A 60,948-nucleotide genomic window follows, 5' to 3' on the forward strand; every position below is an offset into this window, starting at 1 on the left:
TGAAGTACGAGAGAGTATGTATACAGGCATTGTCTTCGATCAAGTGACCAATCACAGCACAGCTGCGATCCCCACGCAAACACACACAATAATATATTAGTGCCATGTATCTTCAAAGTGCGGCCAACCATACCCTTTCATTCGTGTAGTCTTCAAAATAAGACTCTGTAATTTTTTTTATTCGTAGTGTAAAAAACAAAGTTATTGCCAGTCAGAAGGAGACAAAATATAAAAGAACTAAAGATGATATATTGAAATATAGATAAAGAGGGGTCGGACAGATTCAATACTTACAAGTTTGGGGTATAAAATCCCACAAAATAATATGGGCGTTCTTGGCAAAGTGCACAGAAGTAAGAAAAAAAAAGTTTAAATTTTTTTGTGAATCAAAGAAGAGGGAATGCAGATCAGTTACAAACAAAAAAATCAATACAAATTTTCAAAAATAAAATAGGCCTATTTGTTCTGTATTACTGGTCTGACCAAAGTAGCCACCTGTTAACATTCTACGTGAGTACATTCTTTTGTTCATGCCACCAAGTCATGAACAATAGATGCCCAGACTCTCTTTCATGAGGAATCTCTAATCCGCGCTCCCTCCTGACCTATTATCTAAAAGAAGAGTAATTTAGCACAGGATGTTCATAGAAATCGGGGCTCACGCGTGTCTTTTGATTTGACTTTTGAATACTTTCAAAGGTTCCGGTATTGATTTCTTATGGGTGACCCAGGTAAAGAGAAAACAATTTGCCCCCCTACAGAAAAATCCTGCATCCGCCCAGGGCCTCCCCAGCTCGTAGCACTATCCATGGTAAAAGAAATAATTTGTTCAGATAACATAGTGTACAATAATATGCGTGGTATAAAGAATTGTAATATTCAACCCGTTATCATCATTATCATTTCCATTTCTACTCTCTAAAGTCGATTTAAAATCCCCTTGATAGTGACGTCAATGATGCAGCAACTAACAGGTCGGTCTAATCGGTTTTGTTAATGTATCCCTTTCTTTCTTTTCCTAAAAACATCTGATATCACTTTATAAACTCCGTTTACTTTTTCTCTGACCAATGGTTTGATTTAGCAAAGGAAAAACATCCACCTTGAAAAAAAAATAATCTTGAGACGAATAAAGCGGTATTATCGGCCGTTTTAATTATTACATTTATTTTTCTGCTTCTTCCTATTTAATTCGAGGAAAATATTGAACGATTCATCTTTTTTTGAGAAGTTTGAATATGATATTGATAAGCATAACAATCATTTTTTTAATGATTTGGGCAATAAAAACACAAACGAATATGAACCGTTATTTACCTGATCTTAAGTTTATGAAGAGAGAGTTTGGCTGCAGAAGGAATGCAATTGATATGATTACAACAATTATTTTTGAATAATAATGATGATGATGATGATGATAATTCTGATGGCAATAACATTAATAATAATAAAAAGAAGGTGAAAGAGAAGAATAATGATAAAAATAACAATAAAAATAATGATAATAATGATTATGATAATAGTAATACTAATAATGATAATAATGATAACAATAATAAATGAATAAATAAATAATGAGTGTGATTATTGCAGTGCACAGACGAGAGTTGGAAATGACAGCCTTCTTTACTCATATATTTATAACGAGAACATTTTTGTGAGAATGCTAAAAACAAAGTATAAGACCATTCCCCCGCCCCCTCCCCCACCCCCCCCAAAAAAAAACTCCCAAACCGTGCACATTTGCAGGCAGAAAAAGCCTTGACATAAGAATACTACCATACGGGCCTGCAAAAGACCCGATCGATAGCTCATGAATATTCATGTAACAATAGCGAATGGGCGAGTAGTGTTGGGTGAGGAACATCGTACCGCTCTGTCATTGGTCAATTCCGAGCTGAATGCCTTCGCACATTCGCCTTTGCTCTGCCCATAGAAGTATGTGTATTGCTACACACAACCGTTATATCACACGTGTCTATAGGGGAAATCTTGATTCAGATCGCGGCAATATCCGAAATCAACTCTTCAAAATAATGATGCAAAAATACAATTTTACTCAAAAAATGTCTATGTAAACCACTATTTTTTATATGATAAAATGAATTGTGAATTAATTGCCAGTATAACAACATTAAAAACACAGAATATGGTGTTGATTTTCTGGCTGTAAAATTGGTTAAACAAAAAAAAATATTTGGGCACGTATACGTGCCAATGGCACTAGAGGGCTAGGGCACGCATAGCTGCCAATGGCTCTTAAAGAGTTAATAGGCTAAGCCTTGTACCATGGAGAGAACCCTAGTGAAAACCTAATTGCTCTGTACTTTAAATATTTGTTTTTGCTAAGATAACTGACATCAAATTACAGCCCCAGTTTGATTGTATCCAGCGAGGGGATGCAACACTTTGCGTTGTCCTTGTGAATTGTGTTCCTATATTTTCTCGACATGTGGCACTGAAATTATAGTCTTTTATTCTTTCAGGTTATACTACCAGACTTTCAAAAAGGAGTATAGTGAACCCAAGGGAGAAATTGCCCTTAAGGAGTTGGAGAGGAGAATCAAGGATGGTTTGCTTGGGGATGATGTAAAATTGTCCCTTGTTGGGCCAGGAGGATCACAAGCGGCCATTGCCATAGTTACACCACTGATGAGACGCGTCCATAAACTAATAAAACATTCTGGCGAAGTCGTGTTTATTGACACTGCATGTACTGGGAACATGGACCGCCAAGGATGTAGAGTTTATTCGCTCTTGACGCACAGTTGTTGTGGAGGACTACCACTTGGAGTGCTAGTTACAACTAGTGATAGCACAGAAACAATGACAGAGGCACTGAATTTGTACAATTCAGTATTGGATGACAGTGCGTATTTTGGGCGTGGGAAATCTGGGCCTGAGCTCTTTATGACAGATGACAGTACGTCGGAACGGCAATCACTTCATGCCGTCTACCCTGATGCCACTCTTCTCCTTTGTGTCTTTCACATGCTTCAAGCATTTTGGCCTTTCTTGTGTGAAGCTAAGAATGCAGTTAGGAAGGAAGACAGGCCACATCTGTTTTTTTTGTTGAGGGACATGGTGTACTGTGACACTGTTGAAGCATTGGAGGCAAAGCATGAGGAAATCATGAAAGACAAAACCTTGGAGACATATGCAAATGTACGTAGGTATTTGGAGAACATCTATGTCAGAAAGATGTCATGGGCTGTGTGTTACCAAGCTGACCTGAATGCCTGTAACAATAACACAAATAACTTCGCAGAATCTGCCATGCGCGTAATGAAGGATCAGATCCTTGAGAGGACCAAGGCCTATAATGTGATCCAGCTAGTGGACTTCATTGTCACAAGGCTTGAGACATATTATGAAAGACGGCTTATCGATATATGCAACAACAGATTGGACAGGGTGCTCCAGTCTCGATTTCTGCCAAGTATTGCTACTGGATCAGAGATTGATCCCAACAAAATCGTGAGGCTTGAGGACAGTCAGAATGTGTTCTTGGTTCCTAGTGAGACAGATGATACAACAACATACATGGTAGATACTGCTCTTGGTGTGTGTGATTGCAGGAAAGGAATGGCAGGTAAGGCTTTCAATTTCGTCACCTCTGTAAACCCAGAAATGTTTGTGCGCCCTAGATTTGACAGGAAATGTCTTAACCCTAATCCCATTGGGGAGGGGGCATTATGGCCCCCCTGTCATTTTTTTTTTGCGTACATCTAGACCAATCAGAATTTTGCACTGAGGGGGGGGGGGGCATAATAGCCCCAATGGAATCTAGTCCGATGGGATTAGGGTTCATTACAAATGTATTTGAGTTAACAGTACTTTAATGAGAGCTTTAAGATATATTAATTAAGCTGTAATTAACCCAATCTGGACTGGGGGCATCTTGGGCATCAAAGGGCCTTAATCCGTCAACACTTTCATAATTTAACTTGGGATTGCAAGGAATTTATGTGCGCTGCTCCATGACATTTTTTTTGAAGCCTTACTCATCATTTGAGACCACATTTGCAACAACCAGGCGTACAACAAGAAAAATCACTTGAATCTGTGATCTTTTGTATTAATTGTTATTTTTCAGTTAATTCATATTATATGCTATTTTGTTTACTGTTTTAGCATTGTTAATGTTTGGTTTTTGTTTGATTATGCTTAAAAAAGTGTTTGCATTATTATTTTTAGCAAAATTCGAATGTGTCATTTTGTTGCTAGTATAAAGTGCAGTCGACTCTCGTTATAAAAAAAATCCTTGTGACCAAAGAAATTACTTTATATCGAAATGTGTTATACATGTATCAGGGTTGCCAAAAAATAAGATACAAACAAAATTTGAACTTAAGGACTCGAAGAATTACTTTGTTTATCTGGATCTGGATGTATACGATGCACGGCCCTCCTGGGCATAAACGCATTGGGTGACTTGACCTGACTTTTGCCGGGGCCGGCAGGTGCAATACACCAGGTGAACACCCTACTCTTTGACGAATAGTGTATTGGTTTTAACGTGCATCACAGGTTGTGACTCTCCTACACATGGAACATGCGTCCTTTCCGATGGACGGAGTGTTTTCCATCTGCATTCACACCTGCACTGAATACAGTGGTGAGGCATGCTAAACACACAACACTATAGCATCAGATTTTTTTTGTTAGACCCGTGTCGGCATGAGTGGGACTCGAACTTCTCACGTTGAGATCTACAATCTTTTTATCCGAAATATGCGCTCTAACCCACTGAACTACGCTGCCTCCCATTTATAATGGGAGTTTGTTATATCAGTGTTCTTTATAACGAGAGTCCACTGTAATTGGTAAAATACATGCGAGCTTAATTAAGGAATGGGTTGGGGCAGTATTTTGCAGCAGGGAACCAGAGCCCAGGTGGAAACTTATATGAATTAGAGTCATCCTCTCAATCACATGTACTGATGGGCCTCCATAGCTCTGTATGAGTATCATCTGATATGACACATGGCTACTTTGACAAGTTAAAATTAATGTTCTTTCTCTTTGTCTCTACAGGTGGCCCATGTAAACATCAATATCTGGTTATCAAGAAGTTCAACATCCAGTGCTGCTGGAACTTTATTTCTGTTAACGATTTATCAATGAGGACACTGTTGTACGAGGTGGCTACAGGCTGTGCAAATGCCCCAGAAGAACGAGCGGACACCAACTTGATAATGGAGTCCATGAACAACTCAGCAGATGAAAATGATGGTGCTGACGATGATGACGACAGCATGGAGTCAATGAACGATTGGGAAAACAGAAATGATGGAGCTGACTGCACAGATGTGGAGATGTCAGACAGTGGACAAGATGTTGTGACGAATCCACGGCTAGCAAGTTTACACTTGCAACGCTCTCTTCGAAGCCAAAGGCAGTTCGGTTGCACATCAAAATCAAGTGCTGAGGAGAATGGAAGTGACCCAATACTCAATGAGCTAAACAAGGCAGTTCTTGCTTTACAACAACGCTACAAAGGAGACAAAGAATCCTTTCGAAGACCTGTACAAAAATTCACCAAGAAACTTCTGGGTTTAAATTCTGGAACCAATACTCGATTAGCTTCTGCGCTTGACTGCTTTGGCCGTTACTCTGGGGTGGGAGGTGCTCTGGGCAAGAAAAAAAAGAAAAGAACCAAAAAAAGTCTCTGAAGATTCTAGGAGCATCTAGGAGAAAGATGGTTGGCGGTGGCAGAAACTGCATTGGTGCTGGCAGACCATCAAAGGATTGATTGAAAACCAGGAAAGAAACTGCCTATCAGCTCTCACCGTATGCCTAGACCCAAAGCACAACATAACATTCCAGACCTTCATTTTTGAGGAGCGCGATCGCGCCGGTGTTCCTACCGCGCTCCTAAAAAAAAATGAGAACAAAAAATCGTGCTAAAAAAAAAAAAATTGCTAAAATTTCACATTTTACATCTATAAATTCCTGAAATTGCCATCTATTTTCCATAATTCCTTGAAATTATTTTGATTTAGTTGAAAGCTATCAGAAAAATGAAGAATATTCACCTCTTGCCGACTCTGTTTTGACTTTAAACTTGGTAAATATTGTAGTCCCATATGTAGATTTTCATGGCAACACCATGGAAGTCTACATGTGGGACTACAATATTTACCGAGTTCAAATCAGAGTCGGGAAAGAGGTGAATATTCTTTATTTTTCTGATAGTTTTCAACTAAATCAAAATAATTTCAAGGAATTATGGAGAATAGATGGCCATTTCATGGATTTAAAGATGTAAAATGTGAAATTTTTGCAATTTTTTTTTTTTTTTGAGCAGGAGCGCGATATTTTGTAAACGTTTTGACCCAGGCCTACTTTCACCACAGATTAATTAATAGCTACACAGCTATTGCATATACGATGTTAAGAAAAATCTACAATTTATCATACATGTATTGTATTGAATTGATTTGAGCTCCTCAAGGAGAGCGATTCTGAGGAGCTCAATTGAGCTCCTCAAAAAAATAAGGAGAGCGATTTATTGAGCTCCACGAAATTATAAACGTGAAGGACCGACATTCCTGAATGTGTTAAAAACAACAAATTTCTTGGTATAACAACACTGTTGTATTATTTATAGCAATAAATCGAGGGCAGTATTGCATAAATTTATTTTACAGACGTCAAAGAAAATTACAATGTTTCAACTTACCCCGCGTTCCAACTAACCCCGATCTCCCCTATAGTTCAGTAGTGGTTTTGATTTTCAAATTATATTCAAACATTCTATATACAATGTATGTTATGAACTATCTTTCATTTTAGCAGTTTAAGAAACCATCACAAAACTATAGACTGCTGTTGTGCAAAAAATACATATTAAAGTGAGTTGAACTAGTTATGAAATTTGTTAAATTATGTTAGATTAAAGGGATGGTCCAGGCTGGAGATATTTATATCTCAATAAATAGAGTAAAATTCACAGAGCAAATTACTGAAAAATTTGATCATAATCGGATAACAAATAAGAAAGTTATTGAATTTTAAAGATTTGCATTATTCCGGTGAAATAGTTCTAGGCATGTCTTTATGAATATTCATTAGGCTGATGATGTCATATCCCCACTTGTCCTTTTGTATTTTATTACATGAAATTAGGTTTATTCAAAAATGTTCTTCCAAGTAGTAAAAAAAATGGATTAACAACTGATTGAGTGCATTAATTATTTATTGCCACAACTTATTTCATCATAATGGAGACACATCATTTACACATGTATGAAAAAAATGAAAGAATTGTGATTTCATGTAATAACATACATGTAAGAAAAGGGAAAGTGGGGATGTGACATCATCAGCCCACCTAATGAATATTCATGATGATGTGCATATAACTGTTTTCACCAAATATTGATAAACTTTAAAATGCAATAACTTCGTTATTTGTTATCAGATTTTGATGAAATTTTCAGCATTTTGCTCTTTGAATTTTACTCTATTTATTCAGATATAAACATTTCCAGCGCGGACTATCCCTTTAATTCATCCTTTATACCCCCCAAATGTGGAGAAAAAAAATTCAGTTAAATAAGCATTTAACTATTCACATGGCAGGCAATGTATAATGACATAAAACTATATTATTACTACACAAAAATCATCCAATCAGAAAACAGCACTGCACTTACCATTACTGAACTTTCAATACATACTATTCTGATTTCAAAATTATCTTTATTTTTATTTTTTTTCTTCAATTTTTTGTATTCATTCAACCATAATAAGTATATACAAATTATACTGTGTACATAATTATGCAATAAATAATACAAAATATGGTTAGGACCATAAAAAAGCAATCTGCTTGTGGAGAATGGCCCAAAAAGACAATAGCATTGACAAAATTTGCAATTAGAAACAGAAAACTAACAAAACACAAATAAACTTTATCCGCAGACATAAACGCAAACATACTCGTGCACACAAACCCTTGCTATTTTATAGATTGCCATTGTCATATGTCACACTTGTTCACTAATATTTATGGGTGGACTGTAGACGCCACAAAATAGTAACTAATTATAATTATTTAAGTTGAGAATTTGGGACCAGAGTTTGATTTTTTTCAGGGGTTCTGACTAAATATCCTGTGATGTTATCACTTGAATTTAACTGAAATTTGGGAAGAAACCTCTTTTTTTTAAAGAGATATATTCCAACTTCATGGACAAATCAAGAGGTTTGTTGATACCCAGCTGGGAAATTACTTTAGGGATATATGCGTGTGTTTCTGTTTACCAGTCTATGTGATGAAATATTAGGCCTATATGTGGTCTTGCGATAAGTATATAGTCATATTCATGTCTAGGTTTGGATAAGTAACTGCTGTGGAAACTGCTTTACTAGTGTACTTTTGAGGTTCCTCATTATTGATTCAATCGTCCTCATGATAGGATAACTTGTATTACAATGAAAGTCTTTGTTTGTCAAATGTAGCTTACATTAACTTGTATTACAATGAAAGTCTTTGTTTGTCAAATGTAGCTTACATTAACTTGTATTACAATGAAAGTCTTTGTTTGTCAAATGTAGCTTACATTAACTTGTATTACAATGAAAGTCTTTGTTTGTCAAATGTAGCTTACATTAACTTGTATTACAATGAAAGTCTTTGTTTGTCATTAAATGCAAGGATGCACACTGTTGGTCAGCTGATTACTGACTTGTTTACAATGATAAATTGCATACATTGTACAATCATATGCTCATTTTTCTTTTTCGTGATGATGATGAGGGTGATATGATGATAATGCTGATGAAATTGATGTCTATGATTGTTCTAGTGGTGAGGAATCGTGATTATTATGATCGTGACGATGTTCAATTATGTTAATGTTCTGTGTTTATTAATGTTGATGGTCGCATTGATGATCGTGATGATGGTGCTAATTATGATGGTAATGAAGCTGGTGCTGATTATGATGTGGATTATAAAGATGATTATGATTTTAATGATCTTTGTGACGATTTGATTTGGCATCTTGTCTGATGAATTATCAGTCATCTTCATAATCACAATCTATTACTACCATATAACAATCCTCCAAATCAACTTATGTCATTGTCATGCACATCATCACTGCTACCGCCACAAACGTCAATGTCTTATGAATTGCCAATACCAACAGTGCCAATGGCGTACTGATTATTTTGTAATAACCTAACAAGCTTTAGAGAACTTAGTAAAAATCACTCCTGAATTAGACAAATCTTCAAATTAACAATAACTATTTTTTGTGTCAATAGTGTCCCAATACAATTTTAATTACCCTTTACTAAAAGTAGTTTGATAGCGTTAGCGACAAGATGAGCTCAAGTTGATTGTATGCATCTTTGCCTGTACTCATGCATACTTTTAGTAATTTCCCTTTTCCTTCCCGCAATAAAAAACTGAGTAAACTAATCGACCAAGTCCAGGCGCATGAGTACTCCTATTTTGAAGACGCAAGTCATGTATTCATTATCACGTAGACAGAAAGATTCAGGGGGAAAAAATATCGTCTCTGATTGGCTGTATGCAAATGAATTCGTATTTGGGGTTTGGAACTGCTGTGGGAAAAATAATTTCGCAGGTGGGGAGAGGCCCCTTTCGGTCGTCATGCCTGCCCCTTATCAAATTACCCTGGCGCTGCCTATGCATGTATGTATGCGACATATGCACAATATAGAAACATAATTGACACTTGACTGAATCATGATCATCACGACTATAACAAAGCATAGGAGTTGGGAATAATAAGATCTGGCTTTTAAGTAGGAATATCTCTTAGTTCTTGATACTCGGTATTTTTAGTGTCTCTTTTAAGTTATAGGACCCTGATCAAAATTATCATTAACTAGTAAACACCTTTATTATGTGACCATTTTCCTGTAATATCAAACTTCACACGGCTTATAATAGCGATTAAAAGACAAAACATAATTACATTTTATTTTTAAATGAAATGCAGTCATAAAATTAATTTTTCAGAGCGTATCGAAATTTCATTTAACTGAAATAAAGGTTCCCACGAATAACTGTTTTAGAAACATAACAGAGAATGAGAGAAATCAGTTTATTTGATTTTACCTGACAAAATGTTCCCAATTGTTCTTTATTTTGAAGTTTTTGTATAAATCTTCTTACACGTCTCAATCCTTCTCGTCTCTCTATTTCAATAGATCTGACACAGAATACCCTCAAACAGTCTCGCTAGTGAGAACTTGATAAAAAACAGAAATCGTGCAATAATTTAATATATATATCTGTGATGTATTTTACTTGTTTCTTCTCATATAGTAAATGGCAATATACAATGTAGCTCCATGATACAATACCTTGTAAAACATTTCAAAAGAGAAACGGAAAGTCATGAAAAATGAATGTATAATAAATGTCAGAGAAATGTGAAAAATCAATAAAAATATAAATGGATAGAGTGAGCCCAAATTAATAAAAAAGTTAAGCAGGTATTAAAAAGCTAAGATTTGAGAACATTTTAATTAAATACCACACTTTGGGTCAAAGTGGCAACATTGCCTTCTTCGATTATAAAAGCATATTTTTGGCTTTTGGCTGAATACACAACAACATATCATTTCATTTAAATGAAACAATATATTTTCTTCATATGTAATTCAAGCATGATCAAAGCGTAATATATTTTATACCATGAACCACCACACACAACGTGCGTCTTCAACTTAACAAAATGATGAGTCATTCTGCAATTTCTACGGACAACTTTTGCAGCTCCTGTTTGCATTGTCAATTGCATCAGAAATTTCATTAATTTCACAGTACCGAAGAGTTGTATTCAAATTGACGTAGTCTCAAATGCACAATTCTGATTGGGTGAAAATAAAATTGCATTCTGAAGTTGTGATCAAACACATATTCGACAAGTCCAGATTTATTCAACAGTTGCTATAGTAGAATTGCTTCTCAGCCAGTAAGAATCAAGGAAAGTTGTCAGATATGACAACTTGTCAGATGAAAATGTTGATGAAACGCTCCCACGATTGATCTTTACACTTGATAGCTTAGCTGCATCAAAATGGGTACATCATGTACACAAGAGAGCAACATATCTCTTAAAATGCAAATACATACTGGCAATAGTAAAATGAATAAATTAAAAAATGACGATAATTACAATAAAAGAAAAAGAAAGAACAAATTCAGATTTTTTTTCTCACAAATCCCTGGAATGAAATTGATTTTCACACAGTATTATGGCATAAAATTCATGGAAAAGGATACTAATGGCAAAAAAATATTCAACTTTGACCGATACAAAAAATAAAAGTAATGAGGAAAAAGGAATTCAATAAAGACTTACAATCTATCATTTTGGTACATTTTACGTAGACTTACAATTCAAATTAATTACAAAAAAATTGATTGCATTTTTGTGTAACAGGGCCTGCTCTCATAATCTTCCAAGACTAGTAAAAGTGCAGTTTTTAACTTTAACTTGTGCGTGTAACATGAAGGCAAATTCTTTGAGTCATGCATCCCTCATAGGAATCCAAGTCACATCTTCTGGTTAAGTACAGACAAGCATGTACATGTATGCTTATTATTCAAGTAGCAGTAGCAATGAATCATTATGCATTGTTGCTATTGCATGTGTATGTTAACATCTGAAAGTTACATTCCATCATTTATGATAACTATTGAACAAAATACATCAAAATTGGTCAGTGAAACTTGTGCAACCAAAGGAAACGAACTGACAATAAAGGCTTTTAGTAGTTGTAAATGCACATGAGCAGTAAAAGGTCATTTGAGATAAACAAAGGTGGTCTTCAGATGTGACCTGCCACCCCTAAACCAACATAGCGGCTTTCCCGCACTCCTTTATCATGGCGACCTCTGTGATGAACATTTTGAAAATTGTCTTTCACATTTTTAATTAGTGAACAATGTACAGCTGTGTGCTAAGTATTATGAGCACTGGGTTAAAACTGAGGGAGTAGTTCATTTCACAAGATTTTGCCCCTTATTTACCACCATATTGTGCAGTTACTATGGCATTGAAATAATTCTAAAAATTGTAAAAATGTTTCTTGCATGCTTTCACTTCAAAACCAATGTTTGTGCAAAGTCTCAAGAGCATTGGGCGAAAACTGAGGTAGCAGTTTGATCCATGAAACTTGCAACTGACGCCAGATGGACTGTCCACCAACACCATTTACTGTTTCTTATCATACCCCATTTGTTTGACAGTTAGGGGTATAATAGACTGCATGAAATCATTCAATTAACATAAAATTCCATTTGAACCCACTGACTCCTGCATTATCAAATTTGCCTAGGCTAGGAAAAATGAACAGGTTGTTGTAATGACCAAGGCAGACTTCTGTGTTGAAATAATTAAAAAAATAATACATAAGGTATTTTCCATAGAGCTATTTATCAAAGTTATGCATAGCTTTAAAAAATAAATCATGAAAAGCTGTAATTTGAGCACAAAGTTGTATTTATTATTTGGTGATGTCTTAATGAAGGAGGACAGTTTGTTTTATGATGTCAGTGAGATTGTAGCAAATAACACATTTTGCTCTAAAAATGTATTATGCATATTCAACATCACATTTGATGTGAAGCTTGCCCTACTTTAACAGACTTCAAAACCTGTGCCCTAAATCGCGGAAGTGGTTTAGCGGTACACCATGTGTAAAGTCCTGGAGGGATTGAGACAAAAGTGGATAGAAATGGAGGTGAAATGGAAAGGCGAGAAAGTGGAGGTTGGGAAGTAGAGTATTCTTTTCAAATGAGTGTAATCCCTATAAGGACTGTAGACCAGAAGGAGTGGAAAGCTGAGAAGTAGGCAGGGTGAGAGGCTTGAGTAGATGAGAGAAGGCTGGCTTGAGTCGGTGAATGGAGTAGTAATGGTAGCAGGAGAGAAGAATCACCGTTTCAGGCAGGTTGAATGTCTGTCTTCTTCTTTACACATGGTGTACCGTAAACCACTTCTGGGATTGTTCATACCACCATGCAAACCTTCGAACATCATATTTTGCCCTAAAGTTGTTTATAACTTTTCAGCTTCATATAAAAAACTTCCACCTTGAAATTACATCTACTCTGAAGTTCAGATAGCACAGTACTTGATTTGTTTTCCCACCGTGGTTTTCACCATGGGCGTCGGAACAGAGTATTATATTTTGTGTTGAGGGGACGCAACAATAGATGCTCCCAAATGAACAAGGATAATCACCTGCACCGACGCCCACGGTATTCACAACTCTACCCTCATTCTCTAAACCAATCCGAAATAGAAGCTATTCCATAAGACACAACTTTACCTTGTCTGCCCCCACACAATAAAACAAAACAAAATAGTAAGTGCTTTCTTTATGTACAAAGTACATGTTGAATTACATATTAAAGGGTAACTGAAGTACACTTTCTAATGGCTCTACATTAGTAATACAATCAATCTTAAAAATCCTGATTTGAAGCATGCATGGCTAAATATATGAATATAAATAGGTACACTGGTAAGATTACCCAGTGAGCTGTGATATCATATTGCAACCTCCAAAGATTATTCATTCTGCTCATCTTTGCTGAGAGTTTGTAAGCATATTGTTTCAATTCTATCAAAGATAAGATCCTACTCTGTCTCGGGGTATTAGTCTCAGCTCAGAACCATGCTTGAGGAAGACGTTCCCTGCACTTTGGGCTGGGTTGATTCCAATGCCATCTGAAATAAAGAAACAAATAAATGAACATAACAAATGTTAAGAGGTATATAAATAAACTTCAAAATTTAAAAATATATGAACAGAATAAAATGTGAAACAAATTCAAGAACAATTAAATCAAATATAAAAGTATGAATCTTCATAGAATGCATACAAGCCTTCAAAGATTCTTGCAGGGCCTATGTACAGCAAAAGGAATAATAATGATAATATATAGCATTTAGAGTGCGCCTTCTATCTAGTTTCCTATTCAGAGGCGCAGAGGCAATTACACAGAAGGGGGGGGGGGGTATTTGAAATATGATGAGAATAGCTTTGTCTTGGGGTTGACTTTGAATGACTCTATAGACTTGGCATTGTGTATTGTTGAGGAGAGTGCATTCCACAAAATTGGTGCACTATTAGCAAAAGCTTTTTCACAAAATGAGCATTTGACTCTACCAGTTTAAACAACCTGGTTCCTGAATATCTTATATAAATACTTGTTGAAATGGAAGGTGAGACTCAATGCTTTATTAGACCCATTTTGTTGATTGAAATTTGTATTTAAATCTAAATTATTGAAAAATGAAAACTAATTTGCAACACTTCCATACATGTAGAAGATATGTCATTAGGAAATATTAAATCACATTAAACTACCAGTAATTTAAACAGTTTTTATCTAGCTTATTACAATAATAAAGGGAAAGAGTCAATGACAATTTCAGTGCCTTTAAAAGAAATGTCTTATAGATGAAATCTAACTAACCATTTGTGATGATTGCACTTGTAGCAGGAGGAACTTTGAACTATAAAGGGGAACAAAAGAAGTGAGAAAAGAGTGAAAGAATATGAAACAGAGAAGGTGAAAAACAGAGACAACATTGGAATTTACTCCATTTGTTTTCCATTCTCCTGGCAAACATGTGTATTTGATGACGTTTAGCTCCTGATGCAGCGCGACAAAGCTTTAAAATGGGGTCGTATGTTGAGGAGAAAGCTATCTGTCCAAAGTCTCTATTGTTTTTGGTTCGCATTCTGCATGAATGTGGATAATTTTCTTGGTCTCTCTTGTTGGAGATGGTGTAGCAGCATCAGCAATTACACCATCTACTACAAATGTTCTGGTTCAATTTCAAGTTCATTTATTAAAACCAACATAAAACAGATCAATTACAAAACACAATGTATCATAAGATGGTTAGGGCCATGATGTGAATGTCTCATGAAGCTTGCAACCTCACAAGTGAAAGCTTACCAGATACAGGTAAAATGTCATGATTGTGGAAAAAAGTTTTCTCATGCCAACATACAAATCAGATGAGCCTATTCAGGGATCTTCATAGTGATCATTTTCAGCTCAGATGTCAAGATTTCAAGGAATTAAAGGGGAAGTTCCCCATGACAAAAATTTCATTGTAGATATAGCAGAAAAATAACAAATAATATCAGTGAAGGTTTGAGGAATATCCATCAAAGAAAAAAAAGTTATTACTATTCATTTTTGTCTCACCTGCATAGCACTAGCAGAGCGAGACTATGGGCGCCGCTTTTCCGACGGCGGCAGCGTCGTCAACATTGAAATCTTAACCAAGGTTAAGTTTTTGAAATGTCATCATAACTTAGTAAGTATATGGAGCTAGTTCTTGAAACTTGGACATAAGGGTAATCAAGTATTACTGAACACCCTGTCTGATTTTCAAGTCACATGACCAAGGTCATAGGTCATTTAGGGTCAATGAACTTAGACCATGTTTGGGGAATCAATATCAAAATCTTAACCAAGGTTAAGTTTTTGAAATGTTGTCATAACTTCGAAAGTATATGGACAGGGTTCATTAAACTAAGACATAAGGGTAATAGTGTATCACTGAAGATCTTGCCTGAGTTTCAGGTCACATGATTGGTCATGGATTTGGCCATGTTGTGGTTATTTGGGAATTGTCATCATAACTTTAAAAGTTTATGGATCTAGTTCATGAAACTTGGACAAAAGAGCAACCATGTATCCCTGAATATCATGTGTGAGTTTCAGGTCACATGAAGGTCGAAAGTCACTTAGGGTCAACAAACTTTGGCCATGTTGTGGTTATTTGGGAATTGTCATCATAACTTTAAAAGTTTATGGATCTAGTTCATGAAACTTGGACAAAGGAGCAACCATGTATCCCTGAATATCATGTGCGAGTTTCAGGTCACATGATAAAGGTCAAAGGTCACTTAGGGTCAACAAAATTTGGCCATATTGGGGGTATTTGAGAAATTGTCATCATAACTTTGAAATTTTATGGATCTAGTTCATGGAACTTGGACATAAAAGCAATCAAGTATCCTTGACCATCCTGTGCTAGTTTTAGGTCACATGACCAAGGTCAAGGGTAATTTATGGTCCACAAACTTTGGTAATGTTGGGGGTATTTGTGGAATTGCCATCATAACTTTAACCCTATCTAGGCCGGGGTATTTTGGGAGTTCATATGGCCGGGGGGGGGGGGGGGGGGGCCTCCCAGGCCCCCCCTTGAGATCTCGGCCGTCGACCGCGCGATCGCGCCGAAAATTGGCACGAGGGTTGCCTGGGACATAATCTACAAAAGTGTATAGTAATTTATTTCATGCGAAGCGCTATAAAGTGATTATGCTAATTTATGCGTAATTAGTATGCGAAATCATACTTTTTCCTCTAACTCACTTAATAAAGCTCCAAATGTTCTAATATTTGGTGTAGAAACTCTTTGTGGTGTTCTTAGCAAGTGCACATGAAAAAAATTGCGATATCAAATCATTTTCTTATGTAGTAATATTGTATTTTGCAATTTCTTATGTATTTCTTTGTTTTTTGACCTTTTGTTTTTCATTGTTTTTTTCAATGGAATTTGATGGGCACTCGTCTGGGATCATAAAAAGCATAAAATAAATACATTTAGACCAGCAAAACTAAAAATAATCATACATTTATGAATTTTGGTTGAATACACAATTTGCATTGACTTTGTACACAAAACCACGTTATTGAGCAATTTTTGGTCTGACATGCACTTACATAATGTTGCATAATTTCGGAACCACGTACCCAGGTGACGCAAAATTGGTCTCAAAAGTTGCGCAAGACTTGAAAGTAAAAAGTCAGCGAGCGGCGCGGTCAAAAAAATTTGCGCGGCGAAAATATCACGCAATTCGTTGAGGGGGGGGGCCTCCGAGGCCCCCCCCCCCCGGCCTAGATAGGGTTAAGTCTATGGAGCTAGTTCATGAAACTTGGACATAAGAGCAGCAATGTATTCCTTAATACCCTGTGTGCATTTCAGGAACATGGCCAAGATCAAAGGTCATTTAAAGGTCAATGAACTCTGGCTGTGTTGGGAGTATCTGTTGAATTGGCATCATTATTTATGAAGTTTATGGATCTAGCTCATGAAACATCGACATAAGGGTAATCAAGTGTGAATGATTGTTTTGCACATGTCTTAGGTCACATGATCATGGTCAAAGGGTCATTTTGGGTCAATGGACATAACATTTTATTATCATATTGGTGTTTTCTTCTATAATTATTCATTAGCTGTTTCAAAGGAAGCACTGTTGCTATATCGAATTGTGTAATGCAGGCGAGACTGCCAGAGGCGTTCCACTTGTTTTTATTGGTGATGTCATATTTGAGCAGCATCCCCTTATAGCATACATGTACATGTAGTAAAAAAAAAACCAATGAAATGCCATTTTCTCAAAGTACTGAAAAGAGTTTTTCATACATTTAGTATATTAAAAAACAAATCACTTCACATCCACAAATGAAAGAAAAAAAAATCATCATGAACCATTGAAAAGTTGATGCATTTTATATTACAAACATATGGGGCATATGATATGCCATCACAGATCAATAAGTCTAACTTTCTTAATCTTTGATGGATTATCCTTAATTATTCACCAATATTTTTCATCTGGTATTTTCAAAACAAACATTTTGTCAGGGAGAACTTCCCATTAACTTATAGTTTATGTTAATGCATCAGATCTCTGATGTGGTGAAAATTAGCCTCAATTTAAAAGACTTCCTCATGAAATCATTGATTGTTGCAAGTGCTGTTACATAGTTCTGACCAAAAAAAATCCTGGATATGAAAGAACAATAACAATGTCTTTATAAAAAATAAATTAAAGCCCTTGGGGAATCCAATCCAAATAAAAGTTGTTTTTATAGGAAGAAGAAAAATCAGACAAGTACATGGGTGAACCGGTGAAAGTTTTGACAAAATTGGACAAACTATTTTATAATTTAGGAAGTTATGACTTTTTAAAAGTTGTAAAAATTTGTGATTGCTGTACCATTGGAGACTTCAAATTGGTCCTCCCATATACTCCAGTACATACAATTGTTAAATTGTCATTCTTTTTTCAAAAGTTTTATTTCAAACTATATATTTCTTTCAAAAGTTTCATGAGGATATAAAGCATTGTGCTACATTGGTTATATTTGGATTACTGCCCTATGGGAATAGGTACTTGAGAAAAAACCACATGGCCTATGTGATTTGAAATTTACAGTTTTAGGGTCTTTAGAGATCTCAATTATGAAACAGTCATAACTTTCTTATTGCTTGTCCGATTTCTTTCAAACTTTCACCATTCTGTTTTTCCTATTTTTCTCCTCTCTCAGACAACATTTTATGACCAAGGTTGGATTCCCTTTTAAAGTAGATTTATAAATTCATCTATACTGAAAGTGACTAAGACAATCAAATCACATACCTCTTCAGCAGCAAACTTGAGTACAGCTGTAAATGGTGTTGCTTCTGGTACACTTAGTCTGCAGGAAAATAAAACAATTTCAAACTTTTAAATGTAATGGCCAGACTACAAATAAAAATTGACTTGAAATGGAAAATGAAACTGAAAATGTAAAAATATCATGGTGGTGTTTTATAAAGCTATTGATGACATTATTAATGACTGAGGATCTTGGGAACATTTCATGAAACAAATTAATGATTTTCACTGCCTTCTTTTCACAAGCTACTGAAAATACTTGCATCTGATTGGCTCACACCAAAATTTTCAGTGAAAGTGACTGACCAGATGCATCATCAGGGGGGGCGCATTGTGGTCTAGTGGTTACGACTCCCGTCTGTCAATCAGAGGGACATGGGTTTGAGTCCCAACCATGGTGTTTTCCTCTAGCAAGAAATTTACCCACACTGTGCTGCATTCGACCCAGGTGAGGTGAATGGCTACCCAGTAGGATTTATTCCTTGAATGCTTTAGCACCTGTATGGTGGCTCAGCTACAGCCGGGGTAATAATATGATACCAAGTATCAAGCGCCGTAGAGTATATGCAATTGTAGTACGGTAGCTGCGCTATATGGACCATATTATCATTATTATTATTCATGATACATTCCCATTTTCTTGTGCAAAAATTCTAACTTTATCTTTTGTTTTTGATTGATTGATGCATTGACATTGTTCATGAAATTATGTGACAAAGCAGGTAACTCTAACTTATAACAATTTCTTGACGACGAACGATCAAAGAACCTGGCCAGGCCTGACTGTGTGTTTGTCATAAAAATTTTGTATTTTCCAGCATATATTTCAAAAAGTTGTTAACCTGATTATATTAAAAAGTAGTCTTTCTTAATTCCTGTGCCCTTTCTTGCCCATTATAATAATTATTTACGTGAAATCAAACAGGGTGAGGTAGCTCACCCTACTATGCCTATGGGGAAAAGGGTGAGTGAGCTACCTCACCCAGTTTGATTTCACGTAGGGGGCCTAAATAATTATTCTCATGGGTGAGAAAGGGCGCAAGAAAATGTAACAGCACGATATCGAGGTCTTGAAATCCAAAATGGCAGATAGGCAAAAATCGTTGACTGCTGAAAACGATGTCCAATAATTAAACCCCCAAATTATCGATAAATTTCATTTGACCGTAAAATAATGCTAATAGGCCTAGGCCTAGGTACTAATAGTATGGTCAGTTCCCCCATGTCTGCGCGGTCTCCCAAGTCTGCGCACCCGCGTATCTGCGCGATTCTAGTAAAAGAAGATACGCAACGAGCATGAACTTTACACATGCAATACATAGACAGGTATTCATAAAAAAATCCGACTCAAAATGGTGAAAAAATAATGAATTCAGGGCATTTCATGTGACGGCCTCAAAATACAGCCTTTCTCATAAAAATCTCCGAATCGTGTGCAAAGTGAATGAGTGCGCAGACATGGGGTACCATTTTTTTTTTCAATCTGAAAATGATTGCCCAAGGTTTTTTCAAGAAAATCATATATTTTCTTTCATTTTTTAATGAGAAATTTGGTATACTTACTCTCAATAATATAAGGAACATTATTATCCAAAAGATTTTGTGAAATAAGAAGAAATTCATGTTAAATCTTAACTCAAATTGTTAGGTGCGCAGACTTAGGGCCCACCATCATAATAATGTGAAAGGTGAGGATTTATTCCACGAATCAGTGGAATATTTTCCCAAACTCTTAGAATATTTCTGGTATTTTCTGAACCATCCAATATAATATAATATTTATGCTGTTTGACCTGCACAATCGCATGCACTCATTCTATGAACAAGGTTTTGATTTAACCTTGTTCTCTGGAGTCTGGAGCCTGCACGAACTTCGCTCGAGGTAGCCTACATCACTATGACTATATGGGACAATGGTTACAAAAGATAACTGAACATACGGTATACTACTCACACTTTGAAGGGAAGTTTTGGATCCGAAGTGAGCGTTATCTTGAAAGTCACTTTCGACCTACAGAAAGAGATAACACGAAATTACGGAATAATCATTTCAATTATGTAAATTGATAAAGTGATGAACACAAATACGAAATAAACAAGAACTTACGCCATTCTAAAAGTCTCTGCAAAGTCTGCGCTGTGAAAGCTCTAGATCTGTATTATTTCTCAACGAACGTAGAGGGCAGTAATACACGGCATGCGTTTGACCACTCTGACGGCATGCAGTGTACTATGGAAGCTTAAAAGTGCCACCGAGATGTTGAGATAATTATCTTGGGAAGTCGACATCATGATAGCAAAAGATCAGATGGTGAGATCCCGGATCTCATCATGTCAACATCTTTTAGAAGAGATGATGAGATGACAAGATCCCGGATCTCATCGTGTCAACATCTTTTAGAAGAGATGATGAGATGACAAGATCCCGGATCTCATCATGTCAACGTCTTTTAGAAGAGATGATGAGATGACAAGATCCCGGATCTCATCATGTCAACATCTTTTAGAAGAGACGATAAGATGACAAGATCCCGGATATCGTCATGTCGACATCTTTCAGAAGAGATGATCAGTTGACAAGATCCCGGATCTCATCATGTCAACATCCTTTTGAAGAGATGATCAGATGTCAAGATCCCGGATCTCATCATGTCGACATTTTTTAGAAGAGATGATCAGATGACAAGATCTCGGATCTCATCATGTCGACATCTTGTAGAAGAGATGATCAGTTGACAAGATCCTACACCATTCATTGCGAACATAACGCGGCGCTAAATTATGGAACGCCAGGCTGGACACAATTCGTCACCAACAGTACATGGTACATCCGCCAATTGATGTGTCCAGATAGCGGAACATAGTGTGATTCACTGGCGTAAATCCGTGTTGATGGGTGGGGGGGATGACTGAAATATTTTGGCATTTTTTTGCAATCATGTTTTTAGATATGCAAGGAATTGTCATTGATATGTCCACAGTGGCGTACCGTGGGTCACGGCATTGGGGAGGGGGGCACCAGTAAAATTTTTGAATCACTAAGTGAGTGCGCGAAGCGCGCTAAGTTGCCAGTTATACTGACCTAATAGAGACATTTTAAGGACAATGTCATTAAACGGATATGTATCTCACTGATCAAATAATGCGAGCGCGAAGCGCGAGCTGAAATTTTTTATATTCACACCTAAAAAGGGACAATATAATCAAATTTGTGTAATCATGATAGGTACCTGTCTCGCTAAACAATGCGCGCGCGAAGCGCGAGCTGAAAACTTAGATAATTCAGACCTGAAGTGGGGCATTCTAAGGTTTCTTTGTAGGAATTAACTAGGACCATACGTATTTCATTAACCAAATGATGCGAGCGCGAAGCGCGAGCTGAAAATTTTTGATATTCATCTCAGAAGGGACATTTTAAGGACTGATTTTAGGAATTCATGAAGAGCAGACATATCTCACCAATCCACAAGTGCGAATGTAATCACGTACAGGAAATGTTTCATATATAAGAAGACCTTAACATGGGGCAATCACTTTTGAGTCATGAAGAAGAAGCATATGTCACTACATAAAACAATGATAACTCAAGTGCTAGGAATATATTTGGTTTATATTGACTTGAAAACGGGATGTTTTAGTACAACAGGATTATATATCTCGTTAAACAGACAATGCGAGCACCAGGAATAATAAAAAAAGACGTAGGCCCTGGGCAAATTATGTTTTATAAAGTTGTAATGTAACATAACATAATTATAATATAATATAACATTATAATGAATATTTTCTTCTTTCCCACTACGTTTCTCTTCATTTCTCCCTTTTTTCTCCTTTCCCCCTTTCCCCGTTTTTTTGTCAGCCGATGGGGGGGGGGGGGGGGATGTGCCCCCATGCCCCCCGTAGTTACGCCACTGTATGTCCATATGGCAAATACCCCTCCAATATTATTATCTTTTTTACCCCATGATGGTTTAATGGTTTTATTAGAGATTACATTCAAAATTTTTTGACATTCCATCGTAATCCCTTCCCAAAGACCCCAACATTGATGAATTGGAAGAAACAGGGATTTCTCTTAAATGTTATAATAAGGACAAAGGTATTTCGTTTGGAAATGGTGAAATGGCTCTTTATTTGCCTTTTATGATTCAATAATATTGTTTTATTTGTTAAGCGGTATTTTAGGAAGAATTTTCACCAGTAAAACAATTATCTCTTGTGATTTTTTTTTCATTTCTTTCGTAAAAAGTGGGGGGGGGGGATGTTTGTACAGGCCACCCCCCCCCCTCCTCGAAAAGTGAGGGGATATTTCCCCCCCCCCATCCCCCCGGGATTTACGCCAGTGGTGTGATTATATTATGGGGGCTACTAAAACATGTAAAAGATATATAAAACATAGTAGCCTAAAAGAGTGACCGTTTCAGACCCAAAACTGCCCCCAAAATTGCTGATAAACCCGACATTATCTGTTTTCAGGACAACCGTGAATTTCAGAGGAAGAGTGAAGAGTCACGGCCGAAAATTGCTGATTTTTTTTTTGCTTGCCAGAGAATTCTGACATGCAATAGACATTGTCATGCTTTCAGCACCCCAGGAAAAAAATTGGTCCCACATCCCTGCTGTGCACGTGTCATCTAACAGACCAATCAAAATTCACCAAATTGATTTTGTTTTCACAGTGTTTTGTGTTGAATTTGATATATTTGCATTGCTTTGAATAACTGGGATTATACCTTTTCATTTTTTTTGGTAAAAAAATACAAGGCTTTAAAAATCGGGAGAGGGACACTATATTGCTTAGATTTGCAACAATAACAATTTACACTGATCTTTGGTTAAAATTATACAAGTCAATCACATTAAACTCCTTTTTAGAGTCTGATTGAAATGACTTCCAGAGAATGCTGGAAAATGACAGAATAAAAAAATATTCAAAGTGATTAGGCTACTCGAAAACATCAACAAATCCCAGATGTTGGTTGCGTTTCCTGTTTCTTCTTCATCTTCTTAATTCTTCTTCTCCTCTTCCTTCATCTTGTTGTTGTTGTTCTTCTTCCTCTCTTTCATTTTTTTGGGGGGGTCTTCTAGATAAATGCGTGACGTTGGTCATTTGAATACAAGGAAAATTGGCCCATTAGTTTCAGTTGTTATGCGAGGGGCGTAGCGATCGACCGAGCGAAATAAAATCACATCAACATGTATAACACCTTGGACCAGTGATTTAGTTCCATGATAAGGGGGACAAGACTGGCAATGAGGAGGTCTGTGTTGTTACCCTCTCCAGGCGTTCAACTTCTTCATACGCGAGAAAGCGTAGCGAACGAGCAATTGCTTGACTAAATAACACTCAAGATAAACTATCCGTCAAGGGCCGGTATGAAATTGAATATTGAAAAAAAAAATCCCGATTAGGGTCCCGGTTTTAGGGTATCAAAACTACTGATCCTGTAGGGTGATTTAAAGTGATTTTTCCCATTTAGGGTAACAAAACTACCGCTCCTGATATCCCGTTTAGGGTGCTTTTCAAAAATGATTTTCGCCCATGCTGTATATAGTACACAGCTCCTCGTCATAATATTAAAGGTTACCAAAAATTTTCTGTAGAATCTGATTTTTTGTGCTATTTCCCCTATTTTGAGGGTGCTGAACATGAATCTGCTTGTTGCCAAATTTATAAATGCCATCTTCGACTGTTGCCATGGCAACGGATTAATTTCTCAAAAATAGCATGTATTCCCCTGTAAACGGTAGATAAACATGGCAAAATTACCCATTTGGTTAATTTCAAGTTTCTTATTCAATAAGAATAGAATTTACAAACATTTAAGGCCATTGAAATAGTTCAGATTTCCTGTTACCATGGTAACGGCCTCTTTTTACCCCCCAAAAAAGATAAAAATTAGTAAAGATGTAAAATATGATGAATTCTTTTGAATTTTCCCTAATGTGAGGGTGCTGAAAGTAGGTGCTTGTTGCTAAATATATTAATACCATCTTGCACCATTGCCATGGCAACCAAATAACACATAATTAGATAAACAAAAATAAAAAGATGGTTGGAAAAGATAATCGTTGAAAATCACTAAATTAGATATACATCTGTGAGTTTGACCCACTATTCAATTTTAAATGCAAAATAAGTATTCAGTATGACTTCAATGGTATGCTAAGATTGCTGTTGCCATGGTAACCAATGTTTCAACAATGAATACCAATGTTACATTGCCTGTTGCCATGGTAACTGTTTTTTATCAAAATAGAATAGATTTGAGAAAAATTGTAAAATAAACCTTTTTCACCGTATTTGAGTGTTGAACATGTATTATATACATGTATCTTCTTTGGATATTACCATGGCAACCAAATAACATCTAATTTGCTAAACAAATAGCAGAGTGTGAAAAGGTAATGTTGGAAAATGCAAGAAAAAGAACTTAACTTCCATGCATATGGTTTTAACATCTCATTTTACTTTGAACACAAATTAAGTTTTCTGCATGGGTTCATTGGAATGATAATAATTCATGATTCCATGGCAATCCCTGAATTAATTAGCGATAAATACCAATGCTAAATTGTATTTATAATCAAGAAAGGAATGTACTAGTATATTTCATGTCAGAAAGTAATATGCCACACAGGAAACATATTGTCTCCAAACAATACTCTCTCTCTCTCTGGAACATATATAGTGGTTGCTATGGTTACACCTCATTTTTTAATCATTTGAAATTGTTACTTTATGAAAAATTGAAAATAAATGCAAGGCATTTCATTTTTAAAACGGTGCAACATATTTTGAGAATCATTGAAAACACCAAAGGTGGACAAAATTGTACGCAAACTTCAATTTTTTTCGTTTCGAGATTTACAATTTCAAATAAATTTCCTTGTTGAACAGTTGTTCCTATAGCAACACAATTATGTTGATGTAGTATACAATCAGTAATAAACGTTTGTAGACAGTTAAAATAAACTTCAATAAATACTAATTTTGTCTTGTCAAAATTTTATTTAAGTGTTTTCCTTCCCAGATCAATTTGGTAGGCCAATCTGGGGCCTGTTTCATAAAAAGATAGGTCTACAACTATTCCAACTTTGTACCACTAACATGGTTAGCAGCCAATCACAATCAAGGTTATCATGATAGGTAAAATATTGGCAAAGTTAAAATAGTTATAACCCTTTATGAACAGGTCCCTGGTGGTGAGTGAGAGTATGATATTATGTATATTGCAAATATATTAATTTTGGGCAGTCCACAAGCTTTATGACAAAGATTATTGCAACATAAACCAGGGGGGTGGGTACTTGCAACCTTCTTTCTCAATCCATCCTTGAAATCCCTTTTCAATGACATGAAGCTTTTTATCCGTCAACATGGTCTGTCAGCTGGAAAACCTGGAAAACATAATTCAGGAATCATTATTAAAATTGCATGCCACTTTTACAGTCACCTATATAATACTGTTTAAAAATTGTCACAATACAAAATTAGTTTAAATTCATTAGTATTACTATTATTTACAGTTTACTTTGAACATAAGTAGCTTATTTCAGTACATAACTCAAATAAAATCCTTGGTTGTTTCCATAACTATGAACCCAGAAACACGTTGGCTTTCACTGAAATTGAAAAATTATCGCATAGTTTTGCAAGTCATTATTATATCTATTTTTTTATCTAATTCTGGTAATATGCATAAAGTGCTACTACTTTACTTACATGCATTTCAGCTCATCTGCAAACAAACATGACACTGTGATTGAAGATCCGTTATACTCGCTTCAACTTCCTCACTTGAGCCGCTGCACGACATGACCTTCTCATTTGATGCTATGCTCTCTATTAATATAAATTTTAATGAAACAGAAATATATATACCAATGATTTTATTATCAATCATTGATTATGAAACATGGTTTGCTTTGAATAGTAAACAGGAAATTTCAAAACACGTCAACTAAATTCAGTAAAAAATTCATTCTAAAATGAGAAACTTGTAAGAGTTTCTTTGTTATATTAGTTCATGAGATCTTTGTTTTACTTGAACTGTATGTGTGACAGTGCAACAAATGTATCTTAATATGTTTATAAAGTTATAATCTATGTATACATATATACTTACAACTTTAATGATCTGACTAGAAACACCACCATTCAAGTGTCGAGACTAGACTATTCATCAAACTCCTTGCATCTTTGGTAACACCGTTTCATTTTGTTTTTTGCCTCTTTTCCTCCTTTTGTTTTTAATGTTTCAATTTTTTCCACTATCTTCATCATGGTGTCACAGTTCTGTACACTGTAGAGTATTCCATGGTCTGAAGAAGATCGCCATTTCTCTCCTTCTTTTCCTCTTCCATTGTCTTAATCATGGTTTCATAGTTCTGTATTTCTGCATTAAATTCCATGTTCTGAAGAAGATCTCTATTTCTCCTTCTTTCCCTCTTGCATTGTCTTCATCATGGTTTCATAGTTCTGTATTCTGCATTAAATTCCATGTTCTGAAGAAGATCTCTATTTCTCCTTCTTTCCCTCTTGCATTGTCTTCATCATGGTTTCATAGTTCTGTATTCTGCATTAAATTCCATGTTCTGAAGAAGATCACCCTTTACCTTCTTCTTTTCCTCTTCCATTTTCTTCATCATGGTTTCATAGTTCTGCATTAAATTCCATGTTCTGAAGAAGATCACAATTTCTCTCCTTCTTTTCCTCTTCCATTGTCTTCATCATGGTTTCATAGTTCTGCATTAAAATTCCATGTTCGGAAGAAGATCACAATTTCTCTCCTTCTTTTCCTCTTCCATTGTCTTCATCATGGTTTCATAGTTCTGTATTAAATTCCATGTTCTGAAGAAGTTCGCCATTTCTCCTTCTTTTCCTCTTCTATTGTCTTCATCATGGTTTCATAGTTCTGCATTAAATTCCATGTTCTGAAGAAGTTCGCCATTTCTCTCCTTCTTTTCCTCTTCTATTGTCTTCATCATGGTTTCATAGTTCTGCATTAAATTCCATGTTCTGAAGAAGATCACCATTTCTCTCATTCTTTCCCTCTTCCATTGTCTTCATCATGGTTTCATAGTTCTGTATTCTGCATTAAATTCCATGTTCTGAAGAAGATCACCAATTCTCTCCTTCTTTTCCTCTTCCATTGTCTTCATCATGGTTTCATAGTTCTGTATTCTGCATTAAATTCCATGTTCTGAAGAAGATCTCTATTTCTCCTTCTTTTCCTCTTCCATTGTCTTCATCATGGTTTCATAGTTCTGTATTCTGCATTAAATTCCATGTTCTGAAGAAGATCTCTATTTCTCCTTCTTTCCCTCTTCCATTGTCTTCATCATGGTTTCATAGTTCTGTATTCTGCATTATATTCCATGTTCTGAAGAAGATCACCCTTTCTCTCCTACTTTTCCTCTTCCATTGCCTTCATCATGGTTTCATAGTTCTGTATTCTGCATCAAATTCCATGTTCTGAAGAAGATCTCTATTTCTCCTTCTTTTCCTCTTCCATTGTCTTCTTCATGGTTTCATAGTTCTGCATTAAATTCCATGTTCTGAAGAAGATCGCCATTTCTCTCCTATTTTTCCTCTTCCATTGTCTTCATCATGGTTTCATAGTTCTGTATTCTGCATCAAATTCCATGTTCTGAAGAAGATCTCTATTTCTCCTTCTTTTCCTCTTCCATTGTCTTCTTCATGGTTTCATAGTTCTGCATTAAATTCCATGTTCTGAAGAAGATCGCCATTTCTCTCCTATTTTTCCTCTTCCATTGTCTTCATCATGGTTTCATAGTTCTGTATTCTGCATTAAATTCCATGTTCTGAAGAAGATCTCTATTTCTCCTTCTTTTCCTCTTCCATTGTCTTCATCATGGTTTCATAGTTCTGTATTCTGCATTAAATTCCATGTTCTGAAGAAGATCTCTATTTCTCCTTCTTTCCCTCTTCCATTGTCTTCATCATGGTTTCATAGTTCTGTATTCTGCATTATATTCCATGTTCTGAAGAAGATCACCCTTTCTCTCCTACTTTTCCTCTTCCATTGTCTTCATCATGGTTTCATAGTTCTGTATTCTGCATCAAATTCCATGTTCTGAAGAAGATCTCTATTTCTCCTTCTTTTCCTCTTCCATTGTCTTCTTCATGGTTTCATAGTTCTGCATTAAATTCCATGTTCTGAAGAAGATCGCCATTTCTCTCCTATTTTTCCTCTTCCATTGTCTTCATCATTGTTTCATAGTTCTGTATTCTGCATCAAATTCCATGTTCTGAAGAAGATCTCTATTTCTCCTTCTTTTCCTCTTCCATTATCTTCATCATGGTTTCATAGTTCTGTTTTCTGTATTAAATTCTATGTGCTGAAGAGGATTTCAATTTCTTTCATCATTTTTTCTCTTCTCTTTCCAAGTATCCACCACTACCCTCATCATTATGGCATATTTCTGTACACTGTATGAATTAATTCATTGTTTTGAAGAAGATCTCAATTTTTCTTCCTCTTTTCCTATTCTCTTTACTGTGCAAAAATCAACTCCGTATCCTACATGTACTCATCTGTTTCACTGCTGCTATCACTGCTGGTGTCACTGCTGGTGTCACTGCTGGTATCTTCTTCCTCTTCTTCACTTATATGTTCTGTGTTCATACATGTTTCACTTTCTCCTTCACATCTGCACAGTTCTGTACATACAAGTCCATGTTTTCTACAAGAGCAACGCTTTGTGCAGACTGTGAATTCTCCAGCTTTACTAGATCTGCATTGACACTTTAGTAACTGTGACACTGAATCTGGAGCTGGTGGTAAATCAGATAACACTGGAACAAATTTTCCATTACACTTCGTCCATCCGAACAGAAGAGGGTCTGGAACAGTCGGATTAACCTGTAGATCCTGCTGCCATATGATGGCTTGACAACGTGCTCGTTTAAGATGCTCTTGCCAGGCACCTGGTGTCGGAGGAAGGTTTTCTACACCTTTCTTTTCTGTCATGTGTTTAAACATGTGCCACCTTAGCTTTTCTGGGGTAAGAATTGTCACAGTCTTTGGACAAAAGAGTTGACAAAGGAAGTCTTGACAGCTTCTTAAAGTATCTTTAGATGGTTCAGTCAGGCTACCAAGTTTAGATATAGCTTCAATAACTTCATCTGATGACTTCATGAATGACTTGAAGCAGAAACGTTTGCTTTTTCCAAACAAGTGCCCTGTAGTATCACAACCTGTCATGGCATGCCAGTTGATTAATGCCTTTGCTTTCTTTTCACCAATCCATTCATAGATAGCTTTCAGATGAATCATCTTGCGATTTCTTCCAGTTCCTGTGATGATTTCCACATCTTCACCAAGTTGTGGAACTCTTCTCAATGCAAGCAACAGTACATCTGTATCATGAGAGTAGATGCTGACAGCAAAGCCCAATGTTGCAACTTCAGCTGAATGTAAGATGAGAAGAGTGTCGGCTTCCTCTTGTGTACTTACTGGCGTTGTAACTGGAAACTCATTATTGCACCTTACATCTTTGCGATTAACAACAACCAGATTTTCTGTCGAACTTTGTGCAATAAGGACATCTGTCAGGTAAAGTGTGAGTGAATCCTTCGTTTCATTACTGGACAGGAATTCTTTTTTGTCCCTGATAGAGGTATTGTCATCAACTATGTATGACCGAACTGACTTCACACATCCTCTCCGTCTTTGCCTTGTGTTTTCCTTAAGTGACGACTTCAATGTGTAGTTGTCGAACACAACTCTGGCTTGGTCATAATGCTTTGCCTTTGCATCAATATGTTTGACATACATTCGAGCCACATCCTTGCAGGTTTGGAAGCTTCCTACTGCCATCACTTCTTGAACAACAACCATACCATCAATTAGGAGACACCTTGGCTTCTTCAAAGATTGGTTCTGATCCACTGATGATAGGACGTTGTCATCTATTGCAATACCAGACTCCTCACACAATATGTGCAGTACTTGACTTTTGTCACTAGCTGGATGAAGTGATCCATCGGCTTTCATCAACCGTTTGTTTGTACCTGCAAATTCATATTTGCCAATAACATCCTGGAGATCAATATCTTCTCTCCCAGATCTGGCAATGATCAGAAGTCTTGCAAATAGAGACACAGAGGCTTTCAACAAAACAGCTTCTGTTCCTGTTTTCATCTTGACGGTTTTGGCAGTTTTGTTCCACGTCTGAATTTTTGATTTTGTCATTTTGCTCCACAGGTTATGTTCTCCCTTCAGCCGATCCTCTACAAATTTCTCATATTTTTCCTTTCCAACCTCTTCAACTGACAGTATACTGTTTGCAACCTGCTGAGGAATTATTTCCTTTGTTACAAGTTTGAACATCACGTTCTTGTTCTCTTCCTTGCATTCTTCAAACAGGTTGAGTGGCCCCAAGACTTTCTTAAGTTTGGATATGGCTACTTCCTCCCTGGTGACTTTACTCTTGCTAAGGTTGTGGTGCCTGGATTTACTTCCTCCTTCTCCATTACTAGACAGAAAATGTTCCATTTCTTGTGAAATGCGAGCCAGTTGAGGAGCTGTTAGACAAAATTTCAGCAGAAGTGTAGGATTTGAAGCGATCCCTGATATACCTCCTTGGCCTTTCGTTGCCTTGTTTAGATATTCCTGTGCTTGATCTATACCCAGTCTAGTGAATGGAGTGTTGTTGTGGGTGTTTACTGTGAAACCACCTTTGCAAAACTCGTCCCACACGATTGGATCTGACACTTGCATTTCCTGCATTCTTGCAAGGAATTCTGGAATATTCTGAGCATAATCCAAACGATTATAAGCAAAGAAATATACACACATTTGCTCAAGGGATGCTAGAAAGAGAATCCAATTCCCTTCACGTACAGCTTGTTGAAATTGCAGCATGTTCAATACTTGATTCTTGTACTGCTTCAGCCACCTTTGCATGTCACTATTGTGGGTCTTGTCAAAGTCCATAAGCTGCTTCTCCAGATTCAAGGATTCAATGGTGATCAGAAAATCTTGTTGTGCTTCTTGGATACTCAATCCTTTTCTACAAGCATCAGCAAACGATTCAGCACTGGTTTGTAGGGCATTTTTCACTTCTGGGTTACCATCGAGGAAGGCATGTAAATGAAGGTCGAAAAGTGCTTGCAGGGTGATTATGTGTGCACTCATAGCTCTATTGTAGTGACTTCCATTGATTATCTGATTGATAGTGACCGTGCCATACAGATCTGCTTCTCTCCATGCCTCTTCAATACCACTTCCCTCTACAGTTCTCCCAAGGCATCGTAAGGCACATATCACAATGTGAAATGGTCCTGGAAACAAGTGCCACTTGTCTTTGAATTGTGGGTGCAGATACTGCAATTTCAGTGCCCTTTTATATAGATCCATATCCATATTTACAACTACCTTCTTACTAGAACTATCAACCAGGGAGTTCAGCTTCTCTAGATGACCAAGAGCAGTCACAAGGGTCTTCCATTCATTAGCAGGAGCATTTATAAGTGGCATACCGAATATGTTGTCTACATTTACATCTGCTGATCGATCGTTAACGGTCTCTTGTAGCAAGGAGTTGTAGGCTGACCAGTTAGGAACTAATTGTATGGCACCTGCCATACTGGACTCTATAAGGTCTATATCATCTTTGCTCTCATCAAGAACGACAAAGCTAGCTGAGCGACTGAAGTGTCGTGCAATCAACCACAGGTTTGTTGTGTTACTCCTTAAACAGTCCTCATACTTCCATGGTTTGAAGGACCTGTACTTTGGGCTTGTCTTAGGTGTTGGATTCCCTTCTATCGGACAATGAAAGAGGTCTATAACAGTTGGAGGAACACTATCTTTCCAGCTTGTTTTACTAATTTCACTTCTATCCTTTGGCTTAAAGACAGGTTCAGCTTGCTGGGAAGGGGGCATTGAGCGCTGATAAATGGCCATTGCGGTTCCATGGAAAGTACCCTTTCCATCAGGGGTATCCACCTTCATGTCTATATTGTCTATTGATGCACGAACGAGCTGTCCCTTTGCAAGTCCTGGGGGAACGTATACACCATTATCTTTCATGTTGTCCATGGCTGCATTTACGAAGTCATTCTTTATGTCAGCTACTCTTTTCGGGGGAACTCCAACGCCACAATTGTTCAACACAGTGACTGCTTTTTGACTTCGGAATTGGTGGTACATGTATAAGGACAAACCGACAGCAACAGGTGACTCAAATCTATCAATAAACCTTTGATGACTTGATTTCGGTGCACATTTCACCTGATGATCTGATCGACAAGCCTGGGTTATAGTCTGTGCTATGACAAGACTTTTCGTTTTAACCTCCTGTAATCTTGCACAACCCTCAACATCTCTTCCTCCTTGAAGAATCCACAGAATTGTTGTTACAAGCTCATCAGGAACACTTTTCTCCATAGAATCTTTAAGTGAATTCTTAAATTTCCAGGGATCTTCTTTCCTCTTCTTGAGGATAGAACGACGGAGAGTCATCGCTGCTTGGAACAGGTTTCTCATTTCCTTCTTTGTATTGCATTCATGCTGATCTTTCAGAGCCTCACATCCAACTTTCTTTGAATGCAAGACAGCAGGGCAATTTTTTTTTCCAGGTGATATGCTGTAGCTGGTGATATTATCAAGTAATTTTCCTTCCAGTTTGAACCTAGTTATCTCGACATCAGGTACCCCATACATTTCCATCAAACTGTTGTAAGATGTCACAAGATCATGCAGAGGTATTATTTCTCCTCCATCTATTCTTTCCTGCAACCTGCCAAAGAACTCTGTTTCTGCGCAGATATATTGCACAGACTGTTCAGAAACATTGGTGCTCCTCAATTTCTCTTGTGGCCACTGCACATATTTTCGCCAATTTGAAGTGTGACAGCTTTTGTGATATTTTATGTCCCGAGCATGGAAATCGCCTTCTGCAATGATATCACCCAAGTAAAGTTTCCAAATTTCATTATTACTCTGGTTCACTACTTTCATCATGGAATTTCCCATGTCTAAGCTTGTACAACCATGCAGATCTTGTTCATCATACTTGTCACTCTGGCAGTAAAAACAGAGTTCCCTTCTGAATGGTTTAGAATTTGATCTTCTAAGTGGGCTTTCAGATGAGACTGATGATTCATGACCTCTTGTAAGAGATGAATGTTGCCGTTTTGTTGAAGGGCGACCTGCTTTACCTCTAATAGTAAGGACCTTTGATGAATCTTCCTGAAGTAATGCTTCATGCTTAAGTCTATCTCGAGCAGTGTGTTGTTTATGAGTGACCTCACTATAGCATGATCTGTGCCAGACAGCTCCATTTTCTTCGAGTTCAGCAGCTGTTAGCCCTTCTAGAACTGTTTTTAATTTTAGGTATTCAGGGTTTCCATACGAAGCTCTGATGTTGACATGATCCAAAAAGTTTTGGTAGGTTTCAATGCTTGATCTGCGTAGCTGTTCAAAATTTAGCTTGCGTTTTGTACATGTATGGTGGCTTCCTGAATCTGTTATAATTTTTTTTCCTGGCATTTAATGCAGAAGTCAAAGTCTATATTTGTTGCACGACCTGATATTTCTCCATCTGTCCCAGACATGTTTTCCTGTATGGGTAATGATAATTTTACCAAAGCATTTTAATTTTTTTTTTCTACTATTATATGAGATGACTACATGACAGATTTTTCTGCCTGTTTATGATTTTAAGATTTGGGGTTTCATCCATACATGACAGTTTTTCCAAAGAGCCTGTACCCTAAAAAGGCTATCCATTATTAAATACCTATTTATCTCCTATCGAATCAGATGGCAGAACACGTTGAATAAAGGTCATTTCAACCCCAGAAAAAATGTTGATTTGAATTAATAGATATAAATCAAATAAATATAATGGTGAACATTTCATCAAAACCGGATGTGAAATACGAAAGTTATGTCGTTTAAAAGTTCATTTCATTTTTTTACAAAACAGATACATGCACAAACCGTTGACATGCAAATAGTGCTGAAGCTGAACCGCTGAACATGGCAGTTCAAACCAAACACAAAGGCTTCGGTCGCTGGTTCGGTATAAGATTCCAGGTGCATTTATAAAGTACCATTTATCACAAACTGATTTTGATTGTGTGTGTATTTGAGTTTTCTCAGACGTGTATCAATCAGATATGATTATTTACGTCTGGGACCGACCTTTAACGTCACCATCCGAAAGACGTGAGCAGGGCTCGAACCTCTGCATCAGTTTGTAAATTCCCCACATAGCTTGGATTACAGGCGCAGGCCACAACGCCCAGTTGCTGATTGTGATTGGTGATTGGTGGGGATTTTTACCTGATTGCTTGTAACCAAGCAACCAGAGGACCGACGGCTTAAGGTCCTCTCCGAAGGACCTGGTAATGAGGATTAATGCCTTACCAAACGGCACTAGCGCACCAAGTGGGAATCGAACCCGAGTTACCGGAATATGAATCCCCCGCTCTACCGACTGAGCTATCGCGCCTGTAACTCCATCTAGATCGTAGCACCATGTAATTTAATCATATAAAATAATAAATGTTTTATTGGTTAGTGATTAAGAACGATAAGAATTCCCCAAAAATATTTCAAAAGTCAAATACCACAGCTTCGGCCTCGTCTTTGATTCAATTCTTATCGATTTTAACATTTTTATGAAGATGATTTTTTTTTCTTTATAAAATTTGAGGACTTTTAAAACTAATCTTGGTATAAAAGTGTCGGTGGATACGTATATATATGACAGTAATCGATCGCAGTTGTAATAGGTCATAATTGTTTTTTATTTGATTTTTAAAAAAAGAGGAGACATGAATTTTTTTCTCATAACTGGCAAAGTAAAATGGCAAAAAAAAATCACCTCCTGAAATTAATGTCCAAATAAAAAAATGAGGGTAGAAATAGCAATTAACAGAAAAGATTAAAAAATTCAAGTAAAGCAAGTCAAGATTTTATTGTAATGGTCTTGTCTTAACAAGGGGGATTTAATGCTCAGTTTGATTTTATAAAGTTTTGCAACTAATGAAATAATCCCTTTACAACATATCCACTTATGGTTGATGGTGTTTTTCATTCCGTACGGCATTGGTTTGGTTTTATACTTTTAGCACTACACCAATCCCCAAATTCAAAGAACTCCTTGAAAGGATCCAAATAAATTAAGTACACATCCAACTTCATGCAATGTTACAAAAAAAAATGTATGGGATAGCCACGCCAGGCGTTTGTTCATCAACCATCCAGATTCAGAAACACTATGCCTACTAAGTTGCATCTCTTATTAAATAGATCTAGATCCCTCTAGTTGATTTATAAATCTAAAAGTTGCTTGTAATCTTAGTAGGCATACGGCTACTAGTACTAGACACTATTAGATCTAACGTTGTCGCTAGTTCTACGCTTACATTAACTTTTTTTTTGAGGGTCAAGTTTGTGCCGCGATGTCAGGATTCTGTGTCATGATAGATCTAGACCTTCATCCATTATCCATATAATCGAGGTAAGTGCATAATTTATTTTCCCCCTTTTTTTTGGGTGCTATTGCGACCCCATTCTAGGCCTAGGCCTACTCCATTTTGGAGAGTACCCTCTGCCTATTAATTACACGGACGAGTCCTGGGCTCCGACCCGCTTTGTGGGTCGGAACTCCTTGGGTTAGTCTAGAATACTAAATCTATCATCTAGATCCAGTGACTAGTAAATTTAGCCTTCTTATAATTTTACAAATTTAGGCTAGATCTAGTAGTAGAATACTAGATCTAGCCTAAATTTCATAAATTATCTAGATCTAGGACTAGGCCTAGGTCTAGTACTACTACTAGACCTAGACTAGATCTAGGACCTAGGGCTAGGCCCTACTAGATTCTATATTACTTAGACCAGTACTAACAAAAGGCCTACTTAAAGTTTATGTACAATTTGACAGGGCCAGGGGGAGTGTGTTATTTGCTATGGAAAACACCTGACCAAAGCTCCAACTTCAAGGACAAGGCCCACTAAAAGTAAAAAGCTACATAGAATACAATGCATGGGACTGTAATATAAATCTACAACAATCTTGATGAACCAGTACATTTAAATTTTGCTTTAATGGACAAGATGTAGAATGAAAATCAATTCTTTGGTAATTTTTGGGTGAGAAGATAAATGTAAATTTGTTTTAAACTCACCTTAAGATGAATTTTGTCCAGAAAACAGAAACAAAATTGACGCCATCATAGGCTATCTCAGGAAGATGTTAAAGTTTTCAACAATTTTCAATTCTGTCCACGAGAGGGCGCTTTCCAAATTTTGCTAAGTTTAAGCTCATGTGGTAGTTTTAAATAGATAAAAAATAGAAAAATGTATTTTTTCAGACTGAAACCAACTGAACTGATTAAATACTTTCACAAGAATGCACAAAATATTTAAAAGCTCAAAAAAGTACATTTTTAAAATAAAAATATATCATTTCCTATCTGACAATAATAACTTAAGGATGGGTTCTGTCACTTTGGCGGCCATTTTGAGTGAGAATTCGTATATTAAATTGGGTGGAAAAAATCAGCATAATACTACATATCATGAAAAATACAAAAAACATACTTTTGGCCCATATTATTGTCATAAATAGTGTTTTTTTTAGCATTTATCTCCAGTCAACAGATTTCTATGGCGGCCATTTTGAAATTCAAAATGGCGGCCAAAGACGGCATTTATAAATTTGGCAACAAGCAGATTCGTGTTCAGCACCCTAAAAATAGGGGGATGAGCACAAAAAATCAGATTCTACAGAAAATTTTTGGAATTCTTACTACTTGCCGCCTATGTCCGCGGGCACTTTACTAGTAGGTCAGAGTCACAGTGGCGTAACTACGGGGGGGGGGGGGCATGGGGGGCACGTGCCCCCCCAATCGGCTGGCAAAAAAAAAAAAAAAAAAAAACGGGGAAAAGGAGAAAAAGAGGGAGAAAGGAAGAGAAACGTAGTGGGAAAGGAGAAGTTATTGTTCATTATAATGTTATATTATAATCATGTTATGTTATATTACATAAGAAACATTTTTTGATAACTTTATGAACATAATTTGCTCAAGGCCTATGTCTTCATTGTTCCTGGTGCTTGAATTGTCTGTTTAACGAGATAATCCTGTTATACTAAAACCTCACGTTTTCAAGTCAATATAAACCAAATATATTTCCTCGCACTTCGAGTTATTATTGTTTTATGTACTGACATATGCTTCTTTTTCATGACTTCTTAAAGTGATTGCCCCATTTTAAGGTCTTAATGTAAAACATTTCCTGTCCATGCTTATATTCGCATTAGTGGATTGGATTGGTATCTGCTCTTCATGAATTCTTAAAATCGGTCCTTAAAAATGTCCCTTTTTCTGATCTGAATATAAAAAAATTTCAGCTCGCGCTTCGCGCTCGCATGATTATGTTGATAAAATATGGTCTTAGTGAATTCCTACAAACAAGCCTAAAAATGCCCCTCTTCAAGTCTGAATTTCATAAATTTTCAGCTCGCGCTTCGCGCTCGCAATATTTGATTAGTGAGATGCGTATGTTATTAAATCATGATGACATTTGCTTCATGTGTTTAGATGTATACAAAATCAGCTAGCGCTTGGCACTCGCATTATATGATTATTGTGAGATATGTATACTCTTAATGGAGTCCTAAAATATAGCCCTTAAAATAACCCTGTTTGGGGTCAATATATAAAAAAATTCAGCTCGCGCTTTGCGCTCGCATTGTTTGTTTAGCTAGACAGGTACGTATCATGATTACAAAAAAATTTGCTTATAATGTCCTTTTTTAGGTCTGAATATAAACAATTTTCAGCTCGCGCTTCGCGCTCGCATCAGTAAGTGACTCAAAAAAATTTCGGGTGCCCCCCCAATGCCGTGACCCACGGTACGCCACTGACTCAGAGAGCATGATAGCGACCGAGCCGTGAGAGAAACTACTGAAGAATGGCAAAAATTCACAGCACTTTTGGCCAAAATAGGAAAAAAAAATCAGGGTTTAATTGATCTTCTATTTTACATTATAGGCCTAGTTTGATTTTCGGGGACGGGGGAGGGGAATGCTACTTTGAAAAAAAATTGTTTCTCACTCCTTATTGCTGACACTCGGTTATATCCAACAGGGTGTGTCCACAGTAGTTTACTGTATTGTACGTACAGGGAAATTATTGGCCGACTATAGTCGCACATCAATATATAGAGCATTAATGTATTTTAAGCTTAGATATTATTTTGCGAGGGAACGTGTAACAACCGAGCGAGAAAATTTTCGAATTTGAATTGTAAAAGTTTTCAAGAGCACTCACGACCTATAAAGGATTTGTGGTCCTGTTTTTATGGGGGGGGGGGGCATTATTCCTCATAGCCCACCCGTAAAACCGCGCTTGCTTCCTCATCTTGTTCTTTTTATTGTTCTTTTCTTCTTCTCCTTCTTCTTTTACTCTTTCAACAAAATCACACTATGTTCCGCTATCTGGACACATCAATTGGCGGATGTACCATGTACTGATGGTGACGAATTGTGTCCAGCCTGGCGTTCCATAATTTAGCGCCGCTTTATCAACTGATCATCTCTTCTACAAGATGTCGACATAATGAGATCCGAGATCTTGTCATCTGATCATCTCTTCTAAAAGATGTCGACATGATGAGATCCGGGATCTTGACATCTGATCATCTCTTCAAAAGGATGTTGACATGATGAGATCCAGGATCTTGTCAACTGATCATCTCTTCTGAAAGATGTCGACATGACGAGATCCGGGATCTTGTCATCTTATCGTCTCTTCTAAAAGATGTTGACATGATGAGATCCGGGATCTTGTCATCTCATCATCTCTTCTAAAAGACGTTGACACGATGAGATCCGGGATCTTGTCATCTCATCATCTCTTCTAAAAGATGTTGACATGATGAGATCCGGGATGCGACGGCCGCGCCTTGTCATCTCATCATCTCTTCTAAAAGATGTTGACATGATGAGATCCGGGATCTCGTCATCTGATCTTTTGCTATCATGATGTCGACTTCCCAAGATAATTATCTCAACATCTCGGTGGCACTTTTAAGCTTCCATAGTATGTGTACTATATTAATCAGAGATATAATATACTTAAGATCTATTAATGCAGATAAGGGATGCTTGGTAGTATGGTACACTGAGAATTTTAAAGTACCTAAAAAACTGTTGAAACGTTATCCCCTCTTTGTAGAAGGTTCTTCTATTATATATAATTTTCATAGAACTAATCGGGCCCCTTCTAGTTTACTGATATCAGTGCTTTATTGTTTCGCTTCATCGCTTGTAGTGTTGATCTTATGTTTCTTTCCTTATGACTAGAATAGCTATTTCATCATAGAAAAAAAAGGAAATAAAGAAGATGAAGAAAATCTTTATCCTTCCTTACATATACAGTGTGTGGCAAAATAGACAATCATGACTTATTGCCAAATAAAAACAAGGAATGGAATGGTTGCTTCATTATAATAGGCCTAGGAAGGTCGAGAAGGGTTTGAACTCCTGAATGGGATACACTGTAAAAAATGAAGTGCTAATTTATAGCACTTAACGGCAAAAAGAGGAAGAAATATAAAGGGTAGAAAGAGTCTCGTATCGTGTGAGTAATACATATTTTAATATTAATATTGCTAATTAACCAATCGGTTCTTTGATATTGTTAAAATGTTAAACTATATCATAAATATAATACATGGCAAAAAAACCCAGCTAGGATATTGAGGGAAAGGAGGAAGCCTTAGGAGAGCAAGAAGAGGATAATAGTCATAATACAGTATATAAAAGAGGGAAAAAAAAGAAGTAGATGGAAGAAAGGAAAGAAATAAATAAATAAAAAGGAGGAAGAGGAAAGGAAAAAAGAGGAAAAGAAAGAAATAAAGAAAGATGAAAAGAAAGAAAGGAAGACTAAGGGAAAAACAGAAGGAGGGGAAAGAAAGAAAGAATGAAGGAGGAAAATATGCAAAGAAAGAAAGCTGGGAAAAGGACAGAGAAAGCTAGAAATTAAAAAAAGAAGAGAGGAAAATAAAGAAAGAGGAAAGAAATAAAGAAGGAAAGGAAATAAAGAATTAAAAGAGGAAATGAAGAAGACAAACAAGGTTTCAGTATTCACTGTAAAAATAAAGTACGTGCTAATTAAAGGAGAATGAAACTCTCGGAGCAAGTTAGCTTTTGTGAAAGCAGAAAAATCAAAGAATAAGATCAACAAAAGTTTGAGTAAAATAGGACTAGCAATAGAAGAGTTATGAGCATTTGAATGTCGAGATCACTAATGCTATGGAGATCCTCCCATTGGCAATGCGACCAAGATCTATGATGTCACAGATGAACAACTCTCCCCTTTTGGACACTGAAAATATACCCCAAAACATCTCTTTTTGCTCATTCTAATCATATGACAAACGATTCATCAATGATATATATGTTGTGAAACCTCTGTATTTGTCCTCTCATAAAGAGAACACCTCACCTTGTGATAGACTCTATAAAAGTGAGAATATAAGTGAAATAAGTACTAAAGTAATGAGGGAGTTGTACGTGTGTGACATCACAGATCTTGGTCGCATTGCCAATGGGAGGATCTACATGGCATTAGTGATCTCAATATTCAAATGCTCATAACTTTCTTATTATTCATTCAATCTTCCTCAAACTTTCAACAATATGTTTCTTTGATTTTTTTCTTTGATATGGATTCAGCTGGTTTCAAGGGTGACTGCTGCTGCACTACGAGTGCTCATTTTCTAGTTTAAACTTGAACTAGAAAATCAGCAATCGTATAGTGCAGTCACTATATACAAGCACTGTAAGTGCTAAATTTGCACTTCATTTTTTTTTACAGTGTTAGATTGGATTGTAAAGTTTGACCTAAAAGTGACGGCGGTTTTTTTCAACCAAACAGGTTGAACCGTAGGCCTATATATATCACAAGAAAGAGTCTATCTAATAGTCTTTGAACTCAGACATTTTGACACGAAAGTCAGACGCTGTAAGAGAAGGTCGAGCCCAAAACAGTGCAAAAAGTGCTTCTCTCACACAAAAACACGAGAAACTGTGTATTTTCAGTAAAAAAAAAGACGGTTGTTTTTTAATCAGAATAAAAAATGACAGATATCATGGGATGTAAAACAAGTCTAAGATTAAAAAACCGTTTGAACCTGTGAAAAATCTCGAGCGGTTTTTGAGATATGAGATAAAAAAATTAATTCAGATAAAAGAGCCGAAAATGGGTCTATTTTGTCAAGTTTTTGACGCCAGAATATAGGGGATTTGCCACGGTGCGCGTTAAGTGAACACAACAAATTCATATGGGGGAGTTCTTGCACCATCTTAGTTGCTCTTCTCTGGACTTTCTCGATATTATATTTATAGCCTGGTCCGATCCCGGAGCCTGGTAGGGTCAAAACCACTATCTCGGCGCAATTGCGTCAAATTCGTGTCCCGCATGTTATGGGTCCAATTAAAAATAAAATCGATATAGAATGGTCGAGTTAAGCTATTCTATTTATTATATGAGATCCATTCTTTAAAAAGAAAGTCATATTATTGACCTTCTTTTGGTATATAATGAGAAATTAGCAAACCCATCCGTTGTAATAGTGAAAAACAGCGTGTCGCCGGTCATATATTTTCTAAATGTCTGTATCTTGCCAAAATAAAGTAAAAAGCAACTGCCCTAAAACTAAATTAATATGCATATAAGTGATCCCTCCACAAAATACAATCAAAAGTTTTTGATAAAAATGTTTTGTTTTCACATGCGGATAAAACCAAATGTGTCGCCAAATGTAGTGAAACTTACGTTACCGTATTTTAGATCAATAATTAATTACTTTTTGTCATCGTAAATATGTTTATTTTTATTTATTTGACACCTCGGGTATATGATAAGAAATGATACTTATGTACTCCCATTCCTAAGTAAGAATTATCTTATCAAAACCAAACTAAATGCAATTTATAGAAACGTAGCGTTAAGAGATGAAACTTACGTTACCGTTTTGGGGTAATGTGTATAGACCTTAGATGCTGATATGTATATCAGCAGTTAGCATTGATAAAAGGAAAGTCAGAGGGCCAACGAAATCATACTTGCAAAGAGCAATTTTGGATCAGCAACTATTTATTTACCCCATCATGTAATTTACGTTATGAAACTTACGTTACCGTATATGCAGACCTCGGCCTTTTTGGCGTTAAAAGACTTTTTCTCGATATATAACAAAGATGAGCCATCTACGATCATTCTCAGAAAGCCTAGCAACAACTTTTTCAAGTCTATGGTGGATCTCGTCCCATTTTTCTAATCCCTTGCATCAGAGGCTGACTAGTAAGTATTCAATTTCATCAAATTTTTTAAAGGTTCTACTCCCCTAAATATTTGAGTGTATTTTAGGTGCAACCATTAGTCAAGGGCTTCTTAAGAAGTGCTAGAAAATCAAACAAAAGTTTAAGAATGTGAAATTACTCTTCAATCTATTTTTTATACCTTGATAGCTAGTAATAATAATGTAACGTACGTTTCAACTCTAGTAACGTATGTTTCAAAATAGAAGTTGTCCCATACATAGATGATATAAGGGGATTTAATCTTGCTAATCGTAACTTTATGTTTATAATAAGCTAGTACTACATTCAATTTCATTACCAGTGGAATTTCGGGAACAAAAAAAAAGAAAAAAGTACAATTACTATCACTTCAAGCATTGTTTATGTTCCGTTCAACTTTTATTTTCATGAAATATTTAAAAATAAAACTAGCCCTTTAAAAGATTCGGTATTTTGTTACACTGTCTATACCTTTCTTACATTAATACTTGCCAATATTCTTCATAAATAAGATCTCTCTCAATTGGTTGAATTAAGGTATATAACAAAGTTCATATGCTAATATTTTATCCACCTCATTATAGTAACGTAGGTTTCAAATTATAATAACGTAGGTTTCAGGATTTGGTACCGAGTTTTGAATACTAGTTAAGATTTTTCCCAAGCCCATGATCAAATTTTATTTTTCGCAATATAAAGGAGGGGCGTATATCGGTTTATCGAATGTATTATTGTTGATTTCCTTCCCTCAAATTTCTTTTATATATATCAATTTTATATAATTGCCTTCTTAAAAAAATAAATATATATATATACCTTAATATTTTTGTAATGAAAGAGAAAAAAACTATAAATAGCAGTATAAGGCATATTTGTGTAAAGAAGTTGTTGATATCAATTGATAAACGCGACACCTTTTAATAAGATTTGGAATATAATAATGGCATTTCCCCTGCCCAAAATGGTAACGTATGTTTCAAGATTTCATTGAAAACATAAGATACAATATAACCTTTCTCTTTTTATTTTCCCTAAAGGAATGGCTAGGAGCAGGGCTGAAATTCAGGCTGCTTACAGGCAAAGGAAGCGGCAAAAGATGGGGGAAAATGCTTACTTACAAGCGGAGAGGCAGAGGGTGAAAAAATACTACAAACCGGTGGATACGCTCACAAAGAAGAGGGTCCAAGAGAGAAGAACGCAAGTAAATAGAAGAGTACGAAAGCATAGAGATCGAGTTCGTCGGGTAAGACAGGAAATGGAACAAAGAAGAAACATGAACATAGATGACGTCGGATACACTGCGGATGACGATTCTGCTATCTCGGACATATCCCCTGACATATCTAACCAGTTAGGCCTTACTATCAAAATGCCATTCCAAAAGCCAAGAAGAAAACGAGTGAGTAGGTGTTTGAGCAAGGCTCATAGAAACATTGAACAGCTCACACTGAAACTACAGGCGGCAAAGAAAGACAAGACAAGACTAAAGAAAAGGTGTGAGAGGCTGCAGAATAAAGTCATGACTTCAATGCCAACAAGAAAAGAAGTTAAGAATACACCGCGATCCCGTACAAACTCTCAGCTAGAAGATGAAGGAATAGATCCAAGCCGTGTTCCTTCAATCAGAAAACGATTGTTATTCTCCAATGCAATGATGGAAGAGATTCAAGGTTCTTCTAACACAAGCAGAAAGATGTCTGATCGCCGGATTCTTCACCAGTTGGTAGCTGGATCAAAGGTTCTGAAGAAATACCGCCTATTAAAGTTGCTCCGGACGGAAACTGGATTGGGGAGACGTAACCTTTCGAAGGCAAACAAACATACCAAATCAACTCAACAATCACGACCAACCTGGACTTCTCTCCATCTGGAAGTAGTAGAATTTCTGCACAGAGATGATGTATCACGTATGTGTCCGGGAAAAAAGGATTCAAGCAAGGGCAAAGACGGAACCAAGTGTCAGAAGAGGTATTTGACTGATTATCTGTCTAATCTTCATGAAAGGTATCTGGCAGAGACCGATGGGAAAAGAAAGATATCACTGTCAGCATTCAACCGCGTGCGACGAACCCTATGTCCTCACATTAAGCCTGTCCAGTTCGCCTCGAGAGATCTTTGCCTTTGTCAAAAGCATCAGAATGTTGCATTGAAGCTCAAAGCACTACAATCACTCGGGGGAACTGTAAATGACAACCCAGATGAGTTCATTAAAGAACATAATGAAGCTCAGGTAGATATTCTCCTCAACAACTTGCAGTCAGAGCAGATCCAATTTGATGAGTGGTCAAGGGTTGAGGTAGATGGGAGAAAGAAAATCAAAATCATCCGCATATCTCAAAGTAAACCTGACTTTATCAAGCGCTTTCAGAAGGAGATCCAAGAATTCAGGCAACATGTTGTCAGAATCAAAAACCAATTCAGAGCTTTGCTAGATTGCAAGAATTCTTTGAAGCCAGATGAGTGCATTATCCAGATGGATTTTGCCGAAAATTATGTCTGTGTTCCACTTGAAGAGGTCCAAAGCGCCTACTGGTGTCAGGATGGGGTGACACTTCACCCAATTGTCGTGTACTTCCGCAACGACGGGAATGAACTAGTTCATCAAAGTTTTGCAGCTGTGTCTGATGACAGAAATCACAACACTTCCACAATACTGGCAATACTCACCAAGCTCATGCCAAAGCTCAAAGAGCTGATACCCCATCTCCACAAGGTTCACTACTGGACCGACAGTCCTACATCGCAATATAGGAACAAAACAATGTTTTCGTTGGTGAGTGAGCATGCTGATATCTTCGACGGCATACATGCTCAATGGAACTATTTCGAGAGTGGCCACGGGAAGGGTCCGTGCGATGGGATCGGGGGTACCATCAAACGTCTTGCAGACACTGCAGTGAAGAGACGGGCAGCAGTTATCCAAGATGCCCACGACTTTTTCGCCTGGGCCTCACAAGAACGCCACGAATGCTCAGGTTCAAAGATCAACTTCTTCTTTGTAGCCAAGGGAGACTGTGCTGCAGGAAGTCTTCTCATTGCGGAGAGGTGGTCCAGTGTGAAAACCTTTCCTGGGACAATGCAGATGCACGCAGTGATTGGCCATGACAATGGAGTTCTTCTCAGAAAGTTGTCCTGCTACTGTCAAAGCTGCTATGGCAGTCGTGAAGAAGGCCAAGTTGAAACGATGTGCGAAGGGTGGAAACACAATCGTCTCCTTTATCGATCGACTACCATGTCAACAACAGGTGCTTCTGTTACACCACAGAGTCCAAGCAACACAAGCATGTCTGAAAATGATGAGTCCTCACCAACAACCAACGAAGCGTCCTCGGGTACATATGGTGTTGACGACTGGGTTGCTGCAGTTTATGATAAGCAGTGGTACATTGGCAAAGTCCTCAAATTTGACTCTTCTGATATTCATATTGACTTCATGGCAAAATGTTCTGGTACCCATACAGGGGGGAAATACAAATGGCCTGTAAAAAAAGATGCAATATGGGTGGCATGGGACAAAGTGTTGTGTCACATTACACCATGCTTTTGTGATACTTCTCAAAGAATTGTCACTTTATCTCCAGAGCAGAAAGCTCTGATCGAAGAAGCCTTCAAGGCCGTTGTCTGACTTCATAGATCTTTACTGGAATGATTCAAAAGGGGTTTTAATTTTTATGGGTTAATTGATTAATTGATTTCCATATAAATCATTGGCCATATGTTTATTGTAAGAGCTATAAGAAATTAATATCACACATGCAAAACTAGAGTTAGGCCTATGTGATTAAGTTGTAGGGATATCAGATTGATCTGCTTCCAGTCTTAGGGAATTAATATTCAAGCATAAATAATTGATATGTGAGTTATCTTCAACTCCCTATTATGTTCCTCATCATATCATGGGGGGTTCATTTCTTCTTGTTTTTCATCTTGTGTCTACTTACTGCAATCTCCCTTTTCCTCATTTCATCTCTCTCTTTCAACATTAGGTTTTATGGTTCATCCACAATTTCAAATCTTAAATGTTAGCTGAGTTAAAATAATTGTTTTACATTGTCAGATATTGAAGTTAAAATACGTTACTCTTTTTAAAATAATTTTATTACTAATTTTCGCTATGTAAACGTAATCAAAATTTGCTAACAGAAAATGGGGAATTGATATAAAAGTCATCGGGAAAATAAAGGTAACCACGTTTTGATGATTGATCAATCACATTTCCATATGTTTGACGTATAGTTGATCTATAAGTGTTATAGTTTATTCACAATTTCAAATTGGTGTTATAGTTCTTTCACACTTTCAGTATTTCATACCTTGGTAAAGTTCAAAAAGACAAATTGTTAAATTTTAAAGTTGCAATTTCTTGGCACATTGGTGTTATATTTCATCCAAGCTAGCAGATTTTTAATGTTAGTTGTGGTAGGACAATTGTTTAGCATTGTCAGATATTAAAGTAACATACGTTACTATTTTCAAAGTAACTTTATTTCTACTTTTCACTCGTTACATTTAATTAAAATTGCAAACAGAACGAGGGAGTTGATATAAATACCATTATCTGAAAACACAACTGACCCCGCGTTTTGATTATCACTCACACTTCCACACGTCTGGCACTTTACATTTGAATATAAAATGCCCATATTCTGAGCACCGTGTAATCTAAATTTCCCGTGGATTAAAACCATTTTGTGATAATAGTTGGGTCCATTTTGTTTCATGATATTATTTGAGAATGTAACCAATCAACTTTCAGTTATTTTCGTGCATACAATTCTAAACCTTCGTAGTTATTTTCAGATTTTTAGAACATGTAATTTACGTTACCTTTCATGAAACCTACGTTACCATATTTAATGAGACAATTACATATTACATGCTGCCCGTTCGTTGAATTTGATGAACATCCTGTAAACTTAATCTTTACATGACTTTATAAATGTTTAAATCTTACCTTTATCTTTCAGATTTATTGTTCGAAGTAAAAAGATACGATTCGTGATTTTGACAGTCAAATTTCTTTATAGAAATTAATGTTTTCAAACTTCAATTCCCCTCAGTGGTTTTCGCAATCAAACTCAAGGGAAGTAATAGACCATTATCGTACAATTTTTGGCACCAAATTGATTATTTCAGAAGTGGCAAATTAGTTCTACTCAATAGAAATATATTTCACCACGACTATTAAAGGTGTAATGCTCTGTAACGTAGGTTTCACACTGAATTATACATGTCATTACGAAAACGTGAAAATTTAGTCAATCAGCAAAATTCAAAAGCCAATAATCAACGGATATTAACTTGACAATACATGCATTCTTTTCATAATAAAATGATATGTGTTGAACAAAGGTTATTTTTCTGATTTGTTGAGTTTCCAATTGCGCCGAGATAGTGGTTTTGACCCGGTAGTGGTATGTACATAGGTAACGCCGCACTTGAGAAGTTGAGTTCGAGCGAGGTCGACGCGATATTGCGCAAGCGTGCTATCTGTGGAAACCTCTTCCGGGTTGGATGATCTTCATGGTCCACGTTTTCCACATGGTCTGCACTCTTTTAGCAGTATTTTCAGCATTTTGCAGGACAATGGCTAAGAATGAAGAGAGGACTTTTATAATGGTGAAGCCCGACGGAGTCCAGCGTGGGCTTATCGGAGACATCGTCCACCGATTTGAGAAGCGTGGATATAAGCTTGTCGCTGGAAAGATGATGAAGGTAATGTTCCAACTCCCCGGCAGTAGAGGCGCACGGCCAATATGGGAGACTCTCTCCAATAGGGGAGACAATCTCCCACATTGGAGACTTGCTTTGTAAAAGGACAAAAGAAACAACACCAACAAAAACATTATTTTTTTCCACCCAAAATTTTGTCTCACTGAGGTCAGAAGCCCATTTGTTTCGTGTGTGATTGACAACAAAAATCCTTATCAAATCAAAAGTAGACGGTGAATTTTTAAAGAAGACGGTCAAAAGTAATGTTGTAAATCGGATCAAAAATCAGATCGAAAATCGGATCTGCAGTTAAGCTTCTAAAATCGAAATCGAATCGGCGATGTTTAAAAACAAAGGAATACATCAAAATTTTGTTCGCGGTCGCGCACATCTTTCTGACAAAGTCACAAAGACGAATGCATTGGAATGGAAGTCGCCAACATGCGCGATCGTTTGGAACATGTTTTAAAGGGGTTTTGAGGTGCTATTGCTTTAGAATAAACCGAGTGATTTTTATGAGAAAGATAAACGAAAGACGCATCTTCCGAGCAAAGGCGCAAAGGAAAATAAAATGAAATTAATTCTCATAGTTCACTCACAGGTTAATGAACGATCGGCGGGTCATCTTTTATAACTATTTTTAGGTGCTAGCGATTAAGAATTATTGGAATGATCTCTTGATCTCGTACGACGCATCATCTTTAAGTCGCAAGTGCAATTAAAATGTAGTACAAGACGCAAGCACGCACGATGATTTGAAATGTTATTAAAGTGTTTTGGGTAATTTATTACTAATTACTATCTTGAGAACTTAACTTTTGATATCTAGGAAGAAATATAAAAGCATCTCCCGACGAAGTTGCAAAGACAAATAAATTGAGGTTGAGAAGATGTAATAATCATAAACGATGTAAGAGAGTAACTCAATGAGCTCTGTCAGTAGCACGATCTTTAAAAGATCACGGCGGGGTCGCTATCACCACGAGGTTGAAAATAAAATGTATATCATCATAAACGATGTAAGAGAGTAACGCAATGAGCTCCGTCAGGACCACGATCTTTAAAAGTTCATGGCGGGGTCCGCTATCACCACGAGGTTGAAGAGAAGATTTATATCATCATAAACGATGTAAGAGAGTAACGCAATGAGCTCCGTCAGTAGCACGATCTTTAAAAGTTCACGGCGGGGTCCGCTATCACCACAAAAGATGTCTATCATCATAAAGGGGGTAAGAGAGTAGCGCAGTGAGCTCCGTCTTTAATACGACCTTTCAAAGTTCACGGCGGCATCCGCTATCACCACGAGGTTGAAAATAGAATGTATATCATCATGAACGATGTAAGAGAGTAACGCAATGAGCTCCGTTTGTAGCACGATCTTTAAAAGTTCATGGCGGGGTCCGCTATCACCACGAGGTTGAAAATAAAATGTATATCATCGTGAACGATGTAAGAGAGTAACGCAATAAGCTCCGTCAGTAGCACGATCTTTAAAGGTTTACGGCGGGGTCCGCTATCACCACGAGGTTAAAGAGAATATGTCTATCATCATAAAGGGGGTAAGAGAGTAGCGCAGTGAGCTCCGTCGTTAATACGACCTTTCAAAGTTCACGGCGGCATCCACTATCACCACGAGGTTGAAGAGAAGATGTCTATCATCATAAACGATGTAAGAGAGTGACGCAATGAGCTCCGTCAATAGTACAATCTTTAAAACTTCATGGCGGGGTCCGCTATCACCACGAGGTTGAAGAGAAGATTTATATCATCATGAACGATGTAAGAGCGTAGCGCAGTGAGCTCCGTCGTTAATACGACCTTTCAAAGTTCACGGCGGCATCCGCTATCACCACGAGGTTGAAAATAAAATGTATATCATCATGAAGGATGTAAGAGAGTAGCGCAGTGAGCTCCGTCGGTAATACGACCTTTCAAAGTTCACGGCGGCATCCGCTATCACCACGAGGTTGAAAATAGAATGTTTATCATCATAAACGATGTAAGAGAGTAACGCAATGAGCTCCGTCAGGACCACGATCTTTAAAAGTTCACGGCGGGGTCCGCTATCACCATGAGGTTGAAGAGAATATGTCTATCATCATAAACGATGTAAGAGAGTAACGCAATGAGCTCCGTTAGTAGCACGATCTTTAAAAGTTCACGGCGGGGTCCGCTATCACCACGAGGTTGAAGAGAAGATGTCTATCATCATAAAGGGGGCAAGAGAGTAGCGCAGTGAGCTCCGTCTGTAATACGACCTTTCAAAGTTCACGGCGGCATCCGCTATCACCACGAGGTTGAAAAGATGTATATCATCTTAAACGATGTGAGAGAGTAGCGCATGTGATCTCCGTCAGTAATACGACCTTTAAAAATTTCACGGCGGCATCCGCTGTCAGTATCACCATGAGTTGGAAGAGAAGATATCTATCCTCTTAAACATCGGAATAGATAATACCGCGTCTTTCTCCCTGAATAATGCGACCTCTAAATAGCTAACTTAGCACCTCAAAAACCATCTTGAAATATGTTCTGAACGATCACGCACTGTTACTAGATCTACGCCGATTTTTTATTTTCGATTTTTTCCTTCAAGGGGCATGATCGAAGATCGGCAAGTGATCGCCGATTGTGGTGAAATCGAATGGAATCGGTTGCCGATTTCAAAATCGGTTACAAGCTTAGTCAAAAGGGGTAGGCCTAATCACATTTTTATTTGCCGCCAAGGTAATCCTTTTGCAGCAAATGTAAACAAAGGAAATTGATCTCCAAAACTGGAGACTGTCTCTGAAATTGGATACCCAAATTCTTTACAAAAGTCTCTGATATTGGAGATAATCTCCCACATTGGAGACGGTCTCCAATATTGGCCGTGCGCCCCTACTGCCCGGGGGGGGGGGGGCGCTTCTATTGACGAGTGGATACCATGCGCGACCATGGGGTCTCGAAAAGCACCCTAAAGTACACGTATTTTCCTTATTCTGAAAATGCACCACTTAAAAAATATTGGAAACGAAACGATACTCTTGGCAATTTCCATGAAATGAACCCCTAAACAAGGACAGCGATATTTATTGTTGTGTCACGGGTCCGTCGATCGGTCCTCGGTTTTGCCTTTATATACAGTAATACACCCCATTTGGTTTAGTACGGCCCCACCTTCCTCACCTCGCACAAATCGGACTCTAAACGCATAGTTTTGGGGCAAAAGGGACATCCTTTATACAACATTTTAATTTTGTTTTATCATCTCCGCAAATTTAACCCTAAAAACATATTTTTCCAAGCGAAATGGATACCCTTTTTTCCTTATTTTTGTGTTTTTGACACCCTTATCACGTCACGTACGTAAAGTGTCCTATCTAGAAAAAGACATCCTTTTTACGTGTTTTTCTGGTCGCGCATGGTATCCACTCGTCCAACTCTCAAGTTCGTCAACTTAAGAAAAAGATATGCAATATGTAGTGTAATCTGAATGGGAGGGGGGGGGGGTAGCCTGGAGGCTTCTGGGTCCCGTTTCTCAACACCTGGACAAGATGGTCTTGAGGACTCCATGATGATGTTTTTTTTTAATATTTTGACATATATTTCTTCATCATGGAGTCTTGAACCTCCGTAAAGAGACACATGTAGGAGGCAGCGTAGCTCAGTCGGTTAGAGCGCATGTTTCGGATAAGATCGTAGATCTCAACGTGAGGGCTTGTTCAATGAACAAGGTTATGATATAACATTTACACCTATTCATCATACAACCATTACACCTATTCATCATACAACTTGGCTCTTAAGTAAATTTGATTCTTTAAATTATTTTTTTCTTAATTTAAATTAGAGATTGAAAAATGAAAATTTTCTTGCCATACATACTTTCCACCAATAGAGGGCGTACACAAAAATATGCCCAAAATTCAAGTTTTTTAGCGCTCTGGTGAATTCAAAAATTATTCCCAAGTTACTAATGAAAAATAAATTGCAACTGTAAGAAAATAAGTAATTTTGGTCACAAAAGTGATATTTTAATGATTTTTTTAAGTGTGTGCTCTGTACAGCATTGGCATGCCATAGTCCAACCTGTAGATTCCCCACAGGCAGGGTGGTTGCAGTGAACAAGTGCGTGAGAAGTTCGAGTCCCGCTCATGCCGGAACGCGTCTAACAAAAAAGTCTGATGCTTTAGCGTTGTGTGTTAGCGTGCCTCACCACTGTATTCAGTGCAGGTGTGAATACAGTTGGAAAACACTCCGTCCATCGGAAAGGACGCAAATGTTGGTCCCGTGTATAGGAGAGGTACAACCTATGCACGTTAAAACCAATACACTATTCGTCAAAGAGTAGGGTGTTCACCCGGTGTATTGCACCTGCCGGTCCCGGCAAAATCCAGGTCAAGTACCCGATGCGTTCATGCCCAGGAGGGCCCTGCATCGTATACATCCACATCCAGATGTACACAAAGATGGATCCCTAGGTAATCCCGCCCATGGGTACATTATTGCCGCCATATATAGGAAAATTGAAGGCATGGCGCATGTGAAATTGAATCAAACTCCCGCGAATTTCCCCCAAAATTTTTTAGAAATAACTACTTAAATTAAAAGAAACTTACCGAACGATGTGAAGTCAATTCCCCCTAGTATGATGAATATCCCCTCAAATAGCGTCATTTAAGCGTTGATTTTTCTTCTCGTTGACAAAATACGGACCTTGCAACCATCTCCCAAATTTTTCGTCTAATGAGCTAAAGAGGGCGCGCGATTTATCTTCATATCAAAGACACTACAAGAAAAGACTAGGCACAAAAACTATTTTACACGTAAATCGATGCAAAGCGTTACGCGAAGTCGGCAAAGTGTCTAATCTTTTTCTGTAAAGACTTTGGTGGAACGTACATCCAACTAGCGATGCTGTTATTCTTCAAAACGGCATCGCTAGTCGGATGTACGTCATCACGAAGCGGTTCAAGGGTCAGGTCTATTGTCTTTGCTTTGTTGACAAACGGATGGAGGGATCTCCATCTTTGTGTACATGTGTCTCTTATACATATATGGACGGGGTTCAAGACTCCATGATGAAGAAATATATGTCAAAATATTAAAAAAAACATGGAGTCCTCAAGACTAGACAAGTTAGTCACATCTTTATCCACCAACCACAGAGTTCCAATCTTACTAAACCCGGTTTCGCGAAATGCTGAAAAAAAGTTAGAATCCCTTGACATGCTTGATAATGATATCGATACTATCGGTAGAAAGAGCAGAAGAGACGTAGCCTTAGGCTTGGTAACAGGCTTAGTTTTAAATCGGAGCCCACAGGTCAAAGGTCACAGCTCATGCTGCAAGTAGCTGTATTGGAAGAAAATTGATGAGACGGCAAGACCACATTTCTATATCTGACACAATGAAGTGAGGGATTATCCACATCAAATGACCCGTTTGTCATATCTTCTGTCAGAGATCATTATGGAAAGGGCGAGTGTTTTGGTCAAAAGTTTTAATTTGTTCATTATATATATATATGCATATTGGTTTCTGCATGATATTAAGTTCAATCATATAAAATGAATTTCTGATCGCGTTAAGCGGGGGCATCTGTGTCCTTTAGACACGTCAAATTTCTAGTTTTCCCTATATCTTTTTGAACAGGCCAATGAGGATCTCCTCAACCAACATTATAGTGACCTGAAGGAGAAGCCATTCTTCCCTGGTCTCATCAAACACATCGCAAGTGGACCAGTCTTTGCTATGGTAAGTTTACAAGAAAGAAGAATATAGGAGACTCAATAAAAGTTTGAATAAGACTTGACAAGAAAGAGGAAGTTATGAGCATTTGAAATTTTGAATGTTAAGGTCACCAATGCTAAGGAGATTCTCTCCTGATTGGTAATGAGAGCAAGATCTGTGATGTCACAACTCTCCTCTTTGGACACAAAAAATACACCTCAGAACATCTCTTTTATGCTCATTCTAAGTTGATGGTGATGATTTTTTACCTGATTTCTAAGCATCAGAAATCTCAATATGCAAATGCTCATAACTTATTATTCATTCAATGTTCCCCCAACTTTCATTGATCTGTTTGGGCCAAGTAAAAAAAGAAAGTAGTTGATCGTCCTCGCGCGCATCTATTTTGGCCACCGCATGGAATATTTTACTATTTACTATTTTCAAAAATTGGCAAAAAAAAAAATTAGTGATGTTTCTTGTCTGCGCCCGCTTCCCTTTTTGATTGCCGCATCAATTTTCTTGATATTTACTATTTTTATGGCCGCTGAAAAGCGAAAAAAATTCACAAGATTGGTGAGCAATTTGCTCTAAATGTGCTCTGGGATCTCTCTCGCAACTTCATAAAACATTGCAAAGTCGGATATCGCCGTAATTGCGAGAAAAAAAAATTCTGATTTGGTTTTTTACTGGTAATTTTGAAGATACGATCATAAATTAGCGAGAAAATAAAGTTTGCAATCTCGGAATAGATCATGGATTTCTTCATTTTTAGTGCATTTTCGGGGACTCCGCTTCCTAAATCTGAACTAATCCGTCGCGTGCTTTGGAAATATGGTGCAGATAAGTCAATTTTAATGACGTAATTTGTATTTCAGCAGGTTTTTTTAGTGAGTGATAGCGCCTGTACTTCGATGTGTGTTGCGGTGATTGACTGTGCTTGTGACTGTGTTGGGTGATGTGTGCTGCGGTGATGTGATTGACTGTGCTGGCGCGACATGTGAATTTGTGAAATGAATTGAATTTTCTGGCGAGTTTTCTAACGTCAGCAGGCAATGCATTGAATATTCAAAAAAATAATTTCAAGTGAGTTGTTCATTATCAAGAAATTGAAAATCATTAATGGGATTCCAGTAAGTGCCAATTCTGTTCAAATTTGATAAACTTCATTCTTCCTTGAGCTATGCCACTGGCGTAAATCCCGGGGGGATGGGGGGGATATATCCCCCCACTTTTCGAGGAGGGGGGGATGGCCTGTACAAACATCCCCCCACTTTTTACGAAAGAAATGAAGAAAAAAATCACAAGAGATAATTGTTTTACTGGTGAAAATTCTTCCTAAAATACCGCTTAACAAATAAAACAATATTATTGAATCATAAAATGCAAATAAAGAGCCATTTCACCATTTCCAAACGAAATACTTATGTCCTTATTATAACATTTAAGAGAAATCCCTGTTTCTTCCAATTCATCAATGTTGGGGTCTTTGGGAAGGGATTACGATGGAATGTCAAAAAATTTTGAATGTAATCTCTAATAAAACCATTAAACCATCATGGGGTAAAAAAGATAATAATATTGGAGGGGTATTTGCCATATGGACATACAGTGGCGTAACTACGGGGGGCATGGGGGCACATCCCCCCCCCCCCCCATCGGCTGACAAAAAAAAAAACGGGGAAAGGGGGAAAGGAGAAAAAAGGGAGAAAGGAAGAGAAACGTAGTGGGAAAGAAGAAAATATTCATTATAATGTTATATTATATTATAATTATGTTATGTTACATTACAACTTTATGAAACATAATTTGCCCAGGGCTTACGTCTTTTTTTATTATTCCTGGTGCTCGCATTGTCTGTTTAACGAGATATATAATCCTGTTGTACTAAAACATCCCGTTTTCAAGTCAATATAAACCAAATATATTTCCTAGCACAGTTAGCGCGCTTCGCGCACTCACTTAGTGATTCAAAAATTTTACCTGTGCCCCCCTCCCCAATGCCGTGACCCACGGTACGCCACTGTGGACATATCAATGACAATTCCTTGCATATCTAAAAACATGATTGCAAAAAAATGCCAAAATATTTCAGTCATCCCCCCCACCCATCAACACGGATTTACGCCAGTGAGCTATGCAATTTGATGGACAATTGTAAAAATGTAAGTTAGTAAATAGATTATGTGAACAATTAACAATTAATTCAATAATCATTTAACATTTGATATCAATAAAAAAAATGAATAGCAATTGAATAAACAGTATTAAACATGTAAACGAACAAGCAGCTGGAAACTACGATGCAAAACCATGACCAGAGCTGAAAAAGAGATTGACTCTGGAAAACTGAACATGGCTCCATGGTAATAAAAATGACCCCCCCCCCCGTGCATTTTTACCCTTACATATATAATGTAGAATAAAGTTTAAATCATTCACTTGACATGAACATTTTGTTTTACAATATTACAGTAGTCATACCAGTATACATCAGTAATACATCAATAGATTTGTATGGCATAAAACATTTCCCATAGATTTCCAATTATATATATATATTATTGTAAAGAAGTGGATGAAGAGAACAATGGTAGGCGTAGCTTAAATCAAGGTTCCCCAGAGCTATCTACCCTTTGGAAAAATTGGTGATGCCGAAAAAATGTCTCTGCCGGGAATCGAACCCGGGCCCCCAGCTTTGAACGCCGGTGCCTTAACCACTAGACCACAGAGAAGGGTTAGTGGCTAGGGCGACCATTGTTCTCTTCATCCATTTCTTTACAATATGTAAATAAAAGAGTTGCCAAAGCAGTTGTACATGGATAACTTCACACATTTGTATACTTTCTCCCATACGTGTACTGTATCAAAGCAATACCTTTGATCCAGCTGAGGCATGGCGGCTTGTCATTGTTCAAAACCCACCTTCACCCGACAAAGGAAATTATAATTGGTAGTGTCGAAAATCTGTCTATCTGATGGTCAATCAGATCGGGGTCGCCCTAGCCACTAACCCGTCTCTGTGGTTTAGTGGTTAAGGCACCGGCGTTCAAAGCTGGGGGCCCGGGTTCGATTCCCGGCAGAGACATTTTTTCGGCATCACCAATTTTTCCAAAGGGTAGAAAGCTCTGGGGAACCTTGATTTAAGCTACGCCTACCATTGTTCTTTCTCTTTGTCCATTTCTTTACAATATGTAAATAAAAGAGTTGCCAAAACTGTTGTACATGTATAACTATATAGTTTCTTCGCATTTATTATTAATATTGAGCATGCATCGATCACATAATTCGAGCCTGACATGTCCTGACAATCATTTGAATAAAAAATAGCAAAAAATAGTAAATAGTAAGGACCTCCCTCATAACTGATGTCAAAAAACAGGCCGAGAAAATGTCTCCTTGTTTAAAAAAAAAATAATAAGATAGCAAATAGTAAGGACCTCCCTCATCACTGCTCTCAAAAAATCAACTACTATCTTTTTTTACTTGGCCTTATATGCATTCAACTAGTTTCATTCTATAAAGGCCTGGTCCCACTGGCCTACAGACACAAATCGTATTCATAACGGATACAGCGGACAAGCAAAATTGTATTTCGAAAGTAAAAATAAAGAATTATTTGTCCTTGGTTGGACTAGCAATACTACTATTTTCTCCACAGGACTTCGCCCCTCGGGAAAAGTATTATTGCCATTCCAACCTCACACGAATAAATCCTGCTATACTTCCTCAAAGCCTGGTATATTTGTATACCATGCATTGTGCGTGTGGAGTGGGTATGTTGATTTTTTCCCCTCATGCAAAAGTCAAGCGGAATTATTCAGTCCCCAAAAATGTGATTTAGGCAAAGTCATATGTAACATAATATTGTTTTCCTTTATGTATATGTGGTCATATATTTAATTGCATGTACTTGTCTTTTTTCTTGTTTCATGATCAGGTTTGGGAAGGAAAGTCTGTTGTGAAACAGGGCCGTGCAATGCTTGGTGAAACTGATCCTGTAAGTAGATATTTTTATATTAGATATTTTTCTTTGGTTTAGAAACTCCTTTGTCATGTTCCTAGCAAATGTACGTGAAAAAAAATGCGATATCTGATCCATTTTTTAATGTATTTTATTGTTTTCGCAATTTTTTTTATCTTTGGTTTTTCAACCTTTTTTTTTTTTTTTTTTTGATGAACTTTGTTGGTGACTCTTTTGTGATCGTAAACAGCATTAAACCGGCAACAGCAAAAGTAATAGTACATTTATGATATTTGGTTGAAAACACAATTTGCATTAACTTGTACACAAAATCATATTTTAGAGCAATTTTTGGTCTGACATGCACAAACAAAATGTGGCATAATTTCTAAAACGCATACCAGGGCATCAAAAATTTGGTCCTAAAAACCTGGGGAGACTTAGAGAAAAAAGTCAAGAAGCATCGCAGTGTGAGGTTTATGCATTAACAAATATTGTGTGAAACGTTGAGGGGGGGGGGGGGGCTCGGCCTAGATAGGGTTAAGGATGAGAGTTGATAGGTTTGAATTGATGTATTTGGTTATTTATTTTGTTATCATTCATTTAGCTCCTTTCTCGAATTTGTTGATTTAAATTCAAACCGTTTTCACCAATGAAAGCTAAGTAGGTCCTTGCAAATGCAATTGGTGTTTGTTTATTTGTAACCTGATACAGAGACTTCATGTACATGTATGCAGTCTGGAGTCAGTAGAAAATGTGTGTTATAGCAAAATCATTCAGTCTTCATCAGGTTATGTATTAATGTTTACTTAGTAATGATAATACTAATGTTGATACTGCAATTTGTTAAACTTTTGTATCCACTCTGAAGAGTGTTGAGGGGCTTGATTTGTTACCCTGACCTTAATAGGCAAATGGAAAATATTTTAACCTAATCATGTAGATTTTAATTTGTGTTTGATTTCTTTTTCAAAGGAGATGTGCTAATGAAAAGTTATTAATTTTTTTTTTTTTACAACAGCTGAAGTCATTGCCCGGATCGATCCGTGGTGACTATTCCATTGACATGGGCCGCAACATTATCCATGGATCTGACAGTGTAGAGTCGGCTAACAAAGAGATAGCGCTCTGGTTTAAAACTGACGAGGTCATAAGCTATAAACTCTGCACAGAAAGCAGCGTGTATGAATAACAACATTTCTTATTAACTTTCAAAATCAACCATGAGTGCAAAATATTGTGACTATATGTTCTGCCTTGCCTCACGTATACTTGTATGCTCCATGGGTACAACATGGTTTAGGAGAGTGTAACAATCATAATTCCTAAATTTGGCAATCTTTAGTGAAAATCTCCAACAAAAGGATAACATTTTATTGAATGCTACATTGCATTACGTTGTCATTGTAGCAGTCAATGGACTGTGTATCCACTATTGATACACTTCACACAAAAGGTACCTATGGTATCGTACACATTTATTTGCCAACCATCTTCTTATTTTGCACTCATAGCTGGATTTTTCAGGTAATTTAATGACCAATATGTAGTGTTAAACATTTTTTGTGTCCCATACCGTTATGTCCAATCACAGCAAACTGAAGAAAGTATTTACAGATGGTGTCTTTTCAATGCAGTTATGTCTCGTCAAATCCAATAACGACACACATAAAATAAGTAACAATGATTTTACTAATAGCTGTATCCTGAGGGATAAAGATCTATCATGTTGTAATTGAATTCTACCTAACAAATTTGTTCTCTTGTTTTCTGTATTAAATGAAGTAGCATTTATGTCTAGTTATGACTCATTGAATATGATCATGTCCTTAATTGATGTTGCCAATACTTGTATTTATTTTCCACTTGTAAAATGTTTCATTGTTTAAAGCACAATTCGATGTAATCTCTGTGCCTAATTTCACACTTGCGTGTTGGTCATGAACCAAAATTCATTCCAAATGGATTTGAGGTGGTATTTTTGTAGCTGAACTACACTGTATTCCAGACTGATACCGCCGGAAGCAGTATTCATGTAAGATTATTCTTAATAGCCAAGGTAATCTTCCAGAATATGACAATTGACAATGACAGCCAGTCACTGCATATGTACCATACATTAGTCTGCCATTTTGTTCAATGATTTATGGGAAGAAAATATATGAGGAAGAACACTGTAATTTGTAGTAAATTGTTTTCTTTGATTTCATGTGGTTGCTGAATTTGAACAATCTTCCTATTGGATGATATCAAGTTTGATCTTGAGAGCATGTGATAGTGGGAGGGGCCTAACTGGTTCCATGACATTTACTCCGGCGAAAAATTGCTCCGCTGTATTAAAATTTAACCCTGGATTTAACACTATGCCCTACCCTAAACCTAAACCTAACATATTACAACCCCACCCTAACCCTTATTCTTTATAGACAAAATAAAGCCCAGAGCAATTATCGCTGGAGCAAATGTCATGTCTCTGGCCAAACTAACCTCAACATTGAAGGTCATATTGCTTCAGTCTAGTCTTAGAATAAGCCAGTTCACAGCTAGCTCATGCATATGAGCGTTAAATTCACTGATCATACGCATTTGGTGTACCGTGAAACCTACTACACCATTTGTGATTTGATGATTCATATATTCCTGCTCAAACATTCTTTTCATTGCACCTATTGAAGAGTAACTAAGTGCTCACAATCATTGGCATTTGAAAGTAGTCCAACTTT

The 60,948-nt window shown here is 37.0% G+C and overlaps 4 protein-coding genes and 1 long non-coding RNA gene across 5 annotated transcripts in view; 3 read left to right on the top strand and 2 right to left on the bottom strand.

Moving 5' to 3' along the window:
• Positions 1-5,774, top strand: part of LOC129261196 (uncharacterized) — a 23,125-nt gene extending 17,351 nt beyond the window's left edge. Inside the window, exons 5-6 of the mRNA XM_054899258.2 lie at positions 2,487-3,592; positions 5,038-5,774. Coding sequence (XP_054755233.2) covers positions 2,487-3,592; positions 5,038-5,675 — 1,744 coding nt within the window. The 3' untranslated portion in view covers positions 5,676-5,774. The remainder of the gene's footprint in view (positions 1-2,486; positions 3,593-5,037) is intronic.
• A 4,490-nt stretch (positions 5,775-10,264) lies between these two features.
• LOC129261023 (ubiquitin-fold modifier 1) lies at positions 10,265-21,257 on the bottom strand. Its single transcript, XM_064114136.1, has 5 exons — positions 20,582-21,257; positions 20,429-20,485; positions 18,457-18,514; positions 14,480-14,519; positions 10,265-13,727 (listed from the first exon to the last, which is right to left on the bottom strand). Exons 1-5 carry the CDS (start codon positions 20,584-20,586, stop codon positions 13,624-13,626), a joined length of 264 nt encoding a protein of 87 aa, XP_063970206.1. The 5' UTR covers positions 20,587-21,257; the 3' UTR covers positions 10,265-13,623.
• A 4,271-nt stretch (positions 21,258-25,528) lies between these two features.
• Positions 25,529-29,357, bottom strand: LOC135157684 (uncharacterized). The gene is made up of 3 exons (XR_010296642.1): positions 26,604-29,357; positions 26,201-26,320; positions 25,529-25,875 (listed from the first exon to the last, which is right to left on the bottom strand). It is a non-coding gene; the product is annotated as an uncharacterized LOC135157684 (long non-coding RNA).
• Positions 29,358-43,858: 14,501 nt separating this feature from the next.
• On the top strand, positions 43,859-48,153 carry LOC129283486 (uncharacterized). Its single transcript, XM_054919279.2, has one exon. The coding sequence runs from the start codon at positions 43,874-43,876 to the stop codon at positions 46,457-46,459; it is 2,586 nt and encodes an 861-aa protein (XP_054775254.2). The 5' UTR covers positions 43,859-43,873; the 3' UTR covers positions 46,460-48,153.
• A 115-nt stretch (positions 48,154-48,268) lies between these two features.
• Positions 48,269-60,405, top strand: LOC129261022 (nucleoside diphosphate kinase A2-like). Its single transcript, XM_064114515.1, has 4 exons — positions 48,269-48,549; positions 54,184-54,285; positions 58,202-58,261; positions 59,247-60,405. The coding sequence occupies exons 1-4, from the start codon at positions 48,349-48,351 to the stop codon at positions 59,415-59,417; spliced, it is 534 nt and encodes a 177-aa protein (XP_063970585.1). The 5' UTR covers positions 48,269-48,348; the 3' UTR covers positions 59,418-60,405.
• Positions 60,406-60,948: the final 543 nt, after the last annotated feature.

This window comes from Lytechinus pictus, unplaced genomic scaffold (genome assembly GCF_037042905.1).
Source record: "Lytechinus pictus isolate F3 Inbred unplaced genomic scaffold, Lp3.0 scaffold_19, whole genome shotgun sequence".
NCBI classification, from domain to species: domain Eukaryota; kingdom Metazoa; phylum Echinodermata; class Echinoidea; order Temnopleuroida; family Toxopneustidae; genus Lytechinus; species Lytechinus pictus.

What these genes read in the sequence shown, in the direction of transcription:
- LOC129261022 (XM_064114515.1), top strand. Translation starts at nt 48,349, where the DNA reads ATGATCTTCATGGTCCACGTTTTCCACATGGTCTGCACTCTTTTAGCA. An exon ending in TCGCTGGAAAGATGATGAAG is followed by an intron (nt 48,550 to 54,183) that starts GTAATGTTCCAA and finishes CTTTTTGAACAG; the next exon opens with GCCAATGAGGATCTCCTCAA. An exon ending in TGCTTGGTGAAACTGATCCT is followed by an intron (nt 58,262 to 59,246) that starts GTAAGTAGATAT and finishes TTTTTACAACAG; the next exon opens with CTGAAGTCATTGCCCGGATC.
- LOC129261023 (XM_064114136.1), bottom strand. An exon ending in CCAAAACTTCCCTTCAAAGT is followed by an intron (nt 18,515 to 20,428) that starts GTGAGTAGTATA and finishes ATTTTCCTGCAG; the next exon opens with ACTAAGTGTACCAGAAGCAA. An exon ending in TCAAGTTTGCTGCTGAAGAG is followed by an intron (nt 14,520 to 18,456) that starts GTATGTGATTTG and finishes TCCCCTTTATAG; the next exon opens with TTCAAAGTTCCTCCTGCTAC.
- LOC129283486 (XM_054919279.2), top strand. Translation starts at nt 43,874, where the DNA reads ATGGCTAGGAGCAGGGCTGAAATTCAGGCTGCTTACAGGCAAAGGAAG.